The 72089-nt window shown below is 35.5% G+C and overlaps 2 long non-coding RNA genes across 5 annotated transcripts; one reads left to right on the forward strand and one right to left on the reverse strand.

Annotated features, from left to right (window-relative positions):
• The first annotated feature begins 17769 nt into the window (after positions 1 to 17769).
• Positions 17770 to 52572, forward strand: LOC108517206 (uncharacterized). Of its 3 annotated transcripts, none has more exons than XR_001882041.1 (4): positions 17770 to 17812; positions 46752 to 46881; positions 49412 to 49589; positions 52214 to 52572. It is a non-coding gene; the product is annotated as an uncharacterized LOC108517206 (long non-coding RNA). The 3 variants fall into 3 exon arrangements; XR_001882038.1 differs by having other exon boundaries at positions 17771 to 17812; positions 46773 to 46881; XR_001882039.1 differs by having other exon boundaries at positions 17771 to 17812; positions 46773 to 46881; positions 49452 to 49589.
• Positions 21321 to 24781, reverse strand: LOC108517218 (uncharacterized). 2 transcript variants are annotated; one of them, XR_001882044.1, is made up of 2 exons: positions 24580 to 24781; positions 21321 to 21485 (listed from the first exon to the last, which is right to left on the reverse strand). It is a non-coding gene; the product is annotated as an uncharacterized LOC108517218 (long non-coding RNA). The 2 variants fall into 2 exon arrangements; XR_001882045.1 differs by having other exon boundaries at positions 21321 to 21489.
• Positions 52573 to 72089: the final 19517 nt, after the last annotated feature.

The raw sequence follows: 72089 nt of genomic DNA on the forward strand, positions 1-72089 counted from the left end.
ACCTGATTTATGGTTCTTATGAAGGTTCTTTCTTGTGTGGACAGTTGTTCAATTTGGCGTTCCTGTGGTGGTGACAATTGCTGAAGGGCTCTGTTTAGTCATCTTACTCCATCTTTTCCGTGAAAGTATTATTTATGTTTTAAAGTGCAAATAACAATATATTGTGGGACTTAAAGCATATCTAGTAGTAAAATATAATAAGGTAAGAGGATGTATACATAGAATTATGCAGTGGTGAGGTTTACACAGTGTTCTTGGGTTAGTAAAATATTTAAAGGCAATGATGATAAAGAAATGTGTTGTGAACTTTAGAACACACACACACTATAAAAATTTAGTTAAATGTTAATATGGAAGATAAAACATAACATTAAAAGAGTGCTTCAGTCAGCCGAGTGCAGTGGCTCATGCCTGTAATCCCAACACTTTGGGAGGCCAAGATGGGTGGATCAGGAGGTCAGGAGATCGAGACCACCCTGGCTAACATGGTGAAACACCATCTCTACCAAAAATACAAAAAAGTTAACTGGGCGTGGTGGTGGGCACCTGTACTCCCAGCTACTTGGGAGGCTGAGGCAGGAGAATGGTGTGAAGTCAGGAGGTGGAGCTTGCAGTGAGCTGAGATGGTGCCACTGTACTCCAGCCTGGGTGACAGAGTGAGACTACATCTCAAAAAAAAAAAAAAAAAAAAAAAAAAAAGGCTTCACTCAAAAGCAGATAATAAAATAGGAATAAAGAAACAAAGATTAGAACAAAAAGAAAATAAACAGCATGTTGGTATTTTAAAAAACCCAAATGTCAGTTACTATATTAAATGTAAATGAAATAAACACTACATTTAAAAGGTATAATATGGTAAGACTGAGTAAAAAGAAAGAACTACTACTTTCTGCTTATAGATGGAATATTAAATTCTAAATTATATTAATTTAAACTATAAATTTAAATATTTATATTAAATATTAAATATAAATTAACCTGCCTGCATAATTATAAAGATGCAGGCAGGTTAAAATAAAACAATTGAAAATGCATGTCATGTAAATAGTTGGACTATAAAACTGAAAGGATTATAATAATATCAGATAATATAAATGTTAAGGCAAATATAATTACTAGAAAAAAGAGAGACATTTTATAACAATAAAAGTATTAACATATTAACAATATTTAATAATTCCAAGCATGAATGCACTGAACAATAGAGCTTTGAAATACACGGAGTCAAAGTTGACCAAAAAAGGGTCAAATAGACAAATCAACAATCACAGTTGTGTACTTTAGTGCTCTTTTCCCTGTAATCAGTAAAATAAGTAGGCAGAAAAAAACTAATACAAATGTAAAAGACATGAAGAGCACTATCAAACAACTTGATTTAATTGACATTTACAGAACACTACGTATTACTGACAGACAAATCTCCGTGGTTCTTTTATATTTCTATATGTCTTTCTAGCAGAGAAACTGATTGTCTTCGTCCTGGAATAGCTTTCAAAGATGTGTACATAACAAACAGACTTGATACAATGCAAAAGGCAGACATGCTTATTGCCATTATACAATAATCCAATTCTCTACACTCAAGGTTTCTCTCCTATAACACAACCCATAGCATGTGCCTTTTTCAAATTATCTGGGGCCTCAGACAATAGTACACAGGCTGATACTCTGACCACTGCTTTTGCTATGAGTAATAAATTAAACTTTGTCTCTGACAGAGGAGTCTCTTGCCTTCAGTCAGCACCCACAAATCTGTAGTGTGCTTGTTAGCTTGAAAGTTGGATAAAATCTCGCTGCTTCACAATTCTTGACACATCTAAAAAGTACAAATATACATTATTTTTAAATGGACATGAAACCTTCACCAAAGTAGACAACATTGGGTCTTTTAAAAAATGACAGTAAAATAAAAGAATTTAACTCATACTCTCTGACTATAGTTATGTTAAATTAGAAGTCAATAACAATAAGACAGCATGTAAGTTTACAAATATTGGGGAGTTAATCAACTTACTAATTCATAACTTGTGTGTCAAAATAAATAAAAGGAAAATTAGGAAATATTTCTAACTACATGAAAGTGAAAATACAGCATATCAAACTTTGTTGGCTGCAATAGAAGGAGTATTTAGAGAGAACTGAGGGTTAACAATGTTTACATAAGAAAAAAAGAAAGCTGTTAAGTCTGATATAAGATCCCATGCTAAAAAGACCGGGGCAAACAAAAACAAAATAAATAGTACCAAAGTAAATGGATGATCAAAAATCAAACATTAGAGAAGGCATCAATGGCACAGAAACTGGGCAAACAGAAACAGCAACGAAGTCAACAAACTCTTGTTTTGTTCACCATTAGTACACTTGGTGCCCTTGATGTATTATCACTCTGGGTCACTTTTCCCTTGCAGAGAAGAGTAACAGTACATTTTGCATTTCGGGTGGTAGGAAAGTCTTCGTGTATGAGATGGAACACACTAAGATTCAAATGAGACAATTATTCCGTAGTCAGCAATTAAAACCCAATATTAGACGGTGGTAACATAATTTTTTCAGGTATACATATGTGATGGACATACATTAGTGATAGTATCTGTCTTATTCTCTAAATTTGGTTCTCGAAATATGACTACGTTGATATGCTGAGGCAGTGAGGCAGTGAGCCTGGCTACAGTCTATCACTAGGTTTTTCTCATTCTACTTGCCACTATCTACGTGACATGGCCTAAAATATTTACTATATTTAATTCACATTTCCCCAATCTACAAAATAGGAATAATAGTATTTCTCCAATTAAATCACTTTGAGTATTGTATAATAATTTTCACAAGCCTCGGTGGTGGTGATGATAATGATGATGATGATGATAGTGATGATAATGATTATTACTTACTGTTAGTGTACCATAAAATCAGATGCATGAGTAAATTGAAGTAATAGGTAAATTAGTTAAAATAGAAGTTTGTAGAAACAAAAGAAAGTGGAATAGTGTCAGTATGTTTTTCTCTTCAGATTACTACTGACATTTAAATATTCCCAGTTCCTTGGTGATGAATATTCGGGTCATTGTAAATACTTTAATCTCAAGGCTAAAACTTCTCTCATTTTTGTAATATTTTATTTTTTATCTATTCTCAGGACTTTTCATATTTTCATGCCTATGTTCATACACTGTGTCTCAAGACCACTTCTATCACTCATACATATAAAAGACATAGAGAAATGTCATTTTTTGCTGTTCTTGCCCACCATATTCTACAAAGAAGGAGTTCTTTCAGCAAGGAAGAAAAGTTAAGTATCTTGTTAGGCAATTGGCAACTTGTTACCAGCAGTCTGCGCCACAGCCGGTTTTAGTAATTTTTGACTGCTCGGTACAGAAAAGCACAACTCCTTTACTTAATCTCAGCAATCATAACTGACTATGTTAGAAAAATGTAACAGCTTGAAGTGGATTGATTAAAAAAATTAGAACTAATAACCTTACATAAAAGCAGCAGAAATTTTAAAGGCAACTAGAATAATATGCTTTGCAATGACAGAGATGTGAAAAATTATTATCTAGAGAGGAAGGAAAATATCATTAAAGTTTACAGGATTTTCAGTGAGGTAGTACCCAGCATTCTAATATGAGTAAAAATGAAGCTTACCAACAAATTTAGAATGAAGATAGGAGAGGCTAGAGGCTGTCTCAGAAGGTATGAGTTTCCTGTGACTAGACGTGATGAAGGGTTGACTAATGACCAGTAGGAATAGAATTTAAGGTGTAGACAGACAGATTGCTAAACCAGGTGATCATTATGATTCCATTCTCATCTTCAGATTATTTGATTACAGAGAAAGAGGACATGAGGGGCTAATCAGCTAAGTATGTGGCTTAAAGTACAGTATTCTTTGCTTTCAACTTTTTCAGCAAATTAATAAAAATATACTTACTCATTTTAATCACTCACCAAATAATCTAAATTATGTAACTAAACTGAAAGTCATAAGGCATGACGATACTTTTGGCTACAGATATTTGTTCTGACTATACTTCTCATTTCAGGAGAGAATTAATCGTGACTATTTAACTTGCTATACAAATGTATCTCAAAATGCTTAAATTATAAAAGGATTTATGCATATAGTTTAAAAGTTTCAGAGAAATAACACATAGTTTAATGAAGTCTCTGGCCTACTCTGTATTTCAGTTTTATTTTCAAACTGGTGTCCCTCAGGGTGAAAAACCAATGGCACATCCACAAAGCACATCTTTAGGAGGTGATGGACATCCAGTTCTGAATTATCTTTACAAATGCCAACTTTTGTGATCATTTGGTTAATCTTGAACTAATCTCAGCAGCCGGGAAAAAGCCAGGTATTAATAGAATTGGTCCTAGATTGCTATAGCCATTTGCTGTATAGATTGCTGTGACACTAGGTATAATAAGGAGTTTGAGATTACCCTGACGGATTGGGTAGACCACGCAAGGTCTACCCCATCCCACCCAAATCACACTGCTGCTTCATAATGGAGAATGTTTGGAATGGTTGTTGGGGAGATAACCACAATGTTGATTAGTGAAGTAAAAAACACTTCAAATTGTTCTAAGTACATGTGAAAAGACATGATGTTATGCTCTTATCTTCAAAGGGTTATGAAAGACACTGGAAGACATTAAAATTGTCAGTTCTACAAATGACAATTTGTTGCCAACCACCTTACAATTATTGCATCCACAAAACTTTTATATCCAATGATAGAGGTAACTGATACATTGTTCGAGCGTCAGTGAATAGAGGTTACAAATTCTATTGAGCTTTCAAAATACGTTTAAAATTACCAAAGCTCAGTCCAACATTCACACGCTTTGGAAAAACAGATTCGAATGTCCGGTGATGCTTGTGGTCACAATGGTTGTCAAATAAGCAACTCGAAGAAGAAAAACAACATTTTTTTGACCAAGAATAATCCTCACATAAAACTCTATTAATCCTTAGAGATAGATATCTTCTTAGGGATTTCTGTCACTGCCTTCCATGAGTTTAATCTAAAATGAAGGATTCTAACTGGCACATGCTTTCAATACTCTTGGTCTTTTCCACATATCTTCAAGAAATAGCTACCATCATTTCTCACTCTATCTTTCTTGAATTTCACAGAAATTGCTGCCAAATGACAAAAGAGAAACACAGGAACTCAATCATCTTTGTATTGAATGTTTTCTATATAAATTGGTTTTGGAGCATGAGTTATTATGCCCAATGCCAGTAATATCACAGGAAACTCTCATTATTAAATGGCAGAGAGCCATAAATTGTGTCCTGTGATGAAAAAGTTATTAGAGGGAGTTTCAATGTTTCTTTTTAATATACATGTGTGTTTACCTAATGCTTTGAAATTTGGAAATGTATAGTTATCATTTCAGAGTATTATTTGCTATTTTCCAATAGTTTTAAAAGTTATTAAATATTGCAATATATATGTATATTAGACATATTTTATATAAAATATATGATGCAATAGGAAAGACTAAGAAAGCTCTAGATTACATTTTAGCTCCAATATTTAATGTGAAGTAAACTTGAATAATCACATCATTATGGAATCTTAGTCTTCTCATGAGTAAAATATTCCATATTTTGATAGTGTCATTGTGGGCATCAGTGAAATAAATTATAAGTCATAGTACTTAGTCATTGTAAACATATATTAATTCTACCCTTGATATAACTAACAGGGCTATTGTAAAAACACATGAAAGAAAATATATAAATGAGAGTACTATGACAATAATTATATTATTAATAATATTATTTACAACTATTACCTCAATCAGTGATATTTGCCCCAGAACTTGTCTGGAACTATGGGGAAAATCAGTGTTGCAGATTTTCTTATTACAACATGAGATTGTTGCAACAGAGAAAATGTCAGCAGTGTATGTCTACCCAGAAAAGTTCCAGAGATAAATCCCCTGTCTCCATTCACCATTTACATTTTTCTGCTGGATTTGAAAGAGATCAAATCAAGTCAAGTATGGGATGAAAGCAGCAAAGAGCTGGAGATGCTGTGCTTGTTAAGGAATTGTCACGGTGAGGGATGAAGGACTCCTTAGTAGAGTCTGTGGAGACAAGAGGCCTGGCTGGTATCTAAAGCGAGGATGTGGGAGTTGAGCAGAGAGAAGCGACAGCAGGACAAGACTGTTGGGTGTTCTCTGCCTTTTCTCAGATGAGAGAAAGAGAGAAGGATGAAGAAATTAATCAACAAGCTTAGATTGCCCCTCAAGAAAAGGAGAATAGGGAAGGAGAGAACTCTGAAATTAATTAGTTATTCAGAAAGAAACTTTTATGTGAAAAGGAAATAAATACGTTTATTATCTAGATTGTTTCCTCCTGCTGAAAGAAATGGGTCTTTGAAAATTATGTTCAATACAGTAAGAGGAAAATAAAGTTCTATTTTTAAATATCTAAGTTGTGTGGACTTTTATTATGACAAGTTTTAAAGCTGCTATGCAACGTTTCCAGTTTATAAAACAGCCTTTAGTGAATTTTTCTATTTCCAATTTATATTAAATAAAATATAATATCTTAAATAAAATTATATAATTAATTGTCATTCAAAGCTTTTGATCACTATGAGATAGTCAATAACTTTAGTCACCCTATATTGTTTTAACCTTTGAAATTCAAAATAATAAAATAACTTACCTGTACCTTTCCTATCCACTAGACCCATAGAAAGTTGTTGATGTTTGACCATATTTGAACTGGAAAAATGGCAATTCCATACAGTAGAACTTAATACCTGGGCCTCTGGGACACTCCAGGTTGGAAACCTCCAGAATAGATGATAAAAAATGTTGGTAAGGTGCGTAGGAAGATGTGTTTAGCAAGAAACATAAGATGAATGTAAAATAGAAAATAATTTTTGAAAATCATTAGATCTGCAAGACATATACTCATGATTATCACAATTTAATTTAATTTTCAAGTGTAGTCTGCTTTACAGAGAACAAAAAGATTTTTTTCTGATATTGCTGTTTTAATTAAAGACTACTTAAGTTTTTAACAAACTTTTTTGAAAATTTTAGTTCACGTAATACTTACAGTTGACCAAAACCTGCTGGCTACTTTTATACTAACTTTTGTCTATTATAAATGAAAGCGATGTCCAAACCAGCCCTAAACTTAGCATGTGCGTGTGTTCTAAAGAGAAGCTATTAAAGACTCATCTATTGGAAATGAAATGTTCATTAGTGTAAATAAAGTGGAATTTTATAAAGTGCACAAATGAAAATGACAGTTCAGGTAGAAAGAAGGAGAATATTTTGGGCATCTGGGCCAGCCCTGTCCTTTTATATTATATCACACTATATAATTCTGTTTTTTTGTTGTTTATTTTACTTCCAAATTCAAATGTCACATTTTGTATTTTTAAAAGCTTTCATTTTCTGAGGTACATAGGGAAGTAAACCATTGTGGCCACTCCTTTCTTAGCCTGTGTTCACTTGCCAAGTCTAAGTACAGTAAATAGTAAGAAAGATTATCGTTACTAATATTAACCTTAGCTGTTGAACAGCAGTTTGGAAGAGCTGTTTCCTTTAATGGGGATTATTGAATTTTATACAATTTCAGCAGCTGGACTAAAAATAATTTTTTAACTGTTTTTCCTTAATGCCCTTCTGCAAAGGTCTCTCTTGACTTACATGGAATTCTAGGTCAATATCCTCTTAGGAACAGTCACAGCATCATGCTATAGGGTGGCTCTCCCGTGTGTGGGAAAGTCTCAGAAATCCTGAGTACCAGTTACTTCCTAAATCTGGTAGAGAAAATTGGATTTCACATATTCTGCCCCTCTGTAATGTACTAAGGACAGAAAAGTGTATGATCAATCTTGAAAGCATTCCACAGGAATCGTGTGGTGATGTTGTATTCATGATCTGTTGACATCTCATGTGAATTTGGGATGCCATAGTGATTCTCAGTGCAAATGTATTAATATCTGGCAACTGGGATAATTTAATATTTAAATCTATATCATTCTAGTCTGTGTTTCTATACCAGAGCCGTTACATTCCTCTTGCTTACAAAACATTCCTATGTACAGCATCATGATCTGGTTAAAAATCCAAAGAAACAACTGTTTCACGTTTACTCCCAAACACAGTATCACAGCATTTAGTTGTTTAGCTACATTCAACAATGACATCATCGGGTTTCTTTAATCTGCAGGTGCATGCTGTTGAGATTCAAAAGTCCAGCTCATTTGAGTTATTACCAAAAAAAATCCAGTTGTTTAAAACCTTGTACTATTTTGGCCTTGTTGGGAGTTTTTGTGGGGATTTTGTTTGTCATGGGAAATGAAATTATTATAGTATTCTCATGGCAAAAACATCTTTCTTAAATTATTGCAGATACTATTAGCTATGGGTTTTGTCACAGAAAACCTGGAACTGGATACCTGGAATTGGATTAGTAAAAAAGATGGTAGACATATCTGCTTAGAGACAATATGTGAGTAAGCCAAGAAATGATGTCAGATAGGGTGCAGGGACATAGAAGAATCTTAAGAAAATTAATATCTAACATTCTTTTTAGACTTCTTTCCTATTTTGGATATAATGAGTTCCTCCTCATTTAATCTTAAACATCGAATACCTGCTACATGCAATGGCCTTGCATTATCTGTTCTTTGGAGAATAAAGGATAAGGTCTTGTATTAGTCCGTTTTCACACTGCTGATAAAGACATACCCTAGACTGGGTACTTTATAAAGAAAAAGAGGTTTAATGGACTTACAGTTCCATGTGGCTGGGGAGGCCTCACAATCATGTTGGAAGGTGAAAGGCATGTCTTACATGGCAGAAAGCAAGAGAGAATGAGAACCAAGTGAAAGGGATTTCCCCTTATAAAACCATCAGATCTCATGAGACTTATTCGCTACCATGAGAACAGTATGAGGGAACCTGCCCCATGATCAATTATCTCCCACTGGTCCCCCCCACAGCACATGAGAATTGTGGGAGCTGCAATTCAAGATGAGATTTGGGTGAGGACACAGCCAAACCACATCAAGCCTTGTGTGGGGAATAGTGACCAAAATAGTTATATGTACATTCTTTTACATGTAAAAGAATGAAAGTTTTAAATGGTAACATTAGAAGTGGTAAACTGAAGAGAAGGAAAACTAGCCAAATAATTATCTTCTAACTTGCAATAAAGGCCAGGGTCTGAGATGGGAAGTGAGGAAGAAACGTTTGGAGGAATGAAAGAACTGAGATGGATTGTAGGAAGAATGAATTATTAGAAAAAGAGCTATCAGCTGCTTAGGGTTTGCAGGGTTTCAGGAGTTAACCCCAGGAAAGCTGGTTAATCTTGGATGGAAAGAGGGAAACTTCACAGACTTAATTATAGCATTCTTCTCAGGAAGGTGTAATTCTTATTGAGGAAATAGGGAGCCATTTATTGACATCAGAAGGGTGTCTTCAACTTTAAAATAAAGCTTGGAAACAAAATATGATAGATTTTACATCATTGGTGACCAGAGGTGACCAAGAGGAAGTTGCTTCACTTTGGACTGAGCAGAAATGTAAGGAGGAGAAATGAGGATTAAAGGTTGCAGAGAAGCAGGCAAAGGGTAGTGTGGGGGAAAGACAATTTCTTGAGTATGCTCCACGTGTTGGACACTATATGAGATGTTTCGTCCATGTTGTATATCTAATCTTCACAACCACAGCTCTGTTAATAGATATTTTATCTCCATTGAATAAGTTAAGCATTAAGTAATTTGGACAATATTATGTACACAGTAAGTAAAGGTTGTTGGATTTAATATGATATTGGCTTCTTTTAATAGAAGGCTAGCACATTGTGAAACAGACAAAACAAAGCAAAGAAACAGAGAGAAAGAAAAACTGGATAGGATATCTGCAACTGGATTAGCAAAAAAATGGTAGACATATCTGCTTAGAGATAGTATGTGAGTAGCCAAGAAATGATGCCAGACAGGGGATAGGGGCATGCATGGTAGAAGAATCCTAAGAAAAATAATGTCTAATAATCTTTTAGACTTCTTTCCTATTTTGGACATACTGAATTCTTCCTCATTTAATCTTAAACATGGAGTATCTATTACATGCAATGGTCTTGCATTATCGGTTCTTTGGAGAATAAAGGATAAGGCTTTGTGTGGGGAATAGTGAGCAAAAGGAGTACAGCAGCTGTCAGCAGTTGTATTTCAAAGGACTGTAATCCCCTGGGGGAATCATGAAAAATCTTAGAATTCAGAATATCCCTCCGTATACACAACATAGATCTGACTTATTTAATTTAGAAATTTATAGAAATGAACCCAGAAGACTGGAGGATTTAGGGAAAGACAAATTAAATGTATTTCCCTTTTACATTTCTACTTTAAATTGATTTTCTAGTTGAAAACTGTATAGAGCAAATGCTGAGAGCCTAATGCATCTTCCTTCTGGAAGATTAGAAATAGAGGTCTATAAATAGCATAACTAGGAGGATAAAATTGTATATTTATGAGAGAGGTCTTGAAACCTGTTAGCCATCTATACTGTCATATATAATTAAAGTAATAATTAAAGTAGGTTGTCTGTGTTCATTAGGAAAATTCATCTAACATGTGCACATAACTCATGATAACAGTGAGCAGCTTTGCTCCCTTAAACAGTATCCTATAGGCTAGCTATAACTTGGAAACGTATTTCATTTGCTCTCTACAGTGTTTTATAATATTTAAAAATTGATTTCCAATATTTATACACTGTGAGATTTCAAAGAACATTATGGAATTTTGGCCTTTCCTGAAAAATGTGAACCACTAGTTCACTGAAGTCTAATCCACAAATTTATGTTTTTGTTTAATCCCTGCAGACATCTGAATTATACTTAGGAAAAGAAAATCTCTGTTTAGCTCCAAATCTTTGTTTATTTACTATTTTTTTTTTTTTTGAGAAGGAGTTTCACTCTTATTGCCCAGGCTGGAGAGCAATGGTATGATCTCAGCTCACTGCAACCTCCACCTCCCATGTTCAAATGAATTTCCTGCCTCAGCATCCTGAGTAGCTGGAATTACAGGCGCCCACCACCACACCCGGCTAATTTTTTGTATTTTTAGTAGAGACTGTGGTTCACTATGTTGGCCAGGCTGGTCTCGAACTCCTGACCTCAGGTGATCCACCCACCTTGGCCTCTCAAAGTGTTAGGATTTCAGGCGTGAGCCACCGCGCTTGACACCAAATCTTCGTTTTAAAATAATTTCAACTTTTATTTTAGATTCAGGGAGTACATGTGCAGGTTTGTTACATGGGTATATTGCGTGATGCTGAGGTTTGGGGTATAAATGATCCTGTCACCCAGGTAGTGAGCATAGGTACACAATAAGTAGTTTTTCAGTCCATGCCCTCTCCCCTCCCTCCTTTGTCTAGTAGTCTCCAGTGTCTATTGCTTCCATATTTACGTCTGTGTGCACCCAAATGCTTAGTTCCTACTTATAAGGGAGAACATGTGGTATTTGGTTTTCTGTTCCTGTGTGAATTAGCTTAGGATAGTGGCCCCCAGATGTATCCATGTTGCTGCAAAGGACATGATCTTATTCTTTTTTATTAGTCCCAAATCTTGATAGACCACAGTGGTTATGGGAGTATCGTTCTCTCTCCTCTCTTTTCTCTGGCTCATTCGACCTCAGGAAATGACTGGAGAAGTCAAGAGTGATACAAAGATTTAGCAAAAATATCTTGTGTAAGAAATCAGGAAAGATGTTAAGGTTTGAAGGAGCAGATACAAAGCAGAGGAAAGGAGGATGGGATTCTAGAGATCACATATAAAAAATTATTAGTAAAAATTCCCTACAGGTGAATATATTTGATGGGTTTAAATAAAAGATGCCTAATATTAAATTCTGAGGTATTTTTTGACTGCCCAGTAATAGAATTCTCTACATTTTGTCCTAAATCTTGTATAAGATCCCTATTCACACAGTCTCAGAATGGTAAGCATTTTGGAAATGAAGGCAATGGAACATTTTTCCTTGGTCAGCAAATACATATACATGCAGAAGGAAAACCAAGGTGAACAACAGCAGATGAAGGAATCTGAGCGGAATTGTTTCCCTCCGCCCCTGCTGCATATTGGGAGATTGCACTCCCTGCATCTCTTGAAATGGAAAATTAGACTTATTTTCTTTTATATTCAATGTGAACCCCAAAAACTGAGGGAACAAAGGCCCTGACAAGAGTCTGACAAAGGAGTTGCAGTAGTTAAAACATTCTGTTAACAAACTTAAAACATGAGGGGCTTCTTTAACTTGAGACCTTCTTACGGAGTGGCTGTTCCCTAAGTCTGACAGAAAGCAATTTGTCAGGAATAATTTCTGTCAGCTGAGATGAGATGTTAAATGTAAGCAGTAAGAACTCTATCTGAACACTTTAAGAAAAATACATAATACAATGAGTTTACATTTGATGAGAAAGTTAGATTCTAAAGTAAAGACATGAGACAAAAATCACATACATTCACAATTAGCCTTGAAGAATGACTACTGCCCTTAAATCACCAGGGTGGGGCCCTGATAGCTTTACCTCCTCTTTATATTAATTCTATTGCCTGGTATCCTTGGCAAATAGGTGTTAAGATAAATAAAACAATAGCTTCCCACACCCTCTCCCCTCTCCTGTCCCCTAAAGTGCAAGCAAATAGGATAAGTTAACTGTGTATAAATACCCGTAAATGTTATTCCACTAGGTACCAAATTGGTTGCGTTGGGGAATTCTAAAATGGTATGATTTTTGATACTATTTTAAAGTGCTCAGAAATTTGTATTTAGTTTTTATTTTCATCAAACTGTTTCCAAAACTTAAAATGACAGTTCCACAGGCGCTTAGGCACTTTAAAATGTGGTTCACTCTACAATCTCATTGGTGTGGATAATTATGAACTTTTGTTGAGATGTGTATGTGTAGGGAAGAAATTGTTACATCTAAATATGGGACACTTAATGTTTGTGTTCTTTAATGCAAATGTTACTCTTTGCATGTGGGATATATTAATGGGTATCTAATAGCCTGATAAAATCTGTATGGCCTCAACTTTCCTTTCAAGTTCACTTTTAAAGGAGGCTGAACCTATCCAAAAAGGATTAACCAATCCAGATGCTGCTTACACATTACTGCACATCTCTTCACAGTTTGTGAGATACTAGTAGTTCTGTTGCCTTTAAAGCCATACAAGGCAGCTGTTTCCCCATACTTTTTAACAGTGTTGAGCAAAAGATGGGGGAAGGGCATGTAGCTGGAAAGGTTTTATTACTTAAAAAAATTCAGATTAACTTGATTCTGAGACCTGTAACTTCCCTTGACATTTTCTTCTCACATATACCTATGTTATTCCTCTTATAATTCATATGTGCTTTTTATATATGGCCTTGTTAACATTAATAAAAATCACACAAATATGTAGGATTTAACTAAAACATGATTGTTTTCTTCAGGATCCTCAAACAACTTTATTTATAGAGAATTTATAAATGTTTTGAATGGAGATGAAACCAAAACATCTGTTTTTTGTTTAGTGACAATTTTTAAGGTGCAGTTGGGGACAGGATTCATCCGTCTTCAAGTTCACTCAACTTTGTCAAATTGGAGCTTACATACCAACGTGCCTGTGTTTCTATAAAATTGTTGTAATGTCAGCATGACTTTATGGAAAGGTTTATTTTTTTTCCTTCCCATATTGTATTTTACTACCGCAGGTCCAACAAAGATCAAACAAAATTGTAAAGTATATGTCTAGAGTGCATTTCTGTTGAAAGGAAAGGCTGGGATAAAATCAACCTGAAATAAACTTAAGTTTGTTAAAATATTTTATTCTCAAAGGTACATCAAATTTAGCTTAGACTCACATTGTAGCTGAATCCTGTACAGAGTCTGAATAAACAGATGATTTGCATTTGTCACACTAATATATGCCACTATTATTATGAAAATCTATGAAACCAGAGTTATTGATAATTAACTGTGTGATCACAAGAAGCATCTCAATGAACTGATCAGGTTGTCTGTTCATTTGGAAGATTCAGGTAACATGTGCACATAGCCATGATAACTCAGTGAACAGTTTTGCCACCTGCTTGTTGCATACTTTCAATTCTTTATCCCTATAAAAATATCTTTTAAATGATTACATTTGCATTTTTTTTTAGAAAGCACCAAATATACATACACGATACATATTATTTTGGCTATCTCAGAGTAAGCAATTTAGAAAAAGTACAGCTTGCACACTATAGTGCAGATGGAGGTACTTGAGTTAAAAAGAAGCTACACTAAAATATGCTTATACCTATATAATTACTACATCATAAATAGAAGTAAGAATTACAATCCATTCACTTTACATTTAATCTCCAATGAGCAATTTACTAGGCTTCATGGAAAGTACAAAATGACAGTAAGTTTTATTCTCAGACCCTTAGCTATCTATACTGTATAACTAAGGTAAATGATTTGAAGCTTGTATTCTTGAGTACTCCTGAACTCTAATCAAAATCATGGGCATTTCAAAACATCATCTTTATCAAAGCTCAGGACCACACATTTTATGCAAGCTTTCTGCCATTAATTTTACTAATATTTTTATTTAGTCACAAGGAGACAGTAAAAACAAAAAAATAAACCAATAGCTCACTGATATGGTTTGACTGTGTCCTCACCCAAATCTCACCCTTGAATGTAGTTCCCATAATCCCCACGTGTTATGGGAGGGATCCAGTGGGAGGTAATTGAACCATGGGGGTGGTTTTCCCCATGCTATTCTCTTGATAGTAAGTTCTCACTAGATCTGATAGTTTTATAAAGGGCCTCCTCTTTTGCTCAGCTCTTATTCTTCTCTCTCCTGCTGCCTTGTGAAGAGGGACATGTTTGCTTCTCCTTCCTCCATGACTGTATAATAAGTTTCATGAGGCCTTCCCAGCCCTGTAGAATTGTGACTCAATTAATCCTCTTTCCTTTATAAATTACCCAGTCCTGGGTATGTCTTTATAGCAGCATGAGAATGGACTAATACACTCATTATTGATCATCAAGTAAAACCATGTAGAATATCATTCTGTATTCTACATGTTCCTTCTAGGTAATTAGTTATTTAAGCTAACACATGCACTAGCTGGGAGAGAGTTTCTTAGTCAGGAAATTTGCTTCTATTCTTTTATGAATATCTTGGCTACTGATAGGAGTCATAGAGTGGTATTGGAAGAATGCTACAGAGGTAACATCAACATTGGGGCACAGAGTTACCCTTGGAGTTATTGATTTGAAGTTTATATATCGCTGACTTCATTTGGAGAGCTAGACAATTTTCTTTTATGCTAACCTCTTATTTTGTAGAAGGTTTCTCTTCCCTGCTTTTCCCTTCCCTTTCATTGCTTTCCTTTTCCATTTTCTCTCTGTCTGTCACACACACACACCCCTCACATACACCCCTCACTCACACACACACCCCTCAGTCACACACACAGGGCTTCCTCTTACACTATAAGGATATCCTTCTAGATTATTTCACCATTGTTACAGAGTCTATCTTCCAAATCTGAATGGACGAGTTTATGATGGTGAGGTGGACGCTTATGTTAAAGCCATTAAAATGAAAATGTTGCGAACAGACGTTTCTTTGAGCACCAGGAAATGAGCCAGATTGTGATTGGGTTTGAAGTTTATATTATTTCCAGGGATAAGGAGACTCTGATGAGTACAACCTGATTTGACTGCAGGTTTCCTTGTCAATTCTTCACATCCGTGAGTTATGAAGCTTTATTCTGACAGCGGAAAATTAATTCACTCTGCTGTCTTGATTGCTTTCCCACAGTGCTCCCACCATGGCTCTGTGCAGCAAGAAGAGTGAGAGTGGGTTTGCTTCCTGGTGGGTTGGTCCGGTCCCCATGAGGATGAGGAATCTGAGACGGGGAAGGCTAGCCAGAAGAGAAATATTTTTCATTACTTCAGTGGTCAATGGCAAAATTTAAGGTGAGAGATGTATCCATATAGAGATGTGGTGGGTTTTGCTTGCTTTACCCAGCATAAGAGAGAAAGGCTAAGCAGTTTCTGAACATTTTCTTACTAATTAAAGTTTAAGGTAAAGTCATTTCCTTCTTATAGAAGCCAGTGGAAGCATTTATGATCGGAAGTCTTGGGCCGAAAGCCCAGTGCGAGATGTAGTACAGAAATATTTTCCAGTGTTTGGTGTATTTGGTGGTCATGAAACAAACACTGGGATGCAATCCTAATTTCAAATTGAAATGCCTGGGAAGGTGATATTTTTTAACTCTAAATAATATACTGTTATTCATATACTCAGGAAGATTACAAAGGACTTAGGCTCACCAGGAGCCAGGAATATCTATGAAGAAAAAGCACAGATTGTTTGGGAGTAATGGTTCTCACAGCTTATAATTTCTGAAAGCTGTGATTGTTTTGATAAATTTGACAATAGTTTATAAGTGTCATACACATAATAACTAAGTAATTAAAGAATTTTATTGTCTTTTGAAAGCTTTGTAATATAATTAAAGTGTCTTTTCCACTCCCCTGCTGTATGACATGAAGAGTCTTGATCTTGGGCCGATTGTTGACTCAGAATAAAACCATTAAGATCTGGAGGTGGTGGTGCATGCGTGTAGCCCCACCTACTCTGGAGGCTGAGGCAGGAGAACTGCCCGAGCCCAGGAGTTCAGTGTGTATGTGTGTGTGTGTGTGTGTTTGTGTGTATTTCCCATCCAATTCCCTTTAATGGGGGAGGTAAGGGAATGTCCCTTTCCTAGAATCTGGGCACTTAACCTGAAACAGTTAGTTCCAGTCACACAACTTCTTAGAAGTCTCAGATTATCTTAAAATGTTACAATTTTGCATTCTTTCGTGTTATATGTCTCAGCTGATTTTTGATTAAAAATGATTACTTATTACCAGAAGGTCAACTAAGTTTTCTTAATTGATCATTGATTTTTTTCAATTACCCAATCACCTGCTATAGATATGTATGTGTGTGGATGTGTTGTACATGCATGTACTGTATACACATGCGTACACATACATATACATACACATAGCATGAGATACATATTTTTATGTTTAATCACTACTCTTTCACAAAAAATACACATTTGTTTCATGTAAGAATTGTGCTTGTTTTAGATAGATTTTATTTTAAAAGCAACGGTAAGGTATTGGCAGGTCTTAAGAAGAGTTATGCCGTCAGACATGCTAAATGGAAAATGAGTTGAACACAGATAAGGGGAGAAACCAGCTAGGAGGCAATTGCCGAAGTTCAAGTAAGAGAAGGAGTAAACTGGACTAAGATGGTATAGAGTTCAGACAGAGAGAAATGAGCAAGTTATACTCTCAATATAAAGCCAGTTTGACTTGCTGATGAGATGGATGTGGGATTTAGGGAAAGAAAGGAATTACAGATGACTCCTTGGATTTTGGTGTGAGCAGTTGCATAGATTGGGATGCTATTATCATACCCTGGAGCTCAAGGTCTTTCTTTGGCTCTTAGATAACTAGAAATTAACACCAGGCCAAATAGAAGTTTTTCTCCTTTGAGGTTTTAATCTGCTTGTGTCTCAGATAGCACGAAGGGACAGCATATAGGAAAGGGATCCTGATGATATCTCCCTGAGCAGCTTGGCTCTTGGCTCCCGCCCCTTCGAGGAAACTGAGATGGAAAAACGTAACACGCAGGTACGACTGGGTGGGGCTTTTCCTGCACCTGCGCAGTGAGGCCTCACATCCTAACAGGCATCCCATATACACAAAATGGCAGGTAAGCCCTCCTCTGGGAAGAGATTTTAGTATTATACCGAGATTATAATAGGAAAAAGTCTTTGAAAACTGCAGGAGTCCATCTTGTCACCAGCTAGCTGTATCTGGTCAGATTCTTATCAGGAATGTTAGAAACCTGGTTCAGCAACCTTGGAAGACATAACTCAAGGAGATAAATGGATAAGTTCTTCCTTTTATGGTTAGGAATTTGGTCTGGTCTGCTAAATTAGGAAGGGCCTCACCCTCCGTTATGTGAAGTGGGTCACTTTCTTCAGGGAGACAGGAAGGAAAGGGAAGGAATATGTCCAGACATGTTAAGCCCATTGGGATTTTGGTTACCATGTCTCTTGTCTGCAAGGACCAAGTCTCTTTCTCATACTGTCTTAGAGCCATTTACTGAGATGGGAAAAGCAGGGAAGAAATGGCTTAAGATGGGGAAAAAAAAAAACCTTCTTTTTGCTGTTAAATTTGAGGTGTCTATTTTACATTTTTAATTACAATCATTAAGTAATAGCTAGATATATAAGTGTACACCTTGGTATAGAGATAGGGACCTGAGATATGATTTTACCAGTCATCTATATTTACCTTATATTTAAAACTACAGTAGTGGATATGTATAAAGAAGAGAAAAAGTGTAAGACACAACCTAGGGAGTATGTGTAAGTAGAGAAGAAAACTATTCGACCAAGCTCTTGGCCATTCTAACATTTAGGTGGAAAAAAAAAGAGTTAACACACAAGACCGAGAAGGATCACTTAATATGTCAGAAAACAAACCGGGAAAGTATGATTTCCCAGAAGCCTAGAGAGAAGTTTTGAAGAAGTAACAATCAACTATGGAAATCTAAAAGTGAATCATTTGAGAAATATTTGGACATAAACACATTTAACTGATTTTGCAAGATGGAGGTCATTGTTAACCAGGATAAGAATGTTGGGGTTCAGGAGAGTGTGGGAGGGGAGGAAGTACACTAAGTACTTGCAACTAGTTTAGAAACTTAACAGACAAATGCGCCAGTAAAGGAAGAGAAATATGTGGTCCAAAGAAGGATTTCTAACATGGGAAATAATGCAGCTTGCTTGCTTCTTGATGAGAGTGATTCTGCAGAAAGAAAATAATGATGCAGGCAGGAGCCGGTGACTGCATGAAAGTCATTAGATGAGTAATTGGTGTTGGGAACATGAATTCCTGTTTTATTATTTTCATTTTCTCAATTAATTAAAAGGTGAGATTATCCGCTAATGCGAGAAAGCAGGGGTGTTGGGGCTTTGAGGAGAGAGATTTGAAGTAGTCTGAATAGGAAAAAGGAAAATTAAATGAATAGATGAATGTATTAGTGGTAGGGATGCTAGGTATGCTCATAGAACCTTGGCGTTCTGGATATAATGGTCAGGGTTTCAAGGATTTTAGGATATATTAGTTCATTTTGAAAAACTATGAATTTAAGCCTAAAGATATATTTTTTAAAACTGATGATGAAAAAAAACTGTTCTTCTCTTAAATTACCGCTACAAAGAAAGCCTAGTGTTGAGGTTGAAAATCAAGCAAATATCCAGTAGTCTAAATGATTGATAGTTCTTATCAGATAGCAGAAGTTTTAGGTACATTAAAAAACAAAATGTACATTTTTGCAAAGACTTGGAACAGTGATATGAACAAGCATACTCCACTCTCTGTGGAAACGAGATAAAGTATGACTGGAATGTTCTATTCCATGCTGCAATTACTCACATGAGGATATTCACAGGAAACATGTGGCTTGACTGAAATGTGATTTGAGAGAAAACCAAGAGCCTGGATAAATATTTCTAGTTAGCAGAATCAAAAAGGTCTTGGAATGTATCCCTCACTAGCAACCAGAGTCGACTTCACCCTCCAGCCCCTGGTTTTCATGCCCTTCTTGCTTTCGGTTATATTACAAGATATTCTGCAATCACCTTGCAGATACTGGTGATAATCAAGGCATTACTCTCTCATTATCATTCTGTATAAGTAGAAAAAATAATTGTTTTCTTTCTATAGCATTTAATGTATTTAAGTATAATAACCAATATTTGTTTTATTCTTTCCATTTAAAAATTACTTTCAAATTTATGTCATATGGTCCTCAAATCAACTCCATTAAATACATATTATTATTTCAATAAGGTTCAAAAGATTTTGTGATTTATCGATGCTCGTACAGCTGAGGAAGAAGCTAAAACTGAATCAGCAACCAAGTTTTCAGATACTAAAACTGCCCACTGGTTTTCATAGCATGAAGCCTTTCAAAATATTGAAGTGTATTAAATCTTGCATTTTCTATTATGCTTTTGCTGGATCCAAGGTTTCTCAGCTACATTTTGTGCTTAATTGCAATATTTTTCCTATTTCAGATCTTGTTTTGTGTGTGATAAAATAAATATTTGTAACTTAGGACGTATCCAGAAATAATAAATGATAAAGAAATAGAGTTTAGCTCTGGAAGAGATCCTTACAAGTCATCTGGTGACGCCTCATCCCTTTACATATGAGAAAACTGAGTTCTAGAAAAATTGAGACTTGCTTGCTTAAGGTCATTCAATTTGTCAGTGGGATTATAGCTGGGATCAACTCTCATGACAACTATCTCAATGTCTTTTCTATTTTGTTACACTGTCTATGGAAATGCAACTGCAAAAACCACCAAATTTGAGAGCTGCAAAGGACCCTAGAGATTGAGCTTTAACCCTCTTGTTTTATGAAGGAGGAAACACAGATCCAGAAAATTACATTGTTTCTGCAAAGTTATACAGTGAGTGTTAATAGGAAGTTAGCATGGGACTGTGCCTGCCTCAAGTTTCAACTGAGGTACCACCAAAAAGTATCAGACAGCAGAGGATGTGCCAGACACCTCCATCCCCATGTGCTGACATTCAAAGAAAATGACACAAAAACATGGCTCTTGCACCTCTGCCAGAGTAAGTGCATAAAAACATATCAGAGACAGTGGAAAGGAAAAGAGATTGGTAAGGAAATTTCTTTGGAGAAAGCTCTTGATTTGATTTGTGCCTCCAAACTTTAGGGGAAAGTTTGGGGCATGCTAACTTCTAAACATAAGCTTAATGAAGAGGACTTCAAGAGAACCACTTGATAGACCACACCCATACCTTGATGGTAGTGTCAAAAAAGTGCTGCATTGAGATTGCATAAACATCTACAGTTGGCACAGAAACTGTCATTATTTGCTGTGGGTCAGATGTGGGCCATGTAAAGTCAAAGAGTCAACACAGGACTTTGGATCCTGTGTCACAGGGCTACCTCAAGGGGCATCAGCAGAAGGAAGAAGATGCAGTGTGGAGTGCCAACAGCTAAAGATGCAGCATTCAGTCATTACTTAGAATAGAGGTTCATTCTCCTTTTTTTTTCCTAAAGTTGTGGGATTATCAGAGAACCTCTGCAGAGGTCAAAAGTGGGGACGAAAAAAACCAGTTGAATTTTACCATCCCTCAAGGCCAGCAAGGACAGTCCATTTGGGATGGCACCAGTCAAAGTAAAAAACATTTAATCATTACAGGTCAAGACAATTACAACCAGAGGGAGACAAAACTGAAGTTGCATTTTGTTCTCAGTCCATGGGTCAAAATCTTCAGCATACTTGTCACAGGAATTCTTCATAGAGTTTCTTCTAGGACTTCCTCCACTGCACTCTGCTGTCTCAAAATAAAACATGAGAATTGAAAGAAGAACCAATATGTTTGGGTTTCATCTATTTGCTGTTAGCCACAAAAATAAAATATTCCTGTCATCTTGGAGGGCTTTTACAAAAATCTTATTGCATAGTAGGTTTCATCTAATGTTTGTTGAACGAGTGAATGGATGAAGTAAAACACTACCATTGCTGGGAGGCACATGATAGGGAATCACTAGCTTCAGACAGCAGGAACAGCTGCAGACACTAATGCCAATCAGAAGAAGAGCTAACATCTAGGGCACCGATGGAAGAAAGACAAACACCATGCTGTCTGCCAGGACTGGCCACTAGGCTCATCCTGATTGTTTAGAACACCAGTAGTGAAATGTAAACATGGGTTGGTTGAGTTATTTTACTTAGGTCAAGCTATATACACAATGTGTGCTCACACTTTCTATTGGGAAAAGAAAACATGGAGGTTGCTGGCCTGTTTTTAAGGCCATGAAACTTGCAATTAATCTTGTTATTTACATCTCAGAAGGATCAAGAGGGGAAGCAGGAGCCCTGCCTTTTTCCCACAGCTAGCTGTAACATATGCTCAGAATCATCATCCTTGCCTTGTATCCCCATAACTGGACCGCAGCCACCAGTGGAGCTCCTACCAGAGTTAGTGTACAATTACAGCACTTCCGTGAATCTGAAGGCATAGAGTTTTAAAATGTGTGACTTTTAGCAAAGGTCCAAGGGATTCCAGACAGCTCTGTCTCACACACTGGAGGAAGAACCTTGTTATGGATGCAGGCTTTTAATATCAATGTCCTGGCAACAGGCAACATTAATGCCCCATCCCCAGAGCTGTATCGTGGTCTCTCAAAGGTAAAACTGGGCAAAAGCATGCAGAAAAGATAGGACAAAGAATTATCAAGAGGGCAACTGAACATATTGTTGAAATTGCACTCAGGACATTAGAAAGGGAAACTTCTTTATACGTGTAGAGATCAAGCACCAGATGCTTGATGTTATAGCACAAGATCTTCAGTCTCAAAAACAAAGGGGACCTTAAAAAATAGGTTTTTAAATCGGTATTTTTAGACTTTAGTAGAAACTCTACAATCATATGGATTGCTTGTGGAAGTAATGTTTGGTTTCTGTCCTTGATTAAATTAGTTCTCCTGTAACATATTTCAGGTATCCTCTTAGCTAATCTAACCTCAGGAAGCCAATGCTCCTATATCTCATGCTACAGGTCATTTCAGGGTTTTCTGTTTGTTTGCCTTTCTTTCTTTCTTTCTTTTTTTTTAATTTTGTTTTGATGCAGGCTCTTTCTCTGTCACCAGGCTGGAGTGCAGTAGCGCCATCATGACTTACTGCAACCAAAACCTCCTGGTCTAAAGCATTCCACCTGCCTCAGCTTCCCAAAGTGCTGGGATTATAGGCATGAGTCACTACGCCCCACCCAGTTCAGGTTTCGTTATATAAACCATATAGCACCATAAAAGCACATATAATGAAAAAATGGAAATCTACAGTGCTGTTTTAAAAATTTCTTTAATCCTCTGTCATGGTAGCTTGCAATTGCCACAATTCTTTACCAGTTCCTGTGTTCATGGCCTTGGCGATGCAGTTTCACAGCCTGTGGTTCCCCATTTCCTAAATCTGGTCTGGCTATGTGTCTTTCTTTGGCCAATAGAATGCAGAGTAAGTCAGTCACGTTGTGCCCAGGGCTTATGTTACCATGGGGAGCTACTCTGGTTTCTCAGGTGATAGATGATAGGTGGGGCCACAGAGCTCCTAAAAGTTTCTGTCCCTTGTGTTAAGCTACTGGAGGAGGGGATAGGGTAAAGCCAGTTGGGGGCTAGGTCAGTAAGTCTGTGCTCTTGCTCTCCATGTGTGGGGCAAGCAGTGGCCCCTGTGGGGGTTGGGAGACAGTTCTCTGGCCACTGGATAATGTTCCAGGGATGAATGTAGTGCCTCTGCTGCACAGAAGAGTTCGCACAGGGAGTAGGGATTAGCAGGTGGCAGTTAGACCCACTCAGCCCCCATGCATTTGGCAAGGCAGACCTCTCATCTGTGCTGTTCGCTAGCAGCAGCTAATTTCCAGGCAGGCCATGGTCAGAACCCAAAACTGCCCCAGGCCGTTAGTCTTCCCAGCAGGGACAGCAGTGGCTGGAACACACTCCTGTACAGCCCCTGGTTTCGGCCAAGGGAGTTTGTCTCCACTGAAGATAACATTGCACATTTCAGTTGGGAGCGACTTTCAACATGTGACCCCTGCCTGAGTTAGTTGGTAGACTTCCATGAGTTCGCCTGTGGTATGGTTTCCCTCAGTCTGTGCTGGAGACTGGAAATGAGTGCAAGGACCTTCCTGCTGCTGCTCCTACTTTTATATTCCCCACCACTCCCTGCCACTCCCTAAATCAGTTCCAGTGTTGGGTTGGGGTAAGGCCTTCCCCTGTGGCCTAAATTGCCAGGTTCTTCAGTGGGAACACACCCTGGAGGTAGTCTCTCCCTCTCTCTCACACTCTGGGGACTTACAGCTTTTTTTTTTTTTTTTTTTTTTTTTTGCCAGGCTCATGGTGTAGACTGTAGCCTGCTGGGTTTTTTGTTTTGTTTTGTTTTGTTTTGTTTTGTTTTTTGTTTTTGTTTGTTTTGTTTTTTAACAATCTGTGGATTATTTCAGTTTTCCAGTTAAGTTTTGCATGGATTTTGGAAAGAAGTTCACAGTGTGAATCTCTACACACTATTTGTCTTTCTAAGTGGGAGAGGCATGCTAACGCCATCTGCAATCCACCATCTTGGAAAAAAAAAAGAAACATCTGTTTTCTTTCTCCTCCCACTTATTCATGCTAAACCTCTCCAAGGGATTTACTTACAATTTTAGAGATAGAGACGCTTATGACTTCTATATACTGCTTTTGAAAGAAGAGTAAGATATTGTTTAATAATGGGGAGATCACTATACAACTTTGTACTTTAAAGGTTTTTACACATTCTCCATCTAGAAAAAAATACAGGCGGCACTGAGGTCTCTGCAATAAAATGAAGGGAACACGCCAATACTTAGAATATATTTTGTTTGTTTCAAATCATGAAGCATTTATCTGCAGTCTTACTTGGTCTGCCAGCATGTTGAAGGTTGCCCATGAGGAGAGTGATCTCACTTGTATGTTTGAGAAACCAAGTCATGGCGCTTTTACTGATATCAGTTGACAAAGATATGGCAAATAGCATGGAGATTCGATGTAGTTTTGCATCAACTATTGCATAGATCATACAGCTGTTCCATATTCTTTCTCTCAGGGAAGAAAGTAAAACTTAGCTAGGGAAAGAAAACAAAACACAAAAAACAACAACAAGAAGAAACATGGTTGTGTAACAGTAGTTTTCCCTGATGACTTTTAAAATACATTCGTTTCAAAGGGTTTAAAACCACAGCAATGTGATTTTCTTTTTAGAAATACCAAAGGTAGTAATCTAAAACTAGTTTCAAAATGTGGTTCACTGAGCTCTCCTTTTCATATCTTTCTTAGATCTATTATTCTGGTTTGAGGAATGAGAGCACTGGAATACGTCAATGCTAAAGAGCCGTTCTTATCATAACTAATAAGTCATACTGAGGCAGGATAGAATTATTCCTTCCTGGGTCTGCCTATCATAAAACTAACCCAGTGATTGAAGTTGATTGAAGTAGTAAGTGAAATATGTAAAAACAGCAAGCATCCTACATATTATGCTTTTATTTTATTACGCCTTTAGGAAATGTGCACGTATTCCTTCCTCCAGTGAATTCTTCTTCCAGTACTACATTGAATTTTATAGCGAGATAAACTCTTTTTTTGGTGGGAGGGAGAGTTTGCAATATGAGTCGTTAAGTTTTATTAGTATTAATTTCTGGCTGTTTATAGCAAAAAAAAAGCATGCTTTAAAAGTATGCACAAATTACAATCACATTGATGCAGGTTGGCAGCAACAGTTGAATATTAAAAAGTATTTATTAGTAACAATGAAGATGTCTTTATCTTCGTTGAGATCAAAGATTTTAGTCTGTTGGTTTATTCATAAAAAAGACTTTGCAGGTAAACAGGAGGCAGCATCAATTTGGATTAATCTTTTGTGTCCATTTCAGAGTCTTGGGTTTATGAGCATGGAATATTTTAGCATATGATCTGGATATTTTATATGACTGGTATGAAATGGTGAAGGAGATGTGATAGTACAATTATATGGTATTGCACCAAAGTCTGTACCAGAAATCATTTTAAGAATGGGAAAAAAGAGACTTACGCATCTATAAAAAATAAACCAATGTTCTTAATCTAATGCTACTTACCCAGACTAAAATAGAAAAACGTATTTTGCATTTAAAACATTAGGAATACAGTTTTTAAATAATATTTCTTGTAGGTCTTTTAAACTAGGAGGTGTGTTTAGACTTTTGATATTGTCATCAAAATCATAGTAATGCAACCAAAATTTAATGTTGAAATCTAAAAGAACAAAAATAATTATAGTTTTCATTTAATAATCAAAGTCTTACAATTACATGTAGAAGCAAAAGACAAAGTTAAGCTTCTCATGATATTGTCCGTTTTTCAAATATCATTAAGGAGCTTTAGTAAAGAAATTATTAAAATTAGCATGAAAATTTAATTTAAAATCACATTTTATTATTTGTGAGAGAATCATTATTTTGATACACAGCATAAAAAGAATTATGTATTGATGTATTTTATTATAAAAATAATGCCTCTTTTTTCACATCATCCAGACATTACATCTACCATTCACCACTATCAACTAACTGTATCATCACAACTATTTGCTACATTGCCACTTTTTTGTTAATTCATTTTGAAATCTATACTCATTCCAGTGACTAAATATCTACTGATGTTGCTGACTGGAAGAAATGTTTCAGATTCTGCCTTATAATAGTATTGTATTGTGTTATGCAAATAAAATATACTTGCCTCATTTTGATCACCAAAAGCTGCTCTTTCCAATTTTGTAACCATTAGCCATGTGTGTCGGTTTACATTTACATTTAGTTAAAATAAAATCAAGATTTTATTTCCTCTGTCCTACTAGCTACATTTCAGGGGCTCAATAGCCACATGTAGTTATTGACTACCATATTGGATAATAAAGAATGATTCCATTATTGCAGAAAGTTCTATTGCAAAGTTCTATTGCAAAGCACTATAAAGTGTGTCTACTGGCGACCTCTTTTGGACCTGCCTAGTAGAACTTTGTGCTATTTTTATAAGTAGAAAATCATAACATTGTCCTAAACAGAAACTTTTTTTCTGCATAGAAACCCTTTAACAAACCTAGAAGTCCCAAACATGAAAGATACAGCAATAAACTAGAATGACATAATGTTGGGAGAACAAATATACTTTTCTATCTTTATCTTTCTGACTTTCCAGTATTTTCCCTCCCTCCTATGTTCACAACTGTTTGATAACCCAGCCTTTTGTTATTTGGCCATTTACTGATTTCAGCATTTTTAAACAAATAGAACAATTAAGAGAGCTCTATTAAGGATTCTCAGAATCAATCTTTCTTTCTTTCTCTCTCTCCCTTCCTTCCTTCCTTCCTTCCTTCCTTCCTTCCTTCCTTCCTTCCTTCCTTCCTTTCTTTCTGTCTTTCCTTCTTTCTTTCTCTATGTTGCCCAGGTTTGAGTGCAGTGACTATTCACAAGTGTGATCACATTATACTAATTATACTACTCAGACTCCGGGACTCAAGTGATACTCTTACTTCTGTTTCCAGAGTAGGTGGGACAACAGGAACACACCACTGTGCCTGGTTCAGAATTTTTCTTCTAATTCATCATTTAAGCTGCATCTCCTTTGTGGACAACACTGACTTCCATCCAACAAAAAAACAAAGTTTATACCCTATCTGATCCTGGACTTCTGATGACATACACAGAGTCTATGCTTATGTTTTATTTTTTAATTAACTCAAATTATTATGTAACACTGTGTTTCAGAAAATGTATTGGACATTGAGAAAACTTCTAAGCAAAATAGAAAATCTTGCTTTTTATAATTTAGATTATATAGTGTATATGTGAATGTGTGTATGTTGGAGGAATGTGGAGCTCACATTTAAGTGAGGTAAATACTGACTTGCAGATTTCTTTCTGTACTACAACCATAAATTATACAAAGTTCTTAATGATGCAAATTTATATTATTTCTGTAATTTACATAAAAGACAACATAGTAAATCTTATAAAAATGGGAAAGTGAAGCATATAAGTTCATAATAAGCATATATTTCTTTAATCAAAATGTACATTTATTTTCCGTTACATATACATACAAAGAATAAATTTAAATTCAAGGGAAAATAAGACAGAAAAGAAAGCATGTATGCATTTACTTATACATACACACGTGTATTTTTGTGTATGTATATATTTTAACACATCTTTTTCTCTCAGGGATACAAAGCTGGTCAGTGTAGTTTGTTTAATTATCCTTAAAGGTTTCAAAATGAAAATGTTATAAATTCACTACCAAAGGATTCTAATAAATGTAATTACTTTATTCATTTATTCAACACCTTTATTGAGCACTTATTCACCATGTATTATTACAGATAAATATTAGAGACTAGTTTTGTCATTTGGTGTTCAACAATAACCTCCACACAAGTCTAAAATTATTCAAATTAAGTAATATAAAGAATTTGAAGAAAAATTAGGAAAAAACATATTTCTGCTTTGGTTTGCTTCTCCACAATTTTATCTATGAAATAATAAAATATCTTAAGTTACACTTTTTCTAATGAAACAGGGCAAGATTTCACCTTTCTGTTATCATGCATACTTAACCTGTTAAAGCTCTTCAGCCTAAGTTTTAAAATCTTACTTGAAAATGACACAGACATTTAATGAGTGTCTGTCATTTAACATAACTTTAAGATTTCAAATAACATGAAAATTTTATTATAAATGCTTATTCCATTTAAATTGACTGAATTTATTTAATTTTAACAATTATCCTTAGATTACTTATGAAAACTGATATATTAGACCTAACTAGTCATCCTTTCTCTGTTAATCATTTTTACAGGCTATAAATATCAGGTGTTCACTTAAGTAAGAACCTTCAAGTTAAACATGTGGGTATTTTACCAATAACTCAGAAGATAGAGTTGTTTTTATTAAATCAATACTAAATTAGTCCTAGTTATCAGAGTTACATGAACAAAGATTATTCTGTTTTTAAGTTGGGTTCACAGTTTTACAACTTTAAAAGGTTAGCAGAGACAAATATAAAACTATTCAATCATTTACTCCAGACAAAATATATGCTGACAATTTGCAAACATTTCTATTTTTATTTTACCAATATTTAAAAACAAACTATTTATTAAAGATTTACTTAAGTCATGTGAAGTACAAGGGATTTGGGAGAATTACTATGTAATTTACATGAGCACTATCTATCTAAGCCAATCTGAATAGAACTTTCTAAGGGATTTCTGGCCAGCTATGCCAAAATGTACTATATAGACAAAATATATAACATAACATATGTACTTATGTGTCAACACCCCCAACATATATACACACACAAAGATCTTATTGCTTTCATTTTAGAATTTTAGTAATGAGATAGTCATAAAAACTTAGTTTATAAAAGACTATTGAATCTAAATTACATTTCTGGCAAAATGAGATCTGTTTATATGGCTCTTTATTTTCTCTGATATGTCATCTAATGAAAGCTCTGGACTAAAATTTTGGGTAAAGTAGTTTGGTTTAAAAAAAATCTTTCATCAGGGCATGGTGGTTCATGCCTATAATCCAGCACTTTGGGAGGCCAAGTGAGGTAGATCACTTGAGCCCAGAAGCCTGAGGAATATGGTGAAATCCTGCTTCTGCAAAAAATAAGAAGTTAGCTGAGCATGGTGATGTGCATCTGTAGTCCTGGTTACTCAACAAGCTGAGGTGGGAGGATCACTTGTGTCTAGGAGGCTGAATCTGCAGTGAGTCATGTTGGTGTGACTGCATTTCACCCTGGGCAACAGAGCAAGACCCTGTCTCAAAAAACGGAGAACAACAACAACAAAAACCTCTTTCACTTTTCTCTCCTTTTCTTTCAGTTTCAGATGAATTTAGGGTTAAATTTTCAATGTTTACATTTTAGGTAGGAGTGGCTGGATTATATAAGAAAACCAAAATATCTAAGTAGCGTTAGTAAATACATCTATCTAAATAAATCTGTCTTTTGTTTGTCAGTTTGCTTTGCTTGACTAGTCAACATGGGCAAGGAAGCACTGTAGCAGGTTTTTAGCGTTTCCCTCACTAAAAGTCCTGCAGACAAAGCAATTTTTATGTTGGACAGGGATACCTTATATTATTGCTCTGAGTCCAAGATTTTGACCTGTTTGGTCTGAGAGCCTAACTCTTATAAACATTTATTCAGTTCTTTTTCGTTTAGAATATTAATCCTTTAATTAACTCACTCTAATTAATTGTTAGTCTAGTCTAGCAAATTTAAATTTACATAGAAAGGGATGACTCCTAGGCCTAGGTTATTGGCTGCCATGGAACTGTTGTCATTTGTGAAGTCATTAATTTGAAAGCCTTTTGAGACTTTTTTTTAAAAAGAAAAGAAAAAAAAAAACTTCGCTGGAATGCCATAAGCAGTGAGTTTTATCTCAACACCACCAGAAAAGTCAGCAGATTAAAAGTAGGCAGAAAAAAAATAGAGAGCTAGAGAACTTATAAGACTCTACATGTTAACTGTATAGTTGTACTTTCCTAATTTGATACTAAGAAAAAACAAGCTTGGGAAACTCAAATGATCCCTATGATGGCCATTGATCCAAAAATGTGCACGAAGGAAAAGCTCTGTAGCAAGCTGGAGTCTCAGAAATCCTGGTACGCCTTAATGTTTCAGAATCTCATTTCATTTTTTATTGATCTCCTAAAAGCAAAGACAATCCTACAAATCCTGTCAGAGACCATCAGGAGTTTGGACTGGTGTTTTAAATGGTGATGACTGCCTTAATATCTTTTAGCTGCACCTATCATTTAAAATGCTTATTTTTGCTCTCAGAAGAGTTTCAGAACAAGGAAAAAGCCAAATCTTGCATAGGCACGTGCTACCAAACCAAAATAAAATCAAAATCAGAATGCCACAATTGTAACCCAGGCATGCAGAACAAAGAAAATGTTAATTTAGGCATGCAGAAAGAACCAAAAGTAAATTCACCAAAAAGACATTCATCAGAGATAGAATGTAAATTCTGTAGTAACCAGAGTATTAAAGTTATAAGGACACTTGTTTTTATACAAGAAAGTACTTGCCAGAGAAGTCAAAAAGTATTTTATCATCCAGGAGGAAGGCAAGTGATAGTGGCAGGAGACAGACAAAATCCCTAGGCAGAGAAGGGCAGGTCTCCAGTAAAACTCCACCTTCAAGCCAAAAACAGCCCAAAGCCTAAATACTAGGCTGCTGGTTCAGGATGAAGCCTGTGATCCAAAGTGAGAAGTTCTATTTCTGTTTGCTTGCTCTTTTCTCATTGCTTCTTTCTGAATAATGCTTTTTAACCAATTGAATGTTGCCTTTTTCAGTGCTACCAATGGCTTGCACTGCCCCATTTTGTGCCTATAAAACCCCAGACTCAGCCACACTTTGAACTACTACACAACTTTGGGCAGGGGGCTGCCCAACTCAGGTCCCCCTCTTCACTGACAGCTGTTTCATCACTCAATAAAACTCACTGCCTTGCTTACCAGCCAGTTGTCAGCATAACCTCATTCTTCTTAGATGTGGGACAAGAACTCAAGACTCTCCAAATGCCGAGTGTGAACAGAGCTGTAACCCTGTAGCACTCCCTTCCTGCTTGCCAAGCAATGGGAGAGGGAGCTGCTGGGTGCCACATACCCCCATGTGTCAGGCTGTGGATGGTGGGACTGAAAGAGCTGTTAACACACTGTAACATCCCCTTTGGGGCTCTGGGGTCACTGATGTCTCCAAGTTTTTTGGACACTACTGTGTTCCCCTCATCCAGATGCCATCGTCCAAGTCAGAAACAGGCTGTGGATTACCCCACCAAGCCACGGGCTGAGCGTGGATCCTATGGTGAGCAGGGGATCTGGGCTGGAGCACAGACCAAGTGCAGCCTGTCAGGCCGAGTGAACAGGGTACTTCCTGTGGCAAGCCTGGAACTGAGTGAGGCCCTGGGCAGGGGTGTCACCAGTGGTGTAGGTCTCTGGCTGGTGAAGTGGCACCAAAAAATCCTGCCACATAAGGTTCTTTATTAAGTTAGCCTTACAACTAAAATAAATCTCAAAGTTAAAAAAAAGTCTCCGCCAAAAATAGGGAGGCTCAGGCTGAAAGAAGACTAACCAGGGCGGAAGAGGTGAAATGTGGAAGCAAAGAGCTCAAAGAGTTCAAGCGAGTATTGCACATCAGTTATAAGAATTGCTGATTCCTTCCCCAAGTGATTTGTTTCACATCCTTCTCTGGGCACCATTTATGTCAACCTAAATAACAATAGAGAGAAGATTTTTAGAAGAAAATTGTGTTTATTCAGGAATAGGTTATTGCGATGGGAATATGCATGCCATAGTAAACTGTGCATTTTCAGGGAAGTAAAGGAAGACAAGATTTTAAAGAAAAAAAATGAGGCTTATGTAAATGTTTTGAGTATAATTATCTTTGGCTAAAAGGAATCCAGAGCAAGGATGGCACCAGCCTGGGGTTAGACAGGCATTTGTTGGGCATGTGTTCTCACAGAAGTAATTTTTTTGTAAAGTTGTAATGGCATGTGTGCATGATTTTGGTTTTTGCAGTCTTTGTGATAATTCTTGTAATCAAGCATTTGTTCATGAGAGCCCTCTCTTTATAGTCTTCCAAGGTCTATTAGTCAAGGTTATTTATTATTATTATTATTTAACACAAATGACTCTATTTTAATTCTGACAGTTTTCACAGACTTTATTTGAATTCTTACAGCAATTAAGAATGATTGTTTTAGCTGCCACCTCCTCAGTCATTACTAGATTTTTTTGTTATATTTTATTTAGATTGTGAAACCACCCTTTCTTCTCAATCCCATATTTAATGTCATCTTTTAGGCGCCAATCAATTGCTGAATTATGGTAGGAGTATTTTCCTCATACACAATTTTTTATTTCCACCTAGCGTTTTATTTAATATTAAAATTATCATATAATTTTTCTCCTTTAGTTTTTAGTGTGATCACTTACACTGACTCATTTTGAAAATTAAACTTTTCTTGCTTTCTTGTGACAAACCTCACTTGGTTTGGGTGAATTTTCTTTCCTATGAATTTTTGAATTTGCTTTCTTAGTATTTTTCTAAACATTTTTTTTTTCTTTTTCTTGATGGATATTCTCTCTCTCGCTCTCTCTCGCTCTCTCTCTCCTGCCCTTGTCAGATCGTTTGCCTCATAAAGCAAGTTAGGAAGTATTACTTCCTTTTAAATTTTCCAAAAAAAGTTCATAATTTGTATTGTTTCTTCATTACATGTCTGGTAGAATAGACTAGTGAAGCTATTTGGTGCTGAATTTTTCCTTCAGGGAAGATTTTACGTTGTTTATGGTAAGTTGCTGTCTCAAAGGATTTGCTGAATTCTTTGGCATAAAATATAAATTTATTGGCATACAATTTTTCATAATATTCCCTTATCCTTTTATTGTTTTTAAGATTTGTGCTAATGGCACCTCTGTTAACTTGATACTGGCAATTTGTATTTTTTTTCTTTCTTTTGGTTAATCTGCCTAGATGTTGATAAATTTAATTAATCTTTTCAAACAACCACCTTTTGATATGTTGGTTTTTCTCTCTAGTTTATCTATTTTCAGTTTTATTGTTTTTCCCTGTTATCCTTGTTTATTACCATTGTGTAACTTTAATCTCTTTTAAACTAGCCTCTTAAGATAGAAGCCTAAGACACTGATTTTAAAACTTTTTTCTTTCCTAATATAAAATTTTAAGATACAATTTTTTTCTCTATGTCCTACTTTAGTGACTTTTCCTCATTTTTGATATGTTGCATTTGTATTATCATTCAATGCAAAATCTAATTTCTGTTGTGATTTCTTCTTTGACTTTTGACTTTAGAAATGTGTTACATATGTCTAAATATCTGAAGATTCTATTATTGTTATCAAATTCTGATTTAATTTTATTGTTTCTTTGTATTTCAGTACATTTTATATATATACTAGATATTGCAAATTATATACTGGAGAGTTTTTTTAAATTTCATCCTTGATATGGAATCCCTCCAGGAAATTATTGGCTAAATATTTGTAGAAGCAGCCAGTCAGGAGCATAACCTAGTATTCATTACAGGCTCCTCTAAAAAAGATTTCTTTCCCCTCAGGTTGACTCAGCTCATCTATGCCCTCAGTTTTATTTTATTCTGGTACCCCTCACCTAACTTTATTAATCTAAGTCTCTTCTCTCATAATCCCAGGGTGATCTGTTGAAGCCCTTTCCTTTGACGTACAATTTCAGATAAAATTCAAGGAGTAAGTCTCTCTTTTTTTTTACATGGCTATACGTGTGTGTGTGTTGTGTGTGTGTGTATCCAGTCTTATAACTTATTTAACGTTCCCTAAGTCATAGTCCAGTATTTCTTTTCCATGCATGAATTGGGCACAGATGACTCCTAAAATTAGTAATAGTTTTTTTCTTAATATTTTCTGTATATTCTAAGCAGAATTTGTATTTCTCTAAAGCCAAATATAATTTCCCATCAACCAAATCCTCAACCATACTCTTCTCACAAATCCTGCTGAAACCTGGTTTACAAAATGCAGCTAGCTTTATGTGTGCTATTAGGTAGTAACCATACCTGAAAGTACTGCTTTCACTTTCTTACTGAATCCTGGATGCCCACAAGAACTTCCTGAACAAAGTACTAGAGGATTTTCTATAGTTAATTAAACTTTTCTAGAAATTCTGAAAAGAATTACCTGGTTAGGATTGGAGCCATAAAAGGAGAAGCATCATATTTCTTTGTCATGATCACGGAGATGTGTTCAACTAAACCATTTTAGATTTATTGAATAGTGTAGTTTTATGTATTCTTTGCTTGATATGATTATTTTAGCATTTGTCTGACCACTTTAAAATTAATGTAGTTTTTACCATAGTTTTAAGCATTTTTAATCACTCTTATACCCTTGAAATCTTTTCTGGAACAAGATAGCTATATAAATAATACATTTACTTAACCTTTCTCAGCTTCAGTCACATTCCCTATGTAATAGGGAGAATAATTTCTATTTCATATGACTTTTATGAAGATTAAATGAGAAAACATATGTAAAAACATCTAGTAAAGTGTTCAGGCCATAGTAGTTACTTAATACATATCAGCTTTCTTCCCTGCCTCATTTATTTTTTTCTTTTGGTCATATATATGGGTTCTACTAATATTTCTACTCTCCATATTAGTAGACTAAATGATGCTAAGGAAATTTTTAACACCTAAAGTCTATGATTTTAAACTAGCTTCATTTATTTAATTATTTTTTTCCTAAGTCCTTGAAAATACAATGTCACTTTTCTTTCTAAGAAGTTCTTTTACTTTACTCAGAAATACCTAATGGAAAACGCTTAGGGAAGCTGATTTTTATATAAATTTACAAATTTAATGTTTTATTCTTTTGCTGCCGTTTTCCAACCTGTCAAACACATCTGTTTTGCTTTTGCCTCAGTGGGTTCTCCGCAGGAGCCTACTTTTTGACATGATTATCCCAGCAATATCATTTTCAGCTTCTACTTTGGCAGCTACCTCCTGAAATGCTTTAAGATATTTTACAGATTTTTCTCTTAGTGACCCTTGAGAGACTAATTTTTTTTGGGGGGGGGGGCAGGATAAGAATCTTGAATTATCTGCCTGAGTGTCTTTATAATCTCTATGTTCAGTCTTGTTCTTAAATGAATAATGTATATTCCGTGGTTCCTGTCTGAAAGAAGGTACCAACTTCCATCTCCCTTCAGGAGAGAACTCTGAGCACTCAAAATTCTTAGAAGTTTAGCTGCTGATACCACTAAGCTCTAATGCATCAGCAAATATCTTATGGCCTTGGGGTGTCTTTTAGACAGTGCTAAAATGTCAGTTTCCCTTTGGGTTTGAGAATTTCCACAAGAGAATGCAATCTCTCTCCATTAAGACGTTTTCCTCCAGAAACCAAGAATTTCTGACTCACAGTTGTTCTACCACCTGCAAGTGTCGCCTTTCCTATCAATTATTATCCTAGGTGACACATGACATCTCCCACTTCAGAACAACTTCACCAGTTTCTCGTCCATCAATATAATGCCATTCAGAGTGGCAGTCATTCACTTTGATAATCCCACTGAATTACAAGTTTCCTATAGCCTGTGACTTTTTCTTTGAACCCAACCTTTCCCCTGTCAGAATCAACAGCATTGTCTTCTGTGTTCTTCAAGTATATTACACACACTTCTGTTGCTTTAAAATGGAAGTGATGTAATGCTTCTCTTTAGCTTCTGCCGTAGTTAAAATTCTCATCATGACATAATTGGATATAAGTACTTCCTAACGTTTTTCTTCTGCCTCCTAGCTCTCCCCTTCTCCAATTCATCCTCTCCACTGACACCAACCCACCTTTTTAATACGTACAGCTAATTATGTTATTTCCCTTAACAAATCCTTAAGTAGATCCTTTTTACTTTGTTACTTTATCCACATTAATAAAGGATTTGATTCTTGTTGTGCCATAAAGTGTGTTTGCAATCTGGCTTTTATATACCCTTTGGACTTTATCTTCTGTCACTTACAAAAATGTGTCTATAGTTCAGTCATCCTTTAAAATCATAATGCTCTTCTGCATTCTCCAGCTTTATTTATTGTGCTCCCTCTCTCTGGAGTGCCACATTGTTTGCAATCTCCCAATTCTACCTTTATGGTCAGTTCAAATGCTAATCCTCATAACACCTCACCCACATCCATCTTCCCTCTAATAAATTCCCTTTACCTGTTGATGTTGGATTTTTCTTCTTGGTCACTTTGTAAGCTGGGAACCCCTGGCCGCAACACCCCACCAGGGCCGCAGTTGGTCACACTGGCGTGCCCCAGCTTACCTGTGTTATAGTTTGAACCTGCATTTGGTAGTTCCTAAGCTCTTATATTGCACCCAAGAAGAATGAGGATACAGGGGACATTGAAGGATGAGGAGGGCAGAGAAGAACTTTACTGAGCGATGAAAACGGCTTTCAGCAGAGAGAGGATGTAGAGCTGGTTTCCCTACCCAAAGGCAGGAAAGTCACCCATATGGTTGGGTTCTGGGGCCTTTTGTGAACTTAGAAAGGGGAGTGCATGCTGATTGCTATGTGAGTATGCAAAAAAAGTTTAAAGCGAAGACATCACTCAAAGGTAGGCATGACAAAAGCCAATTAGGAAAGGGTAGGTATGTGTAAAATAGGTGAAGGATGAGGACCAATCAGAGGAAAACACTCCAAACAGGAAGACAAGCTCTTAAGCCTGTCTGAGGCTTTAACTTGTAGCTTGGCTTTCAGGCTTTAAACTGCCTTCAGCTTGGAGGTGGGGTTTCACTGGGGACCCATCCCTATCTGCCCAGACATTTGGTTGCCTTCTGCCACTCTCACTGTGTTTCTGAGGCTCTTTTTACATTGTCTATTAACAAGTAGCACAACAACTTGCATGTATACTTCTCTCTAAATTAGAGAAAGTGACTTGAAATAACTTTTGAAAGATGGCATGTCTTTTTGTCAATAATGCATAGCACAAATTTGACTGCATAGCAAGTATTTGTGGAATCAGAGACCATGCTGAAAAGAGACCATGCAATAAAAAAAATGTAATGTATTAGCTTGCAAAGCTACAATATATTTTAGAAACAGATTGAACACAGAGCAAATCGGGTATCGGGGAAGAAAATAAGGATGAAAAATAGAAGAAGCCTATGAAAGTAAAACCTGAAGAGAAGTACTGTGTGGGAACTTAGGAAGAATAAAACAAGGAACAAAATAAGGAAAAGTTTCAGTTTTGTATGGATGTGTCTAATGACACCTGTGGCCTAAAATTTTAAGGCTTGTTCTATCTCACTGTGTCTATTGCCTTAGGGAAAATTAAATTCATTTAGCCAGATAGGTGCTTTGCTGAGACTCTTCTGACATTCTTAATTAATGTAAAATATATCAAGGACTCAATGAAGGTGTAGGTTTACTCTACTAGTATCATGTTTGAGTTGGCCAAGGGTCAGAACATTCAAACAGTATGCTACTTACATGAGTCTGCTCTACGGAAAAGGGCAAATCATGCACAGAGTGGGGGAAAAATAATGTTAACAGATGTTACTGATGGCTTAAAAGAGGGCAGAGAAAAGAAGGCAGAAAGGAGCAAAATAGCACACATTGTGGTAGAAAAACTACCAAACATGGATTCAGAAGCTCTGGGTTATATCCAGACTTTGCCAGTATTTATTTAGGGTACCTTGGGCAAATAATCTAATCTCTTCAGTTATCATCAGTAAAACTAAGATGCTGATACCAACTTAAAAGGTGGTTATAATTATTAAACTATGTTATGCATGTAAAAGTAATCTGCAAATGTTAGCATACTATATCAATATAAAATTTTTTTTTCACAACTCTGCCCACTATAAGTCTTTTTTGAAATGTTAAAAGAACACACTTTAAGTGTATAATGATAAAAAATAAAATACTGCTATCATTGTGGCTTTAGAAGTTTAAAAGACAGCAAGCAATTTTATTCACAATGTGAAATAAAATGAGTAAAGGCTTAGACTTTGCCTCTAGTTTAGGAATTACTTTAATTTCTCTTTGGTCTCATGCTTTCCCACAGGCAATTTAGAATGTCACATACACTTAGAGTAGACACGTTATACAGTGAAATTGTGCAAAACGTTTATGACAATCCTCATCTGAGACATAAACACTTCTTGTTTCCTGCTCGTGTTTTCAATAAAACCATATTATTTCAAGCAAAATTACTTAGAATATGACTAACCACATGCTCTGTGAGACAACATATAATGGAGGCACATCCTTGAAAAGAAAGCATGAAAAGAGAGAGAGAGAATGTGAACCTCTTTATTTAACTGACTATCTGTGGGATAGAGCTAATTAAGTTACTATTGAGCTCAGCTTTACTAATTTTTATGATCTGTCTGAAGCTCTCTTTGCAACCAGGTCTTCCCACTCTCTTCTCTTTATTTCCATTTAAGATGTCCAAGATGCCTACTTTCTTTCCAATAATAATTTCCTTTCTTATTCAGTCTCTCAACTGCTCATTTTTCTTGTCTCCTCCATTAAGAGAGAGAATCCACAAAGCAAGAATTTGTTTGGCAAGTCATACTCAGGCCAGGAGAAACGTTTTTTAATCTTTCTTCCTAAATTAATGGAGCAATATCATAACCTTGACTATTTTTATCTCCTCTTGGTCCCCAATGTATAAGGAGGCTTGAAAAGATTCCTCACCTTTTGGACATGTTTATACCTATTCACAGAGGCATGCATTTCCTATTGTATCAACACGAAAAATATACTCCTTCCTCTCCGTGTTAATATATATTACTCAAAAGTTTAACTTTTGAAATGTTTATTGTCGTTAAATTTATGTGCAACATGGGCATTTTTTAATGGCCAATAGCTGCAGGTGTCTGGCTTGGTAAATCACACATATTTACAAACAATATTTTAAATTCCTTTTAGAAAGCGACCATGTTTTAGTCTTCTGGTTATCTCAAAGTTCCAAGAATGTATAATACAATTTTCATAAGTATACATCCAGTTGAATTAAATTTAATGTATCTTCTAACTTGAGACAAATATGTGACTCATAGAAATGGTATCTACTTTTGGAGAGAGTGTGCCATGGTGTGAAGAAACAGCAAAGGTAATGTGTCAAGACAGCCAAGTCTCTGCCATCTCTACTATATTCTCAATATAACTGAAAGTAATACTTAGCTTTACAATAACACCTTAAGTGTTTTGCTTTTGTTTTTGCTTTCTTCTTTATTATTTTATTTTTATTGTCTAACTTATCACACACTATTTTCCACAAAGTGACAATCTTTTGGGAAGAGTATAATGCTGATTCTTGCTTTGGTGCCATTTGGGTCTGTGCCATTTATATATATTTCAGCCAGTAACACATTATGCAGTTAACATCATACCAATACACAGCCCATACAAATGAGATGGAGTTATGTAATATTGCTTGAAAGTTTTAAGCAGATGGCCAGATACTGTGACAAACACCTTTTAGTTGAAAACAAAAAGAAAAAAATCCTTTTTGAGTAAATGATGTGTGTTGCACAGTCAGTTTTCAGTGTGATTTTACCAAGGTCTAGCTAGAGGAAGAATGTGCAACTACATGAATTATACTTACTGAACATTCCAACCCTTTATGCCTCGTTGCAAATCCCCACTCCCTTCACACCACAGCTGGTGCTTGTTTCCACCACTGAGTTTTAAATAATTCAGTGAAATTCTTGAGAAGTAGAGAATGTTTTGCATAATTTTGAAGCTTGATTACTATTTGCACCAAATGTTGCTGATCAGCCAGATTGCCTCAATGGGATTAGTGAAGATTTCCTTTGAATTGAGATTCAAAACATATTTATGTTACTAAGTGCTTGAAAAGAGGAGAGTCATGAAAATACCATTTCACGTTTACTGTTGTAAAATTATGAAGGTAGATCACAATACAATGTGCTTTTTCCTAAAACATTAAAAGAAATAACATTTATTTTTTGCAGCTGTATTAAAATTTACCATTTCTTTTTTTAATAGTACTGTTTGTTCATTGTTGGGACTCTTTCTCTGTCTTTCTATTCCACCCCAAGAATGATTATTAATATTAAAGAGTCTATTATGATACCAAAAGTGGTAAACATCGCATTTGAATTGTTTGTGTAAATTTTTATTTGTAGTTTAACAGAACCCAATTCTTTAAAGGACATGAAAGGCAATTAGACCACAAGACTCATCAGAGATATAGAGGAGCACTTGGATTAGAATAGATTATATACAATATAAAAATGATTATGTTTTGGAGTATACTGACTAAGAAGGTAGCTAAGGTCCAGAAATAAAGGAAAAGAAAGTGAATCGAAGACATATGAAAGTTAGTTGAGAAAAGAAATATCTCTAAGCATCTTCCTTCATTGACTTAGGATGAATTAATGTCTCATACACAGAGTCCCAGAAGACTGAGTATGAATTTGAGGATGCTACAAAAGAAGTTCCCAGACTCAATTGGTTCTACTCACAAGCATTATCAAGGAGGGAGAGTACATGTCCAGTTCTGAGGAACTCTGAACAAATGGCTACCCTCATAGTGAAACCGACCCGATTGTTCTATTGAACTGATGTTTACAATCTTTTAAAACAAACACAGAAATTGACCCTCCTGGTCTTAAAGCTTTAAACTGATATTTGTCTTATGTGAGTACCTTTCCCAGGAAACTGGCCCTCAGGCCTCCCAGATAGTATCAAGGGACTGAAACTCAACAGATCACAACATCCAGACAAGAAGAAGTCAGACCCCTTATCCCTCATGATTTACTTATTCCTTCTGATTTACTGTTTACCTGCATGTAGTTACATTCCTTCCCCACTATATAAATGCCAATTTTAGTTGGTCAGGAAGATGGATTTGAGAGTGATCTCCTATCTCATAGGGAACAGCAACTGATGATTGCCTTCTTCCCTGGCAATACTCGTTGTCTCAGTGATTGTCTTTCTGTGTGGTGAGCAGCAGACCTAGACCAAATATCTGGTGTTTTAGTAACAGATTTTGGTTCCTTGACTGGGAACATATTGCTTGTAGCTTGGCTGCTGTGGGACAGGAGATTCAGAAGCCCTTTTAAGCAGCTACCTAACCCTTTTTTGGCTGGAGGTGGCTTTTGGTCTCTTTCTCGTCCTACCACTCCCATCCCCAACCATGTTCCTGATTGCCTAGCAAGAACAGCCTTTGGAATTTGTCATCTGTATCTGATCCGGTGAATGTCACTTGTGGGTACCAGACAGTAGGATCTGCTTCTCTCCATATGGGAAATTCTGAAGAAATTTCCATTTGCAGGTTGAACAAGCCCCCCAGTTGAGATAGGAAAGCACCCCAACTGTTTCAGTTTGGACCCTCTTGGAGCTTGTTGGTTACTGCAGCAGTTGGATTGTGTTTTGGTGATTGTTTATGTGTCAATATAGTCAAGGGAACTCAGAATTGGATAAACTGATAATATTTTATAATACTGTTTGGCTTCGTATTCTTTGCAATCTGGAGAAGTATGACCTCTCCATGGGTCTCGTTTTGTTGCCAAATGAGAAAGTGGATAAAATTTTGTCTCTTCTGTCTTTTATGCTGCTCTTCAAAACAGGATGGGGCCTGATTAACACAAGATGCTCTTCTGTGGTGGTGTTTGGCCCCAGTGTTCTTTGGAGTCTTGGGAAGTTTGGCCTTTAAAAATCAAACTGCCATGGAAACTACTTCACCCAAAAATTTGGTTCACAGCTTTCTTTGGATTACCTATGGAGGCAAAGATTAGCCATGTGAGCATGTTCATTGACTGGTGAGTTTGTGTTGTTATCTCATGGCTAGAGTTCCAAGGTAAAAGCTATTGGATCTTTGTGGGTGTATACATATTTAGATGCATTTTTGTTTGTGTACATTTCCTATATGTCATGACTACCAAACTAGCTTATAAATAAAAAAGCACTCACAAATTCAGTAAATAAGTCCAGGCAATTTTCAAGACTTTAAAATTGTTGATAAGATAAAAATAGGAATGTTTTCAGAATCATCAGTATACATACATGGTTTTAGATTTGTCTCTGCTAGATATTTTGAAGCGTGAGGGTTTGGCATAGAAGGTTATGAAACTGTAAACCCAGCCAAAACAAAATGACCTTTGTGTGACTTTTTTTTTTGATAAGTAAGACTAATTTAATGTTGTTGGCTTAATGAAACAGTAGAATCTTTTGTGTTATAGGTGAAAATACCCAGTTAAATTTCAGGTTCTTACTTAGGTGAACATCTGATTCTCACTGGTTATAAAATGGCTAACAAGGAAATGATGACCAGCTTTGTCTAATATGCCAGTTCTCTTATGTAATCTAGATAAGCTGCTAAATATGAATGATATGTAAATGGAATAAATGCAATTTAAATTTTTTAAATTATTTTGATGCTCCTTGGATATCTGGGTCATTTTAAAATTGTGGAATCCCTGTGGATGGTTCAGGATTTCTTGCTTCCTACATTTTATGGAAAATTTAAGGTTACTAAGAATAAGAATTGTAGATAATGTATAATTTTGTATGTAAAATGTGCCAAAAGATGTGTTCTTATTGAGAAAAGAACTATTTAAATGGTGTTTATTTCCAAGGTAATTGTGGAAATTTTACTATAAATAGTAAAATATATAATAGCTCATATATATAAAATGCTAATATCTGATGGTTCAGGATTTCTTGCTTCCTACATTTTTATGGAAAATTTAAGGTTACTAAGAATAAGAATTGTAGATAATGTATAATTTTGTATGTAAAATGTGCCAAAAAGATGTGTTCTTATTGAGAAAAAGAACTATTTAAATGGTGTTTATTTCCAAGGTAATTGTGGAAATTTTACTATAAATAGTAAAATATATAATAGCTCATATATATAAAATGCTAATATCTGATGGTTCAGGATTTCTTGCTTCCTACATTTTTATGGAAAATTTAAGGTTACTAAGAATAAGAATTGTAGATAATGTATAATTTTGTATGTAAAATGTGCCAAAAAGATGTGTTCTTATTGAGAAAAAGANAAAGAAATAAACTGGCAATTTGGCAATTCTAATACTGTTAAGCATGAAGTCAGATTTAATATGGATACAAATTTCACATAAGTGCTTGCATTGCTTTGTTTCACACTCTCTCTGCTATTTCACATAGATAGTACTAGCAGTGAAGTACTTACAGATCAGATACCTGAAGTGAATTTTATAATTGCACAAAATGTATAGTGGTGTTGGTGGGCTTAAGGATATTAATTTGTATACCAGGAACAAAATATTCACCTTGTGCTTTTTTAAAGGCTCTGGGTAGTAGCGTAGCCTCCAAGGTAAAGTCACTAGGAGAAAATTTTGGGGTTTGTTTCCTGTTTGTGCTTCTAGTTTTCATTTATTTACTGTTTGTCCTTCTTTAAATTTTACATATACATATATAAATTTTACATATACATCTATGTTATATGTGTATATATGTATATGTAAACTTTACATATATATATAACCATTAATTTTTTTACTGTCTAATGGAATGCTTGTATTTGGTTCTATGAATAGTCATTTTATTTCCTATGCATTTCAGATAATTATTTGTTCTATTTATGTAAAATTCTTAAGCTACTTTTCAAGCCTCCAAAAATGATAGAGTATACCAGTCATTTAAAATTGGATTGATATTACTTAGCTCTCATAATTAAGAGAGCTATACGAGCTTTGAGATTTCTGGCCAAAAAATTAAACACTTATTTTTACAAATTTTAAACAGAGATGGTACATTATTTATTTTGCTATTCTGAAATGTAAATGAGAGTAGAACTATTTAAATGGTGTTTATTTCCAAGGTAATTCAATTCAATTGAAATTTAATTGGAAAAAATCTTTTTAGGTAATGAGAAAAACTGTGGTATGGGCACAAAGTTCTAATATACCCATGAAAGTTTAAAGGAAAGGATCTTTTCTTTAGGTAATGAGGAAAAACATGATATGGCTACAAGGTTCTGATGTTCAGGAACGATTGGCCTTGTTCTTAAGAAAATAACATAATTTATATTATATATATGTTTATGTGTATATTATATTAAGGGAGGATACCACTCCTCATATTGTCTTATGCCCAATTTCTGCCTCCAAAGAAAGAAGTAGTAAAAACTAAAACGCAGAAATGAAATCCACGGGCAGACAGCCTGGCACCACACCCTGGGCCTGGTAGTTAAAGATCGATCCCTGACCTAACTGGTTCTGTTATCTACAGATTACAGACATTGTATAGGAATGCACTGTGAAAATCCCTATCTTGTTTTGTTCCGATCTAATTACCAGTGCATGCAGCCCCCAGTCACATACCCCCTGCTTGGTCGATCAATCACAACCCTCTCACATGCACCCCCTTAGAGTTGTGAGCCCTTAAAGGGACAGGAATTGCTCACTCGGGGAGCTCGGCTCTTGAGGCAGATGTCTTGCGGATGCCCCTGGCCGAATAAATCCCTTCCTTCTTTAACTCGGTGTTTGAGGAGTTTTGTCTGCCACTCGTCCTGCTACAATATTATTATATAAAATAATATAATTTATATTATGATATATAGTTATAATAATAACTGGAATTTCTTTCAAACTACTTTAGTTGTGTCTACCATTATTAAAATTAAGTGACATTCACTTGGATTAAATCATAATTTAAAAAGTGAGACTTACTAACGATTTTTATCCTGAGTCTTTTATCACAGATGCGCCTTCATGTGTGCACTCATGTAAACAAAATATGTACAAGTGTTGCACTGGTTTGAAACTTCTAGTGGTAAAAATAAACTAAGAAGTTTTCAATACAATATCCGGAAACCAATCTTGGAATTGTGGGATAATGCTCTTTTAAGTAGCTGTAAAGAAAGTATTGGGTGCTTTTTCTTACTCTGTTTCCATTTTGTTGTGTAGTATTTAAGCAAAAGTAGGCTATTTATCCTCATACTGAATTTCCAGAACTGGTATTTGCATTTACCATTTTTTATGAAAAGAAAATTTAATTGTCTTACTTTAATAGGATGGGAGTGGTAGGTCATGCCTGTAGTCCCAGCACTTTGAGTGACTGAGGCAGGTGGATTGCTTGAGCTCAGGAGTTCAAGACCAGCCTGGGCAACATGGCAAAACTCTATCTCTACAAAAATTACAAAAATTAGCTGTGTGTGGTAATGCACAGCTATAGTCCCAGCTACTCCAGAGTATGGGGTGCGAGGATGGCTTTAGCCCATGAGGAAGAGATTGCAGTGAGTCTAGATTGTGCCACTGTATTCCAGCCTGGGTTACAGAGTCAGACCCTATCTCAAGTAATAATAATAATAATAATAATAATAATGACAGAGTTTGGTATATAACCCATCATAGTTTTGATGCTTTTGGTCACAGTTCTGTCACAGAATGCTAGCAATTGGACATATGTAAGAAGTAACCTAACCACTTTAGTACAGTGTTTTGAAGTGTGCAGGCAGTAACTACTAGACACCAAATGACAGTGTTTTAATTCACAATGTGTTAGACAGAATAATAGGACTTTCTGCAGTGTAAATGTCTAATCCTTATGCTGTTAAGTTATAGGACTTCACTGCTGGGTCTGAAAAAGGCAAAGACTCCAGCAAAATCTTGAATATTGATATTCCAAGCCTCGTTTACAGACTCAGGAGAAGGTGACAATCAAAATGCACTGTTTTCATGAGACACAGGGCCAGAAATTAAAATCATTTAATCCCTCTAGGCTCATAGAAGAGGTGGGTATGTGAGATTGTAAGGGCTGATTCTGAGGGACAAAATTAATATGTAAGTTATTTTGTGGTGGTTGTTTGCCATCTTACGTAGACCTTAAAAACAGCTCACCATTCAATACCAGTGCTAAAGACACAACTCTGCTTCGGGGCCTGGAGAGCTAGGCCTCCCAAGCCAGAGGGAGGCCTCTTCGATGGCAAGGGAAATTCCTCTGAATCACAAGCAATTCTGTAACCTTAGGGGCTTTTAGTTTTGGGCTTTATGTTACTTAAAAGGTTTTAAGGGTTCAAGAATATCTGTCCACCTGCATTTGTGTCTGGTCTAGAGTGTTTAATTGGCTATAAGTCTTTTGATTTAAGTCCCTTTGCTGCAGCGTCCCACCAAAAGACAGGATGGACCTGCAACAGGTACCCATACCAACCCAGAAATGGTATGGGGCAAAATGCAGTCCTAAGCCCTCTACCAATTGAACACACCCACTTGTGGCCAAGGGACCGCAGTTGCCAAAAGACAAATCTTACCTGGGAAAAGGTCTTGTCCCATTCCCTGCTGAGGATACAGGTAGCCTTCAGAAGTGGGTTGGCTTTAGCCCATTTAAAATGTTGTACAGAAGACCATTTCTCCAAATCCCTAAACTCCCCGACACTTGAGGACCTTTTTCTTCCCTTGAAACGCAAGCTAGATCATACATAAAAAATTAGGAAATATAACTACTGTCTCCGAGTTTGCTTCCAACAGGCTCGAGTTTGCTTCCAACAGGATCCAGTTTCCTACCAATGTGCCGCTTCACTCTTTGAAACCGGGGGACCAAGTCTTGCTGAAGTCCTGGATATCCCACCAGGCTGAAGACCAACTGCATCCACAAGAGGTCAGCTCTATTAAAGGTGCTGCTGACCACCTACTCATCTGTCAAGTTAGCTGATGTTGGGCTGTGGATTAATCACACTTGGGTAAAACCAGTCTCCCTGGGGTTCCCTCCCAGGGAAATACTCATGGTTTTGTGAACCCTCAGATGGCTTTAAGTTAATATTCATAGCTCAGCCAAAGACCCTAGATAAGAAATCAAAACGGGAACATATAGTGTTCAGGATTATTCTCTTAGATTCCCCAGGGGATTCAGTCTATATCCTTTGGTATTTTTAATTTCAAGTTATCTGTTATTAATCATCCTAGTCAGTGTGGCTTAAAATGTTCTAAAATCAGTAATAAAAGTACCCAGGTTACAGTATTCAACAAGACACATGCCGACCAGGCACCTGGGAGTACTTTCAATTACAGGGGTGACATTTTTATTCATCAATATTATTCCATGATGCCCCTTCTGAGCATGAAGCAGTCAAAAAGAACTATGACCAGATTTATCATGATTGAGGGATTGATAAATTGAAAGGAGGTGCTGAAACCAACCCAATTGTCTTATAGAACTGATGTTTACAGTCTTAAAGCTTGCAACTTGCATTTGTCTTATCTGAGTTCCTTCCTCAAACCACTGATCCTCAGGCCTTTCAGGTAGTATCAAGGGACTAAAACTCACCAGATCACTATATCCAGACAAGGACAAGACAGACCCTTCATCCCTCGTGATTTATTTACTCATCCCTAATTCTTGTTTACCCAGGTGTAGCTACATTCCTTCCCCACTGTATAATATTGAGCTATGGATTAACCATACTTTGGTTAAACCAATCTCTCTGGCATCCCCTTCAGGGGAAATAGTCATGTTCTTGTAAACTCTCAAATGGCTTTAAGCTAATATTCAAAGGCCAACCAAAGACCCTAGATAAGAAATCATAATTTTAATCAGTCAGAGAGATGGATTTGAGACTGGTCTTCTATCTCCTAAGTTGCAGCATGTGATCAATGCCTTCTTTCCGGGAATCTTCATTGTCTCAGTGATTGGCATTCTGTGCTGTGAACAGCAGGACCTAGACCAAATCCCTGGTGTTCAGTTACAGCACCAGCTGGAATGGTCAAGTCATCACACATGACAAACACAGACACACACACACACTCACACACAAGTAGGTCACATAAGTTGATAATTCTGCTATTCCAGGAAGTTCTGTCAAAGAGTCCTAGATTTCCAGGGGTTTCCAAGATCTGAAGTTATTGATACATCATATTTATGCAATCTTTGTTTTGTTGCTTCTGAAAGAGTCTTTATGCCACTTCTCATTATCTACACCTACTCTTCAGTACTCTCCAATAGAAATTTCCTATCTGTGCTACATGGGTGCTTTTCTAGCAACAAGGCTACATATGAATACACCATCTTTTTGGCAGTATATGATTTATTAATTTTATCCCAAATAAATATATTATTCTGTACGAATAACCCATGAAGGGAGGAAGGATCTTTGTTTTATTCCCAAATAAAATTTGGATTTACTAGTAATTAATCCCAAGCAATCTCTGAATAGATTAGGCACTCAAAAATTTTTGTTGAATCACATAATCCAAGAATGGATGTATTATTTCACTAATAACATACAAGTAGATAGAAGCAATATCATAAAATGAGTTTTCCACAATGAGATAATTTTGGCTTTTATATAAAATTAAAAGATAATTTTTTTGAGACAAAGTCTCATTTTTGTCACTCAAGCTGGAGTGCAATGGCATGATCTCAGCTCAGTGAAACTTTTGCCTGCTGGGTTCAAACTATTCTCCTGCCTTAGCCACCTGAGTAGCTGAGATTACAGGTACCTGCCACCACACCCAGCTAATTTTTGTATTTTTAGTAGAGACATGTTTTTACCATGTTGGCCAGACTGGTCTCAAACTCTTGACCTCAGGCAATCTGCCCTCCTTGGCCTCCCAAAGTGCTGGGATTACAGACATGAGCCACTGCACCCAGTCAAAGATAATTTCTATTAAAGGCAGAAGTCCTTCTGTTAGTGTATGGTCATTTACATATTCAACATCTAAGTACTCAAAAGTCACAAATCATGTGCTTCTATAAGAAATAAATGAATTTGTAACAGGAGAAATGGTAATGCAGATAATATTAAGATGATGCATTTTTCAGGAGGAACCAGAAGATGGTTCAAATTTCCCTGAAGGAGACAATCTATGTTTTGTCCTCTTATCATTTAAATTGTTAAATAGGGTGAATAGTATCTATCAATATCTGAAACTTTAATTTGTAGAGTTCATGGAATAAGAGTGATCTTTTTCTTCCCTGTCTGTATATTGGGTAATCTTATATTCATTGACAGACCCCATAGAAAATACCTTACCTGAGTAATTTTGATATAGACAGGAGGCAGGGAAATACTAGGCAGAATAGAGTGGGGTCCCTGGCGAAGTCCCACCCTCAAGCCTGGACCCATGGCCCTAAGTGAGAACATGTATTCCTGTTTTCCCATCCAAATGTTGCCTTTTCCAAAACCACCCAGGAACACTCTAATCCCCATCCGGTACCTGTAAAAACCCCAGGCTCTACTGGCAAAGTAGCAGAGAAGGAGAGAAGAGAAGAAGCAGCTGGACGTTGGAGACAAGCAGCTTGAAATCAGAGGGATGACTTAATGGCGGGACCTTGGAGAAGAGTTTGGCCAGGGATGATCCAACTCCAGAGTAAGACCAATTTCCAACTCCATCCCCTTTTTATCTCCCCATCCCACTGGGAACCACTTTCACTGGCAATAAAATCCTCTGTATTTACCATCTTCAATTCATTCATGCAAACTGATTCCTCCTGGACACTGGACAAGAACCCAGGTGCAGGTGCAAGAGGCTGTCACACTGACCCTCCACTGAGCTGTCTAACACTTAAGCCATCCACAAATGGCCAAACTGAAAAAGCACATTCTAACACACACCCTCTAGGGCTTGGTGGGTTGGGGACAACCCCTAGATGCTACTGTGGGTCCACAGGGAGTTCTACTGCTGTTGGGTGCTCAGAAGTACTCAGATTGACCTCTTCCCTAGCTCACCTGTGTGCTCCCCATCCTGTAAGGGGTTGAGAGCTGAGGGCTGCGTAAATGAGCCAATCTTGTTGCAAGTCCCATGAAGGGGTCAAGGGAACTATTCTGTTTCAATTTCATTCCCAACTTGAGACTGAATTACACTAATACATCATTTGAGGCTACTTTTCATCCCACTAGGGATAAATGACTGACTACAAAGGCTTTGTATACTGAAGTTGGATTCAGAGACTGCTGCTTCTGTGTTTTAGGAACACTTTTAACCTACTTGTTTGCTTCTGGAAAGGACTCAGTGTGGTGAATGGGCGAGTGGTCCCCATCATGAGCCCCATGAAAGTATGCAATTCAATGGACCTGTGTTTAATAAACATATTTATAAACTAGTAAACAGCAATGGATAGAAAGCAATTAGGGCAGCCCTGGACTCCTATAGCTCCTTTAGCTTTCCAGGGAGCACATAGGAAATTTTAAAAAATGAACTCAATTTTCATCTACCCTATGCCGTGGGAACATGTGCTGGGCTCTGGGATACCAAGGACTTATGCCAAATCCTCATTTTTTTTCTTCTCTACCTGATATTCAGGGTATACTTGTCTTAGAAACAAGGAAAGTAAATGACAATTTATCACTTGGAGAAGGACTTTCATTTAGAATTTATAATGGTAGCTCGTTTCAAAATAAGTGACATGAAAATTCTGTCTCTCCTTGTTTCAAATCACATCTGAAAGTAAACTCTGGGTATTAGAAGACTGTGATAATGAACATACATTCAAAAGAGGTGGAAAAAAACAACTAGAGATGGGAATAATATGTACTTCTAAATGTATCATATAAATATACTACATATGTTATGCATATACGAGTCAGCACACTAATAAATTTCTAATGAATTTATATTCAGATGAAAAGAATTCGGACCAGACCATGAAGCAATATGAAAAGGAAAAAAAGCCATACGTGCTAATTCTAGGTGTGCCATGTAAAGCAAATATCAAATTACCTGATGTAAAGCAAATATCAAATTACCTGAGATTCAATACTTTTATTTATAAGATATGAGAAATAACACCTAACTCAAATTGGGATATCAAATGAGATGAGACATGTGGATGCTTTTGAAATGCCTATGCAATCAAGAGTGACACAGATTATAAAAAAGATAAAAAAGAATAGAAGGAGAAGAAAAAGAAGAAAAAAAACTAGGAAAACCATTGTTCTCAGTGTCATGGTCTCCAATTTCTCCATAATATATCATTTTTCCCTGGCCATCAAGACCATGAAATTAGTCAATCATAGTTTTCAGGGAATTTTATGAATTTTACTTTTAGAGAAGTCCCAAAAGTTTGAGATTCAGGGGCTTCTATGGTGTAAGTTTAAATGTCTTGACTTTAAGAAAAAAGCCAAGGTGGTTCAGACTGCACTCTGTAGAAAATAAAATTTTTAGTAAACAGAAAAAAAAAATCATTCCTTAAATAATTAAGAATGTCTGCAATAAATTACAGAATGAATCCCAAGTCGTTAAGATGAATTTTAATAATCCAATTGCATTTTATCATCAAGGAATGTCAATATTGTACAATCAGAATATTTAATCAGCAGAAGAAACAAAATTACCCTAAATGATAATCTCATTAGTGCCTATGAAGTAGTCAATAAAAAGAAGCTCTTCTGTTTAACATTTATCCAGTTTTCTGATCCTGATTGTCCAATTCAGAAACTTGCATCATTAATTCAAGTCAAGTGATCAATACGCTTTTCAAATGTAAAGAAGATAATCAACTGTAGCCGATTCTTGCATTTTTAAAAATGACAATGTCAAAATATGCCAATATTTGCAGAAGTGACTAGAAGAGTTTGCTATAAGATTTCTTTATATACATCGTCCCTAATGTATTTCATTACTGTTTGTCTCCTCAGTCCGTACAGAGATACACAGAACTAGTTGAAGTGCATTTGTTGAAAGACAAAAATGCCAAAATGAATGAGCTTTATTGAACCTTCACTGAATAGATTGTTTTAGATGTTCAGATGCTGTTTTCTTATATAGGTGAAAGTACACACCTATATCAGCAAAGCGTTTAAAAAGTAAATTCTGTAGGACACTTTGAAAACACCTAACATAGAGTCGAAGATCAGGCCACCTCCTAGTTTAGCGTGCTTCCGTGGCCATTCAACCACCCAAGAGAACAAGTTGCAGAGAGCATAGGAAGTTGAAGACCCGGTTGCCACCTCCCTGTTTCTGTCATTGCATTTTTTGTTTGTTTGTTTTTTCAGAGTCATTCTTTCCCCAGGCCATGCCATGACAGTGATCCTCCTGCAGGCTCCTTTCTGAAAGACTCAGGACTCCTGTAATGGGTGACATTTGAGATTCCTTGTCTTATAAGATTCAAAGATTCTTTCGATGATGAGACACAACACAAGGACATTCAGAGTACTGGCCTCTCCAAAAGTTCTGGCCTCCCAGCCAAATGAAACATTTTCTGGGAAATCTATGATATTTCTTAAGTACCATCAAATGATTACCCTGTATGTTTTACTTCAGTAATCATTAAATTTTTAGACAAAATGTACTTAAACATTCTTTTGCTTGTAAGGTGTACTGAAAGTGTCTGGCAATTTAATTTAATTTACTAAAATAATAAACCTTGTTTAGATATATTATTAATTACTGACATCTCAGTTGTTCGTTTGCATTGTATAGTGTGCCACGCTTTCACCGTTCTTTAGTTATTTTCCATTAATCTATACAGCAATCTCATTAGGTAGTTTCATTGTTTTCCCTCAATCACGTGAGAAAATTAAAAGTAGAACTCTAGGAACGTTGGTAAAATATTTTATTTGCAAAGTCTAGAAATTTAAATTCTATTTTTGTTTTGTTTTTTAAATAAATTACTGTTTTTTATTCTTACTGTTTTATTTTTACCAAAGTACTTAGATGTGGACATGGATAGAGGTATTCCACTTCTATTTTCTTTTCTGGAAAAAGCTGGAGGAAAGTTTGTATATATGTGTGTGACATTAGCAATATTCCTTAATGTTTGGTTATAGTTTCTAATTCTAATTTATCTGAGCATCAGAGGTCACCTAAGCAGTCTGAAATATATGAGAAGGAATTAAAGCAAAAACAACTGTAGAACCTACTAAATAAATCTATGATAAAGCAATTTAGTTACAGGATAAATATTAATCAATTAAAATTGCTTTTTTGATTATTTATGTGAAAGAAGTTAGTATAGATAGTATTAAGACCTCTAATAACTTCCTAGTAGGCAGACACATTTCTCTCAGGCAAGACAAAAACAGGCTGTCTTTTTCAGAGCTCTTCAAGGTCATATGTCTGAGGGGACCATTTTGTCTGGTTCAGGTCTAGATTCTTGGCTGCTCTCACTTCTCACTAGGTGAGAAGTGATAGGAGTGGGATGGATAGCTCAGTGCATTCTTCCAAGGTCAAACTTTCCCTAGGTCCTCATCCCAAAAATCGACACCAATTTTAAGATTATTAGAATTTTACTAGCTAACTAGGGAGAGGTTATGTAACTTTTCTTGTTTCATTTTCTGGTTCTTCCAATTCAAAGTTTGTGTAACTTTAAACATACGGCCATGCACATGTAACAGTGTTTTGGTCAATGATAGACAGCGTGTGTGACAGAGGTCCCGTAAGATTATAATGCCATATTTTTACTGTACCTTTTCTGTTTTTAGATACTCAAATATTTACCATTGTGTTACAATTGTCTATGGTATACAGTATAGAAACATGCTGTATGGGTTTGTCACCTAGGAGCAATAATTTATATCATATAGCCTAGCTGTGTAGTAGGCTATACCACCTAGATTTTTGTAAGTACACTCCATGACATTCTCATAACAACAAAATTGGATGTAGATGCATTTCTCAGAATGTATCTCCATTGTTTAGCAGCATACGACTACACAAATTTCATTTTGTTCTTAAATTTATAGCTACACATCCACAAAATTCTTAAGTTCAAGTATATGTATGTGCCTGGGTACAACATACATAAGTACTTGACACACATGTAAACATATACATATAGTGCTCCAAAACATAGCTTTAACTCGGTATACATACTCATATTTTTTTGAGACAGGGTCTCGCTCTGTTGCCCAGGCTAGAGTGCAGTGGCATAATCACGACTCACTGCAGCCTTGACCTCCGGATCTCAGATGATCCTCCCATCTCAACCTCCCAGGCAGCTGGGACTACAGGTGCATGCCACCATTCCTGGCTAATTTTTAAAATCTTTTGTAGAGACCTGGTTTTGTCATATTGTCCAGGCTGGTCTCGAACTCATAGGCTCAAGTGATCTGCCTGCCTTGACCTTCCAAAGTGCTGGGGTTGTAGGAGTGAGCCACCATGGCCGGCCCTTAATATTTGTTTTGTTTGTTGAGATGGATATATGCTAGCAATTTTTTAAATATACAAAATGACTAGATGGAAAAATGATATGTTTGAAATGGGTGTGGATTAATGTAAACAATATGATTTCACGACACTTTTAAGGATACATAATACATTTTACTGTTACAGCTAATTTCCTTTAGTATCCAAGTAGTGTGAATTATGTTATTTGTAAAAAACACACATTAATTTTATTCCTGAGAAATACATAAAATTAGAGAAATACCATGCTAAATTAAGGTGACGAACATGTGTTTCTCCTTTACAGGGCATTTGATAGCATTTAGGCTTTTATAATTAAATATTTCTTAGAAAATCTACCATAGAAAAAATGGCATTGAAATTAAATTCAGAGAAAACTCTTAACTTTATCTAATATTAAAGACTGTAGTCTGAGCCAAGTTAAAAAGGAACTGCATAAAAATTTCTATACTATATGAAATAGAGAGCAGTACACATTAAATATTAGTGCAATGAAACATCATTAGAATGTGATTACTGTCAGTGCAAATGGTGGCTATTCAAAGATGACAGGGTTTCTTGTGGGCATTTACACAGAGTTTTAATCTTGTATGTGTATAACTACATAGAATAGGCAGAGTAAAGGAAAGGGAAACTGAAATAGATATTGCCAAAAAGAAATAGAAAAGATTGGTTGTGTAATAATTCAATAACTTCCCCACACTCAAATAAGCAAGCAAAGTAAACTAAAAGTAACAAGCAAAAACCTGATCATACTGATTATTCCATTGTTATTTTCCAAACACATAGGTCCCACACTTTTCTTATTATAAAACGATATAAATTATTTCCATTGTGTTACTAAAATATGGTTAAATTTCCCTAAAAATAATAAAACTCTAGAAAAGCTGTAACATATCCCTGTACTATTATAGACTATTTTTTTTCGTTTAGATAAGTAAAGCTTAATAGGAATGTTTCAAGGAGGACTTTGAATATAATTTCAAATTGTTTCTCAAAAGTTTAAATATAATTATCTTAACAATTCCCTGATCTTTGCCCTTGAATGAAGTCTTATATACTCTCCAATTGATTTAAATTTGTTTTCCCCCAAATGAAGTCGTTTATACCAAGAGGTTGAAAAAAATGCTCACAAATCAAGTTAGAGCCCTATTTAATATGCTAATATAAAATGTTGAGCTACATAAGGACTAGCAGACGATAAATGCTCCCTTGCAAACATTAGTTTAAGGCACTGCTAATGAGTTCACCTCTATTATCTTTCAGACTGCAGCTCCATTAGCAGTGTTATAATACTGAAGATAATTAGTGCAGGCTTGTCAACTTGATTTTTGCTAACATTATGGCTTTTATTTTATACTATATTTTTTAAGGGTCCTTCTGAGAGTCTGTGGATCACTTTGTTGGCCAGGGAGAAGCTATTTATTCTGGCCTAACAAAAGTACAGTTTAATTTGGAAGCATTCTGCCATTTATTGTGTACTCCAGACTACAATTTTGATGTTGGTCTCTAAATGCTAAGATTTGTCAGATTCAATTTCTCTGTTCTAATTTCCCATCAGAGAAATGTGATATCAGGCATGGATCCAATTTCCCTTTTCTATTAGCATTTATATTGACAGAGTTAATGATTTTATTATCATCTTGACTTGTTGCTAAACAGCAGACATCATATCCCGCCTTGTAGATGGTTACATATATATATATTATAAACTCAATTGTCCCAGGGGGAAATGAAACTCATTTTATTAAGTTTATCTTAAGGTGGCCAAGTTAAGTGTTAGGTAAGAAATCGGAAGAACATTAGGAAAATGACAGTATTCCCAAATAAGAAGTAAGATGAATATTATTTCTATATGAATAATATGTCCAAGTGGATAGGCTGGCAAAGACTCTGTAAGACTCTCCCAGTAGGTTGAAATGTAATGCCTGTGATTGCTGATACTGCTCTGGAAATGGAATGTTTGAGAAAGTGTAAATCCTATGTATTTGTATCATTTAAGAAATATTCTAGTGGCTCCATAGCTCAGGGGTTAGAACACTGGTCTTGTAGGTAGAAATATTCTAATGGGACTATGACTCATTTTAGGATTTGAAACAAAATTTAAAATATCAAGAGGCAGTATACTTTTGCATTTATTTCTTACCTTTTGGAACTGAAATTCCTCAATAACTAAGCTATACCTCTAATTTAGCTGGTTTTTACATATTAACTTATTTCCAAAATATTCAAGTTGGGGTGAGTTTTAAATCCCTATTCATGAATAACTTACCCATTAGTTAAGTGCAAATAAATTTATAGTACAGTTTTATGAAAAAAAGTCCCATGATGTGGCACTTCTGTTTAATGTGTTTTTTTTTTTTTCAGGTTATTACCACATACCTCTTTAAGGTTCTTTCCTAAGATTTCATAGAGGCATCAGTGTTCCCAGTGCATACAGTAGTCATATATAAGAAGCTCTTACATCAAGATAAAGGCAGAATATTTTATTGTAAAATTTTATTTTCCTTTTATCAAATTAATTGAAAATATATTTAAATATATTTCTCCACGTTTTATAGGAATGACACATTTAAAAAGAGACTGGATTTTGTGTGTGTGTTCAAGTCAGTGTAAGAATAATCATTTTCTTGCCGCAAGTAAAGTGAAATGGGAATATATTAATGGAATGCAATTAAATATATTTAGTATCCAAATACTGTCTATATGCAAATTACATGTCAACATTTTAAAAATTATATTCACCCTCTGAGACACATATGACTAACATGATTTCAGAGTGCTGAACCAAATTAATCACTCCAGATATTTTTAAATGAATTTCTAAAGACACTGAAAAGCAGAGTCATGTTTTTTCGCATTCATGGCTTATAATTTAAAATAAAAATAACAGAATAGAGTTGGCAGAAATAAATAAAACAAGGAAGATATTAGCTGAGGAGATAGTAATCTTGTAGGGGTGGGGAGAGACAGATTGAGAAAGGGAAACGGAAGGAGAAGGAGAAAAAGAGAAAGAAAGAAAGAGAAATAGAGAGAAAGCAGATAAAGAGAAAGAAAGGGAGCATGAGTAAATGCATATTATAAAGGTGGCCCTCTTAGGTAAAAAGAAAACCAACAATTCAGATATTACATATTGGATGAACTGTCCCTAATCAGGAAGATCAAATGCTCCAAATTGTCTGTTGCATACAGAGATGGTGTAGGTCAAAGGGCTCATGGCTAGGAGTCAGAAGATGCAGACTCCAGTTCAGTCTCTTGTTTCAATATATTAATTATTCTGAAATGAATAGCACAATACGCTCAGAAAACTTGGGTTTCAACACAGCCCACCTCTGTGCCCTTAACCTATTTGAAAGCCACTTTTCTTATCTGCAAAGTTGTAATAATAATATGTGCACAGTATTGAGGGAGAATCAAACATGAAATTACAGTGCAAATTATAATGTGCTACACAAATGTGTTAGTGGTAATACTGGCATTAAATTAAATTAATGTGTATTGATACTCATTCTCATATTCAGGTTATTATATCTTTAAAATTCACTTGCCATTCATTGATATCCACAGCATTATATTCCTCATTCCAGCAGAAATGAGGAGTTTAGTGGGTGGGTAAAATGATACACCTATTTGGTGTTTGATCCTACCTGACAGTAGTGTGTCTTGGAAGGATGTCAGCTAGCTTAGAAGTTTTCGTTTGAATAGTCCTTCAGTTTGGATGGCCATTCTTTTAGTCATGTGTAAGTAAGAGACAAGAGGGTTATTGCATCAGCATGAAAAGATACAGAATGAAAAGAATACACATTAAAAAAACCTTTTAATTATTTCACAGGAGTTGAGTGGAGCTAAAAGAGATTCGTGTTTTACCACTTGGACACAAGAGATTATCTTTGAGAAAGAACCATTTAGGTAATCTATTACGTATTCAGAAAGTGGTATTGAAGCCACTTAGGAGGGAAATGATTCCTACCTGCTGGGGTCCAGGGCAAATGTTATGGACTGAGACTTAGAAGGCCTCTGCTGTGATTTGAATTTGTTCCCCCAAAGTTCATGTGTTAAAAGCTTGGCCGCCATTGTGGCAGTGTTGAGAAGTGGGGCCTTTGGTAAGCAATTGGGTCATGAGGGTTCTGCCATCATGAATGAATTAATGCCATTGTCACTGGAGTGGGTTAGTTTTTGCAGGAGTGACTTGTGTAAAAGCAATCTTTCTCACATGCAGTTTTTTTGCCCTCTTGCTTTCCACTTTCCTGTCATGCCAGATTCCAGTGCCATGCTTTGAACTTCCCAGACCCCAGAAACATGAATCAAATAAAATTCTTTTCCTTATAAATGACCCTATCTATGATATTCTGTGACAGCAACAGAAAAGGAACTAAGACAGCCCCTCTTCAGACCTGTAAGCCTCCATCCACAAGAGTCAAGGGGAGCTTCTTAGATATAATATTGGCCCTTCTCTAGTTACTATTTTTCCTATTACAAGAAAAGACAGGAGGCTCCTGGCCTAAACTGCTCTTAAATGTTTCTACAAGAATCTTGGCCTTGCCTCTTCTCTCTAACTTGAGACAAACAGAAGTAATACCAACATGCCTTTATCCCGATTATGCCAGTGACCATGAGAATCCCCAGACTCCCAGGGCATTCTCCTCTTCTGTTGAAGACTGTGCACAATCCCAATTTTCTCTCTAACTCTTAGCCATCTCCAACTTCTGAAAACTTTCCACTGAGTCCTTTGGAACACATAGTTCATTACTCAGGGAAAAGAGAAACCTTCCTATATATTAAACCTTTTTCTGAGTGCTCCCTTTACCTCTGACTCTAACATAAATTCAAGTCTTCCTTGAGGATACTGCTTTCCCACAGTCATCTCTCCATACCACGAGCCTAAATCTGGTTGAGCATCCTCCTCCTCTGAATTGTTATTTCTAGACTATTCTTGCTCCCACTTCCCTAAGACTCCTTAATTTTGAATTTCATGTATCAGGTTATGGTGTCCATTATCTTCTTTGTGGCAATATTACACCTACCACTGGGTTATAATCTCCCCTTTCTAATCCAGTTGCATCCTGTATCTTGAAAGCTTTTGCTTCTGATTTTCCATCACTCTGAAATCATGTATTTGTGATTTTGCAGTCCACATAGCTGACACTTCCAAAACACTGGCTTCTCAGTTCCCTGAACTTCATGTTTAGCTCACCTAAACTTTCACTCCTTGGATTGTATCCTAGACCTGTCAGAATTAATATCTATGATATCATCAGAAATCTCAATCTCAGGCATCCCTCTGGCAACCACTTTTGTCCTTTTAACGCACTGTATCTGGTAAATCCAACGATTCTGCTCCTCAGCCCCTTCATCTGATTCTACCACATCTTCATTTTGCTTTATTCTCTTCTCATCCTAATTTCTCTCCTTCCCAGTTTATACTTCTTAGCCAATCATTATATGCACTTCCTTATCCACTCTCAACTTTCTTGCCCCTTAATTCTGTCTGACAATTATTATATCTTCTCCATCCACTCTCCCATTCCTTTATTCTTCTCTTCTCAAAATCTAACACTACCCATCTCTTTTCATTTCACACTTTCAGCTGATGACCATCTTTCCAATTATATGAGAAAACTCAAAGTCAGAAGAGATGTTTCGCAATCTCCAGCCACCATTTCTACCTATCTATTAGCAATAGTGCCCATATTTGCTGTCTAACCTCCCTTTATAATGGATGAATCCTTAATCTTATTTAAGGCTAATGACTCCACTTGTTCTAGAAATCTTACCTTATATATTTTTTTCATCAACAGTTTTTTTTTTCAAGTTTCAGATTATTTCATGGTGTCATGCACCCATCAAGGACTTTTTCTCTCTCCTTAAGAATAACAGTCTCTTGGTTTTCACTTCCCCTTCTACCAACTCCTCCATTTATCCAATCTATATAGTATTTTTTAAATAAAATTTCAGGAATGTTACTTTGTTTAGTTACTTATTAAGAGCAAAATTCCGAAAATTTCTATATGAACTGGCTTCAATTCCTCTATTTCCAAATTTATTTATTTATTTTTTAGTTCATCTATGTTGTTGGGTGTCTTAGTCCATTTAGGTTGCTATACCAAAATACCATAGACCGAATAGCTTATAAACAACAGAATTCTGTTCTTCATAGTTGTGCAGGTTGGAAAGTCCAAGAACAAGGCTGATTTGGTATCTGGTGAAGCCCTGTTTCTCGGTTTATAGATGGCACCTTCTTGCTTTGCCCTCACATGGTAGAAGTGCAAGGCAGTTTTCTGCGGTCTCTTCTGTAATAACACCAGTCTCATTCATGAAGGCTCTATACTCATTACCTCATTACCTCTGAAAGACCCTACCTCCTAATACCATCACATTGGTAATTATGTTTCTATGTATGAATTTTGGGGGTCACAAACATTTAGACCATACAGTTAGATGTATAAATAATGTATTCCTGTTTATTGCTGAATAGTAGTTCATTGTGTAGATGTTCCACAATTTGTTGATTCTCCTGGGATGAACATTTGCATTGTTTCTAGATTCACCTAATATAAACCTACATGTTCCTTTAAACATGTCTTTTTAAGTCTTTGTATGGACATAAGTTTTCATGTATCTTGGGTTAATGAGTGAAATGGTTGGTTCATATGGTCAATTCATATCTGGCGTTTAAAGAAAACACTAAATGGTTTTCCAAAGTCGTTATACCACTTTATATTCCCACCAGTAAGTTTTGAGAGATCCAGTTGCTACTCATCCTCACAAAGACTTGGTCTGATCAGTATTTATCATTTTAGATATTCTATATAGGTGGGGAGTGGCATATCACTGGGGTTCATATACATTTCCCTAATGAGTAATGATGCTAACTCTTGTTCATGTGCTAATTTTCCACCCATGCATCTTCTTTGGTGAAGTGCGTGATCAAATATTGTGCCTTTTTAAATCAAGATGTGTGTGATTTTTTTTTTAGTTTTCAATATTGAGAAATCTTTGCATATTCTAAATACAGGTCTTTTATTAGATATATTACTGGACAAACATTTTCCCAGTCCTTAGTTTGTCTTCTTTTTCTCTCAATAGTGGCTTTTGAACAGGAGCTGTTCTTGATTTTCATGAAAACCAATGTACCAGTTTTTGCTTTCATAGATTATACTTTTAGGGTTGTATCTAAAACATTCTTGCCTAATCCAAGCTTGTAAAGATTTTCTCCTGAAGTTTCATAGTTTTGGGTTTTATATTTAAGTTTATATTTGGGTCTGGTGGTGTAAGATATACATCCAAGTTCATTTTTTGTGCACAGAATTATTATAATTGCTTTAATTGTTTTGTAGCATTCAAGAGTAAAGGCATCTGGGTCTGGAGATGTCTTTGTGAGAAGATTTTTAACCATAAATTTAATATTATTATAGGAAGATCAAGATTATATATTTCTTTTTAAGTGAGCTTTGGTAGTTTGTGTCCAAATTTGTTTCCTCTAAGTTGTCAAATTTATTAGCATAAAGTTTTTTATGATAATCACTTATATTTTAAATAGCTGTAGAATAAGTAGTTATGTCACTGCTCTCATAAAAATTTATGTCTAATTTTTTCTGTTTTTGATTAGTCTGGCTACAGGTTCATTTCATATATTTTCATGAAGAACTACCTTTTACTTTATTCATTATGTCTATTTTTCTTCTGATTTCAATTTCATTTATTTCCACTTTGATCTTTCATAATTCCCTTCTTCTTTTCTATCTTTAATTTCTCTTCATATTGAAGACTAGGGCTTCTTTTTCACTTATTTTTCTAATTTCTTAGCTGGAAGCTGAGGTCGTTAATTTTCAACCTTTCTTCTTTTCTAATATAGGCATTTATGGCTGTAAGTTTCCTCCTAAGTTCTGCTACAGTTTTGTCCAACAAATTTTGGTATGCTGTCCTTTCATTTTCCTTTCATTCAAAATGATCTCTAATTTCCTTTTTGGTTTCTATTTCATCATTTGGGTTATTTGAGTGTGTTGTTTAATTTCCAAACATTTGGGAATTTTCTAGAAAGCTTTGTGTTATTGATTTCTAATTTAATTCCATGATAGAGAAAATACTTTTATGATTGAAGCCTTTTAAACTTATGGAGACTTGTTTTATGACCTAGAATATGGTCTCTCTTGGCATGTGTTCTATGTACACTTGAAACATTATGTATTCTGCTGTTGTTGTACGGAATTCTCTATAAATGCCCCTTAGGTTAAGTTGATTATTGGCTGATAATTGCTAGTTTTGTTCCATTTGTCTCATTTGTTCTTTGTTTTCTACTTCCTCTTTTTCTACTTTCCTTTGGATAAAATGACAATTTTATATTACCACTTTATCTCCTTTATTGACTTAATTGTGTTAACTTTTTGTTGTGCTATTTTAGTGGGCATATGTTAGAAATCTTTAACTTATCACAGTCTACCTTTGTGCAATTTACTATCATTTTACTTATTGTATAAACTTGGCTTTTTACTGGTGAGAAATCTGCTGTTGGACATCCTTACCTTTGTTTCTCTGAAAGTAATGTATTCTTTCTCTCTGGCTGCTTTTAAGATTTTCTGTTTGTCATTGATTTCAAACAATGTTATTATGATGTGCCTTGGTGAATTTTTCTTCATGTTTGGCATACTTGAGCTTTGGTTCACTGAGCTTCTTGGTGTTCTATGAATTATCATGCATAACCAATTTGGAAATTTTTCTTCAAATAATAATTTCTGTCTCTCTTCTCTCTTTCTAGGACTTCAATTACATGTATACTAGTCCATTTGAAGTTGTCCCAGAGTTCACTGATGCTATGGTTTCTTTTTTTCACCCTTTCTCTGTGCCTCATTTTGAAAAGTTTCTGTTGTTATTTCTTCAGGTTTAGTAATTTTTTCCTGCCATTTTTTTATCTGCTGTTAATCCCATACAGTGTATTTTTCATCTCAGACCCTGTCATTTTCACCTTTAGAAGTTCTATTTGAGTCTTCTAAAAACAACTTCCTTGTCTTCCTTGTCTCTTACTAATATGTTTAATCTTTTTTCTGGTTTCTTGAATATGTGAAATATGGCTATAATAAATGTCTAAATATCCTTATCTACTAATTCTATTTTATTTCTGGACATTTTGATTGATCATTCTCTTCATTATGATATATATTTTTCTGCTTCTTTGCCTGCCTTGTGGCTTTTGATTGGACGTCAGATATTATAAAACTTACCTTGTTGGGTTTCGAGTATTTTTGTATTCTTATATACAAATATTCTTGATTTTCAACCTGAGACTCAGTCATATTACTTGCAGAGTTTTATCCCCTTGAATGATACTTTCAAGTTTTGTTAGATAGGACCAGGGAAGTATTTTATCCAAGTCTTATTTTGTTCTATTATGTATGCAAACAACAATGCTCCTTAAATTGTAAGTTCCAACTTTTTCTCATGGTAACAGCAATTATTCTCAACCTTTTATTTCCTGGGTGCTATTTTACTCAATTCTTTTAGGATTATGTTCTCTGGCTCGAAGTAGTGTTCTCATGTACATACGCTGATCAGTACTCAACTGAACACTCAGGGGACACTCTAAAGCTTTCCAGAGTTCTGCACTGTGAGGGTCTCTGATCTTTGGTACTCTTTCCTGTTTACTCTATTCACCTCAGCTTCCATCGACCTCCAGCCCCTTCTCCTCAACTCAGAGAGAGAGGGAGCAGCTTCTGCCAGGGTTCCCATTCTCTGTAACATCACCTTGTAACTTTCTTCAGACAGTAAAATGGCAAAACAAACCTTGTTTATTTCTTGTTCCCTGTCCTTTATTGCCTTCTGTCAAACGTATTGAGAGGCATTTTTTTCATGTATTTTGTCAAGTTTTCAGTCTTGACTAGAAGCAGAAGTACCTCTCTTCATATATCTTTTAAACCTATTTCAATTAGACTTTTGTCCCCAACACTTAACTAAAATATATCAAAGTTACCAATGACTTCCATATTAATAAATCTAATGGTCAATTTTTTCAGACTTAACATCTGTATTAAATATTTAGATGATATCTCAAACTTAATGTGTTTGGAACTGATCCCTAATTTTTTTATCTTCCTCTTTTATTCTACCCAAAGTTTTCCATCACATACACAGTCATATGCCACATAATGATGCTTTGGTTAATGATGAAATGCTATATGACAGTGGGTCTATAAGATTATAATGGAGCTGGAAGATTCATATTGCCTAATGATATTGTAGACTTTGGACTGTAGACTTTTGAGTTAATGTTGAAGTGAGTTAAGACTTTTGGGGACTGTTGGGAAGGCATGATTGGTTTTTAAATATGAGGACATGAGATATGGGAAGGGTCAGGGGCAGAATGATATGGTTTGACTCTGTCCCCACCCAATTCTTATCTTGAATTATAGCTCCTATAATCCCCACATGTCATGGGAAAGATCCAGTGAGAGGTAATTGAGTCATGGCTCATGCTGTTCTCATGATAGTAAGTAAATCTCATGAGATCTGATGGTTTTATAAAGTGGAGTTCCCCTGCACATGCTCTCTTGCCCGTTGCCATGTAAGATTGCCTTTGCTTTGCTTTCTGCCATAGTTTTGAGGCCTCCACAGCTATGTGAAACCTGAGTCCATTAAATCTCGTGTTCTTTATAAATTACCCAGTGACAAAACATTACTCATGTGTTTGTGGTAATGCTGGTATAAACAAACCTACTGTACTGTCAGTCATACAAAACAATACAGTTATATACAGTACATAATACTTGATAATGATAACAAAGAGCTATGTTACTAGTTTATGTATTTACTGTATATTTTATCATTATAGTGTACTCCTACATAAAAAAAGTTAACTTTAAAGCAGACTCAGGCCAATCCTTCTGGAGATATTCCAGAAGAAGGCGTTGATACGATATGAGATGACAACTCTATTCATGTTATTGCCCCTGAAGACCTTCCAGTGGGACAAAATGTGGAGGTGGAAGACAGTGATAGAGTGATCCTGACCCTGTGTAGGCCTAGGATAATGTGTGTGTTCATGTCTTAGTTTTTAGCCAAAGTATTTAAAAGTAAAGAAACATTTTTAAAAAATGGAAATACCTGATAAAATAAGGATATAAAGAAAAAGAAATTGTACAACTGTACTATGTGTTTGTGTTTTGAGTTAAGTGTTATTACAGAAGTCAAAAGTTAATAAATTTAAAAAGTTCATAAAGTAATAAATTTAAATCAGGGTAAGGTTAATTTATTATTGAAGAAAGAAAAAAAATAAATTGAGTATAGCATAAGTATACAGTGCTTATAAAGTGTATAATAGTGTACAGTAATATCTTAGGACATCACATTTTCTCTCCACTCACCCATTGATTCACCTAGAGCAATTTCCATTCCTGCAAGATCCATTCATGGTAAGTGTCCCATACACGGATATCTTTTAAAATCTTCTATATTGTATTTTTACTGTAACTCTTCTATACGGTAACATGCTGTATAGGTTTGTAGACTAGAAGCAATAGGCTATACCATATAACCAAGATATATAGTAGGTCATATCATGTAGATTTGTGTAAGTACACTCTATGATGTGAGGAATCAATTTTTTTTTTTTTGCATTCCACACCTACTTTTCATTCATATAATTTTTTACTTTGTATTGAACTATATACCTTTTATTGACTGTCTCTCATCACCAGAAGTTAAACTCATAGATTTAATTTTTGGTTTGGTTTTTGTTTACTGATATAATAATATACACTGAAGATTTCTCCTATGCCTTTTCATGGCTTGTAGCTTTTCGTTTATTTTTAGCTCTCAATAATATTACATTGTTTAGATGTAACAGAGTTTATTTATTTATTCATATATTGAAGGAGATTGTGATCGCTTCCAACTCTTGGCAATTGTGAATAAAGCTGTAAATATTTCTGTGCAGGTTTTTGTGTATACCCAAGTTTTTAACTTATTTGGGTAAATACCAAGGAGCATGATTGCTGGATTACATGTTAAGAGTATGTTTAGTTTTATTAAAAACTGCCAAACTACCTTTCAACATCGTTAAGTTATCATTTGCATTCCTACCGACAATAAGTAAGAGTTTCTGTTGCTCCATATTCTCACTGGGATTGGCATTGTGCTTTGGATTTTCATCCATCATTGTAACCAAAGTGTAGAGTGTGCATATATGTTTTCAATTGGTCAATTATTTGTTTTTCTTTATTATCCTAGATATTTATCACCTTCTATACTTATAAACAAAGAAATAATATTGAGTATTTAGAATATTTTTATTTCAGGCAGAAAAAAACATAGTTTTTCTTCCACTCAAAAGTTTATCTGGTCAACCATTGAACAGCATTTTCAAACTTTACATTTATTTATACATTCCAGGATAACACCATCAGTGTCAGAACAGATTAACCTCTATAGGATGTCAAAATTAATTTTTTCAATATTTTTTATTCTACTTTGAGGTTTTCCTTGTGGTTTGTAAAATTCAGGACATTTTTGAAGGCTTTTACTTTTAGTGACCTGGGTCTTTAAATGGTCCCACTGCACTGCACCAAAGGGAAGAATAGGGTATCTAGAGAGCCAGGCTTGGCCAGCCTTTGGACTTCTAATGTCAGTTTCAAAGAGACTATCACTTTTTCCTAATGCAGATTTAAATTTAAACCTCTTTTGCTTGTCATCTGAAAAGTGATGCATTCTTGCATGCATTATAATATCTTTACATACTGTTTGTGATATTTTATAACATTTACTACAGTTTTCTTTATATTCAAGGCTATGTTGAAGACATCAGTCATATCAGATGATTTCTAGCAAGTGACTTATAGCTGCATGGGATTTTGCATCTTCTTAGTGCGAGACTTAGAATCTTTTCATTTACAAAAGGTTTTCTATTGTGATACCAGTATGACAGTTCCATGTATTGGAAAGGACATCGATTTTATAGTCAAATTCATCTGGGTTCAATTCCAGGTTGGGTCCATACTGGCTAAGTGACTTCAGATGAGTTACTTAAATTTTATGAGTCTTGTTTTCCTTTTCTGGGAAATAGGTTGCTAATACGTAATTGCTGTATAATTGTAAGCAATATAAACAGATACTTAAAATTTTGAAGGATTCAACAAACAATAGCTTTATTTTACTAAAGAATTTATACATTTAAAATGATTAACCTTAGATTGCTGGAGTTTAGTGAGTAATGACTGTACAGGTGTATTGGTAAAGTCCTTGCTTTTTTTAGTGTGCTTATTTTTAAATATAGTTATGCAAAACACCAGGAAACATAATGTAATTCTAAAAAAGGTGAAACTAAATTAATTCAATCATTAAGTATAAAAGCAATTTAAAATAGAAGCAACTATAAATCAAATATATCAATTGACATATTTAGTAGGTCACAGCAATCACAAAATGGTTGAATTCTGGTATTAGAAAGAAATAAGGAAGAAAATTAACATTCCTAAAATAAAAATGGAAATATAATTCTAAAGACACTAAAATAATCCTCCTAAAATATTAAAATGATGTTAAGGCAACACTAACAACTTTTAAATAAGCACAGGAAAAGCCATTTTAATATTCTTGAGATGAAAGTTAAAAAGTAGAGGGTAGCAGTCTAATAAATTATTAAAAGCACGAATCTGGGTTTTTCTGTTTTTTGAACAGCACATCCTGGATTAAATTATATATAATCAATTGAATTGGTTTCTTTTTGTTGTTGTTGTTTTTTCTGAGACACTGTCTTACACTGTCGCTCAGGCTGGCTCACAGTGGTGCCGTAGCCTCCTGAGTAGCTGGGGCTACAGGCATGCTCCACCGCACCTGGCCAACTTTTTTGTTTTATTTTTAGTAGAGACGAGATCTCATTATGTCTCCCAGATGAGTCTCGAACTCTTGGTCTCAGGTGATTCTCTTACCCTGGCCTCCTACAGTGCTGTGATTACAAGTGTTAGCTATGGTGCCAGGCCTATATCTCAGTTTCTTTACACATAAAATGGAAATAATAATTTCTATTGCTCAGATACATTATAAAAAATAAAATATGTCTAATGATATTAGCATAGTATCTGACATATTATAGTCATGCAAATCATTTAATGGTGGTATTATTGTTGTTATTTCTAGTTTCTGAGACTAAACTAATGTAGGCCATACTGCATTAGCATAACAAAGGTTAATACCGTTCTTGCTGCCATATGCTTCTAAAACAGCTGAAAATACTAGAATTGAAGGGTGTGATAATTTCAGAAAATTGGACTTCTCAACAAGTTTCATGCAAGGTGAAATCCTCATCTGAAACACGTAGGCAGAATGACTTCAGGCTAATTTGATTGTCTAGCATTTATTCCCAAGACTAAATGAAGGCAGACAAATCATCACAAAAGTAACATGCTTAACAGCCATAGACCACGCCACAGTCATATGCAGTAACCAGTAAGCACTCATTCCCTTCATTACATGGTAAGTAGAAGACAATGGGCATTTTGGGTGGTAATGAGAAACAATCTTGAAAAATATAGGAGCCCAGCTGGGCACTGTGGCTCACATCTGTAATCCCAGCACTTTGGGAGGCCAAGGCAGGAAGATCGCTTGAGGTCAGGAGTTTGAGATCAGCCTGGCCAACATGGCGAAACCCTGTTTCTACTAAAAAATACAAAAAATAGCTGGGTGTGGTGGCTAAGGCCTTTTTAATCCCAGCTCTTCTGGAGACTGAGGCATGAGCATCACTTGAGCCTGGAAGGTGGAGGCTGCAGTGAGGTGAGATAGCACCACTGTACTCCAACCTTGGTGACAGAGTGAGACCCTATTTTAAAATATGGATATATATGTGTGTGTGTGTGTGTGTGTGTATATTTATCTATATTTATATTTATATATATAGGAGCCAGCTGATAGAAGGCCTTGGTCTTGATAAATGTATGTAGAAAGATTTCATTTCCTAACCAGATGTATGTTGCATCTGGAAGTAGTTATGTCTCTCCAAGAGAGGTTCATGTTCAACACGCCATCGTGTAACATTAGGAAAGAAATTTTTTCAGTATGAATTTAGTGATACAAATTGATTACAGTATTTTTTCAGTCAATACAGAACAGCTCATCATTTTAGATATCCTTTGATAGCCTAATATATTGACGTTTCTTTGGTTTTACATTTATTTGAATCACCACGTTCAAAAAATGTAAAACTCAAATAGCAATACCGACCAACCTTTAATGTTTATCCATCTGAGAAATTTCAAACAGTACTGTCTTTTCAGGCCACATGGTACTATATCAGAATTTTTAATTCTTAGAAAAATGGATCTGCAAGTGGAAAACTAGGGCTATAACAACCAATTTAGGGCTTTGGGTTCAATCAGTGATATTTAAATAACAAGAATATTCAAGAATTAAATTTTTCTGACATCACATCTGCAACAACAGAAATAAAAGTTTTTCACCTTAAATCTATAGAACTCATTATTGTGAGAATAAACAGTTATATTTGTAAAGTTGTCAGATGCTTACCAATTTTTCAAAATTTAGAACACTTCAATATTTGTATAATCATAATTTTAATTTCCAGGCAGATGTTTAATGAGTGATTATTTTTAAAGGATGATGATCTCAACAGCCAAGGAATAGTTCACGGGATAGAAGTGTTGGGAAACAGCACATCTGTTGGTTATATATTCTGGAGACAGTACACTTGTCCTTAGTCCTCATCTGTCAGACGCAAATTTATTGCAAGTAGGATTCTAGCAGAAGGCAGGTGCTATTTTTGTATTCTTATGTAATATTTTATGTCTTTAGGGAATAAAATAATATAATATGGCATCTCATTGACATGCATGTGGTATATGTTCCTGAGAGCCTTTTGTACCTGTTGCCTGTTGCATATGATACCTTAGAGACTTTCAGGGAACACGCTTGAATGGTTGCTTTTATTTTTAATTTTTATAAAAGCTTTGGTAGCCCATTTGGTTTGCACCAGATTTTAGGCTAGTCTAAATTATTTTCTTACCTACATAACAGATTTTGAAGACTACATTTTAAGCAGATCTTTAGTTTAAATGAATCACCGCTCCGTTCACATTACATGGCACTGCCATTATTTCATAAACTCTTTGAGGGCAGAGGTCTAGGCCTAGCATTTAGTACTGTGTATGGCAAATAGTTATTTACCTAATGATTAAATAGCTTTATTGACCAAATCAATGGAGTTTGCAAATTCGATGCTAATTGTTATTACATAGTTTGTATTGAGAACACATTAAAATGTACAATATCTATATAACCTAGATAAATGTCTGGAAGTATAATTGTCATACATTTTTCTGTACTTCAGCTGTTTTCTATTGAAAGTTATAGAGGAATTTTTAAAAATCCCTATAAATTCATTAGCAATTCCTTTTCATGTTTGTGATTGAATTGTGGCTTCGGCAAAGGCTACAAAGAGTTCTGTTACAGCATTTCTTCTATATTTTATAAGAAAATAGAAAATAACTTGTTATTCCTTTTATTGCAAGTGTGCTACAATCAACCTTTGATGCACTATTGTCCTTAACTGGTAGTTCTTTAATTGCTAAAATTCTTAATTTTCTAATGAGTAGAACTCTTTCTAGTATGTTATCCTTTACCCATCCACAATTACAAATGATCATACATTTTATAGAATTATACTTTGTTTACATTCTGACCTAGGAAAACTGAAATCTGTTTTTTTACTGCCATTATCAAACACAGAGATATTCTTAAAAGAAATTTGACAAATGCATTGTTTTCAATACTACTTTTAATTATTTTATATTAATTTTCCCTTATTCTTTCTTTAATTAATCTTACTGCATCATTCATACATTCCACGTAGTCTGTATTTATAGTAAAATATCAAAAGAAATCTCAAATTCAGTATGATTAGCTGATCAGTTAAGTTTGTTAACATTTTCTAGGTTTACATTTTTAAAATCTTGGCTAACAACCCAGAATGCTGAACTTTTTGCATGCTGTTTACTTGATAACAGATAAATATGTGGGAGAGTGCTTAAATCTGATTGTCTTGAGTCTCTGTGAGCTTTAAAATTTCCATAGTTCTCTGATTTATATCATTTCCCTGCAATATGCTAAATAGAAAATTTTAATATAAGCAAATAAAATATTTAGTTATGGGGAAAGCATTTTAGCCATTGAAGGACTGTAATGCTGTGTGCTAATAAAAAAGCAAGAGACAAACAACAGCCTTTTATTGTCTGAAAATCTACTCATAAATCACTGTAGCAAAAAAATGATGGAAGCTCCAAATTATCATAATGAAGTACTGAACCATCACTCCCCTTGCTGTACCTAACAAATGCTACAAAAATATTGTCTATTATCATACAAAAGAATAAGGAGGAATGGTTTTATATTTTTCTGCACTTTCCTCTTTTGCCTTCTCTCATTTTAGTCCCCTCAAGGTATCCACGTGCCAGAGCAGGAATAAGAACTTTGGTACAAATTAAACAATAGACAAAATAAAACGTAGTAAAATGTGATTTTCGTATTCAAATCTGGGTTATAAGACTGGATAAGAGATTTTCAAGCTAGCATACTGCTATGGGACTGAATGTTTCTGTTTCTCCAAAGGTTCATGTGTTAATACTCTCATCCCCAGTATAATGGTATGGGCCTTTAGGAGGTGATTAGGTCTTGGGTGGTACCCTCATAAATGGGATTAGTGCCCTTATAAAAAGAAACACAAGAGAGCTTGTTTCATCTCTCTCTGCT

This window comes from Rhinopithecus bieti, unplaced genomic scaffold (genome assembly GCF_001698545.2).
Source record: "Rhinopithecus bieti isolate Rb0 unplaced genomic scaffold, ASM169854v2 scaffold_2454, whole genome shotgun sequence".
Lineage (NCBI taxonomy): Eukaryota > Metazoa > Chordata > Mammalia > Primates > Cercopithecidae > Rhinopithecus > Rhinopithecus bieti.